Below are 70493 nucleotides of genomic sequence, written 5' to 3'. Positions count from 1 at the left end.
AGGGACTGGGCTTTATGAAAAAGGGAGTCTTACTGGTTCAATGTGAGATTCAGAGTAGAACCGGCTATGGGACCCCTCCCCAACCCTCTGCAGTCGATGACCAGGGCAAAGGAGGAGAAAGAGGAGCAGGGGCCTGGGAAAGTGGCTCCTGTGTGGTGTGAGGTCAGTGCCTGTGTCCTGCCGCCCAGCGGGGCTGTGGTGGGCCCGGAGGCGGTGGCGCTGGGGGCCGGAGGGCCAGGGCTTAATGAAGTATGGATTGACTGGGCTGGGAGCTGATTAGCTGTGGCATCAGGCATTTCCTGAGCAGCGCCTGCGGAATCGATACGAATCCGCTGATCCCATTAGGGGCACCTGCAGGTCTGTGGGACAAAGCCTTGCCTCCCTCTCTCTGGGGGCACGCGGGTTCCTGGCTGCCAGGAGATGGTATGAACAGCAGCTGTCTTAGCCAGCAGGTCGGCGTTCTGCATCCGGTCCGCACACACGTTGTTCTGCATCCGGTCCGCACACACGTTGACTGGTGCCTCTGTGATGCCCGGGGCTCCCTCTGCTGCCACCCCTGAGCCCACGCCCTCAAGAGTCGGTGACGCTGGTTCCCAGCCTGTTCCCAGCGCTCCCCGTCTCGCCTGTTACTGTCATCACAGGATGTCATGTAAACTGTTGAAATAGCATGCTGAAGTAAATGTGTTGTTTCTATGAAAATTTCATAAGGTGAGTCCAGAAAGAAGTTCTCCAAATTAGGGAAAGTCATATTCTGAAGGGTACTACACTCAGACTGCTCACCAAGTGCCCTTCAGCTCTCGAATCACTTTAAAGAAATCACAGCTGGAGGTGGCAGCAGGAGCTGCGGCGTGGCCGATGTCAGACGGCACAGACCTGCCTGACCCTGGGTTGGCAGAGCGGAAGTGCTGAGAGCCTGCAAGGATGGGTAGTTTGGATTTGGGGAAAATTAGCATGCACTGTGCGGTCCTGGGGAAACATCATTGTCGGACAACTGGCTCTGCAAGTTACTTAAATTGAAATGTGCGGCGTGTATGTATCGTTTGGAAAGACTCTTCGCCTTAATGGACGTTTTTGATTAACCATTTAACGACCGTTCCCAATCTTACCGGGTAAAAAGGCTTTTATCGTCCTCTGGAGATGAGTACCTTGGACAGTGCCTGAGCTTGTTTGTAACACGCCACGCACACACATCCAGGCCTTCGGGGACACTTTGCGTTCCCACGTCGCCTGCGCTGGAGTGAGCTGTGTCATCTCGTCCCCTCTGGACTGAGCAGAGCTTCCCCACCCTTGCTGCTGGATTGCCCACAGAATCCAACCCAGTGCTTTGCCTGCTACAGATGCTCAATTAATATTTGTTGAGTGAAATTAAATAAGCTCCTCGCCTCAGGGACTGAGGCGTTGCTGAGGCCTTCGTGTGAACGCCTGCAGGCTCAGAAGAAAACCTTTCCATGCATTTAGAATCGCCCAGCCTTGAACCAGCCTTGCACATGCTCCACAGCCTCACACGTTCTGCCCCAGCCTGGGCCAATCAGAGCCTTCCCGTCTGAGTCCCAGACACCCCTTAGTCCTTATTCACAGCCCACAACCCGCTAAAACCCATAGACAGATTCCTCTGTGGAGGTGCCATGGCTCATACCTGTAATCCCAGCACTTTAGGAAGCCAAAGCAGGTGGATCTTTTGAGCCCAGTAGGTTGAGACCAGCTGGACAACTTAGTGACCCCCTGTCTCTACAAAGAAGAATTTTAAATTAGCTGGACATGGTGGCATGTACCTGTGGTCCCAGCTACTTGGGAGGCTGAGGCAGGAGGATCACGTGAGCTCTGGAACTCAAGGCTGCAGTGAGCTGTGATCATGGCACTGTACTCCAGCCTGGGTGACACAGAGAGACCCTGTCTCTCAAAACAAAACAAAATGCCACAGATTCCTGCAGAGAGGCGTTTCCAGCGTGGCCGATCTCCACAGGCATATTGGCCCTTAAGTCAGGACTCAGTTCCACGGGAGGCTGTTTTGTCGGCCCTCTTGCCTTGCCTCTGGCCCTGGGCGCCCACTGAGCTACACTTTCCTCACGTAGTACATCCCGTCTTCCTCGCAGAGCCCTATGGTAACCTCCAGTTGCTAAAATGGCAGGATCGTTGAAACGTCCAGCTCAGCCTCCCTACTGTAAAGACGAGGTCAAGGAGGGCAATCAGCATGACCCAGGTCCCGGTGGAGCACCTGCCAGACACATCCAGGCCACCCGCCCACTCCCATGTGCTGCCCCACCCGGGAACCGCCCTCCACTCTCCCACAGGGCAGTGCTCGCTTCCACCTGAGGCTCTGAGGACACCCGGGGAGGGCAGGGCACAGCCTTTTGCGTCTTTACCTGCCGAGACGCCTGAGACATGAGGTTGGTCACAGACATGGTGCAGGTGTCAGGATGGGAGTTGTGACCGCGGCAGGCCTGGGCCCTCCACTCACACACACTGCCCACACCGCATCCTGCCTCCCCACGCTTGCCCCCATCTCCTGGGCTCCCCTGGGTGTGGCCAAGCCACTCCTGTACCTTTGTGCTGATTCTTCTGCCCGACCCAAGTATCTAGAAGCCATTTGGGGTCCTTGTTGGAGACAGCCTGCGACCACAGGCAAACTCCACCCTCCTCCAAGCCCCAGGCAGAAGCAGCAGCCTGCAAGAGGGGATCAGTGCCGGCCAACCTTGCAGCCCAGCCTCAGACTGGGGCCCAGAGCTGGGGGCAGGTGCAGCCCACCCCGTTGCCTGGCCCCAGGCCCCCTGCCCAGCCCAGGCATCACGTCCCACAACCCGCCCCCTGCCGGCCAGCTGGCGTTCTCCAGGCTGGGGGCTCTCTCTGTTCTGCTTGATAACCGCCTGGTAATTAGCTCCACGATTTCGCTACTATGCTTATAATAGCCTCCATTAAAGTTATGGGGTTTTCAAGCCATAATGGCTTCCAGAGTAATTAATGCACAACTGGGTTTATTGCTGAGTTTATTTTTAGAGCTTTTCTCCCTCTCTCCCCCTCCCTTTTCTCTCATAGATGTTTTGACCAAAAAGCCTGGATGGGAGCAGAAAGCGTCCCACAGCACCTTGCCCACAGGCCCCGTTCTCCCCTCTTCCTTCCCGCCCCTCCTTCCTGCTGCGCCTCCAGGCAGGTTCTAGGGCCCCGCAGGGGGGCAGCCATCGCAGAGGAGGGTGGCTGTGGTCCAGGCCAGAGGAAGCGTTTGGTCTGTGTGTGGCCCTTGCCCACTCTGCCCCTGGCCCAGGTTCGAGAGGCTTGGGGGTCTGGGACCTCTCATCCTATGCCCCCGATGACAGCATGGAGCCAGATGGCCTGGATTCAATTCCAACTCCACCATTTCCTCATGGTTAACCTCAGGCAAGTTACTCCCCTTCTCTGGCCTCGATGAACCCACAGGGACCACAGCCATGCTTACTGCACAGGGCTGCTCTGACGTTGCAGGAGCAGGTGCATGTGAAGAGCTGAGCCTCATCTTCAGACACCCCTCACGCTATAGGAAAGTTTGTATAAACAACAGTGCAAGCAGGCACAAGGGAGGCCGAGCAGGTGCCAGAGTCGGTGGGGGCTGAGAGGCTGCCCCAAAGGGAAGGGAGTGGCCCACAGGTACTGAGCTGGCATAGCACTCGTCTTCTCTCCTTGGCTTTCTCCATCCTGGTGTTAGAACCTTCACCAAAACCAGGAGCACTTGAGAAAGCTCCTTCGAGAGTCTCCGAGAACACAGAAGAAATCTTCCTGGACATTTTTGAAGCCCCAGCCAGGCCCAACCTCCCCGTCCTTCATCAGCTGTGGCCTAAGATCACACCTGCCAAAACGTGTCTTGACACACAGCCCCATGCAACTCCAGCAGTGGCCTGGGTGCGGAGGGACAGGCTAAATCTGGGGAATGTGGCATGAGATCACTTGCATCTCAGAACACAAGGCCCAGCAGGCATCCCGTGTGGAGTTCTAGGCTCTGTCCCTCACTGGGCCAGCAAAGAGGAGTTTGTGGGGGGCACAGACACACACAGCCTAGAATGTTCACTATCTCCTACGTGCCTGTGACACTGAACCCCAGTGGATCTTCCACTCCCCAGGGAATGGGTGGGGGAGACTCTCTGGGTAGAGTGGGCCTCTGATGGCAGGGTGTGGGCAGGGGATGCCGGCCGTCCCAGGAAACTGCAGTGCTCCTTAATGGAAGACAGATCCTGGTCTTCCACAAGGCGTCAGAACTATTTGGAGAGAGGACCCAGCGAGGAGGGGAAAACACACTATTTTGGAAACTCAGGGGCTAAAAACCCTCCTCGGTCACAGTGCTCGACTCTGCCTGAAATGGTGAGCACACGTGAGCTGGGGCAGGAGCAGGCAGCACGGTCCCCAGGTGAGGCGCTGTCCCTACCCAACACTGGGCACTGGGACAGGTGAGCACAGCGAGGCTGGCTGGGCTGCCCGAGGCTGCCTGCCCTCCCCGTCACCCCCACGGGTCCCTGCTGCATCATGCATGGTGCTCAGCACAGAAGTGAAAAGGGAGAAGAGGATGTGACAGTTTCAAAGGTGGTCAGGAGGTCTCTTCACCCAGTGTCCTTGCCATGTGAGAGGACAGTTCCCAGGGACGCTACCAGTGGACCCTCTGCAGGACTGGGGAGTCCCAGTGGCTCATTCTCCTCACTTGGGTCCCCTGCTGCTGTCATTTTGGAGGACTGTCTCCCCTCAATGTGGCAGCCCCTGCGGGGACCCCTCTACTCCTTGCTGCTGCCCAGCCCAGCCCCTGGTGCTGTGTCCTGCACGGAGGAAGGCACTCTCCCACTTCCCCCAGGGCACATCCCAGAAGCATCTCTTCTTTGTCCTCAAAAGACTGTCACCAAAATGCAAATTGAAACCACAGTAAAAGACTATCTCACACCAGTCAGAATGGCTATTATTAAAAAGCCAGAAAATATTAGATGCTGGTGAGGCTGCAGAGAAAAGGGAATACATATCCTCTGTTGGTGGGAATGTAAATTAGTTCAGCCACTATGGAAAGCAATTTGGAGATCTCTCAAAGAACTTAAAACAGAGCTACCATTCTAGCCAGCAGTCCCATTCCTGGGTATATATCCAAAGGAAAATAAAGTGTTTCACAAAAAGAGAGAAAACCTGCCCCTGTGTGTTCATCGCAGCACCATTCCCAATAGCAAAGGCATGGAATCAATCCAGGTGCCCATCGGTGTGGACTGGATAAAGAAAACACGGTGCATATACAGCAAGGAATACTACACAGTCATACAAAAGGACGAAATCATGGCCTTTGCAGCAGCATGAATGCAGCTGGAGGCCATTATCCTAAGCAAATTAACGCAGGAACAGAAAACCAAATCCGGTGTGTTCTCACTTATAAGTGAGAGCTAGACATTGGGTACTCATGACTGTAAACATGAGAAGAATAGACACTGGGGATTGTAAAAGGAAGGGCTGAAAATGACCTATTGGGTACTATGCTCGCACCTGGGAAATGGGATTCATCATACTCCAAATCTCAGCATCACATGCAATATGCCCCGTAACAAACGTGCACGTGTGCCTCCAAATCTAAAATGTTGAAATTATTTTAATGTAATAATTTATGGTACATATATGGTAAAAAAGAGAGAGAAAACCTCTCACCCCTTTATCCAGGCTTTGATAAGTAGCTGGCATTTTAGGGCTGCATGGGAGGTACCGTTTAATTCTGAGAATGACCTTATGAGGCAGGGAACCACAGTGCCCCATTTTACAGATGGGAAAATTGTGGCATGGAAAACGGAAATGACTTGCAAAGGTCATACAGCCTGTGGGTGGCACAGCTGGGATTTAAACCTGGTGTCTCTGCAGTCTGTGCTTCTGCCCCCTGCCCTCTCCTGACTTTCATCAGTGGAGCAGCGCCACGGCCCTGTGCTTGTGGGAAGGACAGAGCCCGTTCCACTCAAACAGGCAGAAGAAGAGGTCCTCAGGGGATGGACGGCTGAGGCTCCATTGTGGAACCCCAGACGCTGTGTGTCCCAGAGCAGGGCCCGGCCTTGCTGGCATCCATTCCTGTGCCTGGGTCTCTGGCTATCTGCTTCTGCTCTCTCTTGCAGGTGTCCACCCCCCAGGGTTCCTGACCCCTGCCCCCGGACAGCGACCCCTTCTCAGACTCCAGTCGGGCCGGACTCTCCAAACCTGCTTCCGCAATGGGTGGGTTGTGAGTGCTGGTAAGACCTGCTAGCCAACATTCAGCTGCTCTGCCCTCTCCATGCCTGGCCGGCCCGGCCCATGCCTGTTCTTTTCTCCCCCGTGCTGCCGCCGCCCGTGGCCACCCCTCTCCTGAACTTACCGCCACTCAGGTAATGAGGAGCCGTGGGTGCAGCCAGCCTTGGAGATGCCGAAGAGACGGGACATCCTAGCGATCGTCCTCATCGTGCTGCCCTGGACTCTGCTCATCACGGTCTGGCACCAGAGCACCCTCGCACCCCTGCTTGCGGTGCATAAGGGTGAGGACACACGCATGCCCTGCCTGCCCAGCTGGGCCTTGGTAGTGACAGTGACCACAGCTGACATGCAAGGGTTCTTTGTACTCACTAAGCAGCTAGGAGGAACCACCGGACCATCTAGGCCCCTTCGTGAGACTTGCACCCCTTTGGGAATGGGAAGCTAATGGAAGCTGCCCACACAGTTTAGAGAGGTCCGGGATGGTAGGTTGGCAGACACCAAGACAACCACCTTGAAAGAAGAGCTTGTCACTCTCAGGACCCAAGGGGAGGGGGCACACCGTGCCCCTGGGGAAGTGCTGGGGTCCGAGGTGGGAAGTGCTGGGGTCCGAGGTGGGAAGTGCTGGGGTCCGAGGTGGGAAGTGCTGGGGTCCGAGGTGGGAAGTGCTGGCGTCCGAGGTGGGAAGTACTGGGGTCCGAGGTGGGAAGTGCTGGGGTCCGAGGTGGGAAGTGCTGGCGTCCGAGGTGGGAAGTGCTGGCGTCCGAGGTGGGAAGTGCTGGGGTCCGAGGTGGGAAGTGCTGGGGTCCGAGGTGGGAAGTGCTGGCGTCCGAGGTGGGAAGTGCTGGGGTCCGAGGTGGGAAGTGAAGGGAGTGGGAGGCTTTAGTGCGGTTTTGGTAGGAAGGGAAGTGGTTTCATAGGAAGGGAAGGGCCAAGCACGGTCAGCAGCTGAGCTGGCTCAGAATTGCATAGTCTGAAGAATGTCAGTGGGTTTAGGATACGGGCGTGGTTTCTAATTGTCTGGTATCACCCTGGGGTGGTTTAGGCAGGGGAAGATTGGCTTGGGTGGGAGAGCTCCATAACGGTGGTGGGTGTGAGCTCTAGATCAGGTAGTTTGCATGTGAAAAGTGTGTTTGCAGGCAGGTGTACACTGTCACTAAGAATTAGCTAGTCCTGGGAGGGTCAGTCCCTCCCAGATCTGCAAGGCCCCCAGGATGTCAACGCATCTTAAAATACAGAACAACTTAAAACACACACATCATTAATACACACACACAAAGACGCGTACACAGCTTCACATGCCATTTCATGACATGCAAGGAAAGCGACCGTTCTGCAGTGGATGGTCGGGGGGATAGGATTTCTGGCCTGCAGTGTGTTTTAAACCCTTTCACAGGGAGTATAGTGTTTGCTTCTCTCCTTTTCCTGCACAAGAAACCCTGGTCTAGTGCTACCTGGTGGAAACACGGCTGGAGAGAGGAAAAGTCCATGAAGAACTAGTGGAAGAACTCGGGGGAGAACCCCCTTCCCCTGGCTCTGGCTCCTGGGTTGCCTTTGCCTCTCACACAGAGCTCTCCACACCCAAACCTGCCATCGCCCCACAGCTGGCTGCCCCAGCTCCTCAGCACTTTGTCTCATGCTCTCTTCTGCCCGCTCCCCCACTTACATGCACAGACTCAACACGTGGGGCCAGGCAGCTGCTCTCCGTTTGCAGTGTGCATGACATTTACCTGGCAGTGTGATAAACAAGACACCCAAGTCCATGCAGAGAGAGGTGGTGAGTGCCTGTAACCCCAAGATGCAGGCAGTGTCCAAAAATCACAGCCTGAAGTCGTGCTGCTCCACACAGTCAGATACCAGGTCCTGCACACCCCTAGCTGTTCCTGAAGCTTCCATGAGGAAGGGCCAAGCTCAAGATTGCGGCAGCCGACTGCCCATGGCTGCCACTTAGCGCCTCTCTTCCTAACATCATCCTCTCCTCCTGACTCTAGCGCCTCTTCTCAGTGCTTGTCAGTTTAGAATCATTGTTATCTTGCAAATACATCACTCCAGAGGGGTTAAAGCTACTATATATAAAGCGACATGATATCGTGTCGATTGCTTTCTTGGCAGAGCTCCAGCACTGGAGACGTCAGGCTGTTTGCTAAGCACTGATGGTGCTGCGTGAGGCTGGGGACTTGGCACTCTGTCTCCAGAGCATGCCAAGAGCGAGCGAATGAAAGCTGCCGCTGAGTGAAGTTAGGGTCACCAGGAGGCCGTTAGGACCCAAAATTGCAGACACCCTGAAGCCAACGGCAAGGGCAGAGCCGAGGAGCACAGGCAGTAGCTGTGCCCTCATGTATGGGGACTTTCCCAGGGCACAGGTCCTCTGTGGGCTTGGGATGATTGAGGTGACAGAGAGCTGGACCAACTGGTTCTAAACCTTCTCCCAAAGCTGCAGTTTCCAATACTTTACTGCTCATAGGATAAATTAAACCTATCCAGGTCAGAACCCTAGACACCCATCCCGCTTTCTTCCACCTTGCTCTTCTCACAGTATGACCCCAAACTCCTCTAAGCAGTCCCCTTTGAGTGACGGCATCTCTGCTGGTCACCTCCCCCGGCCCTCAGAAATTGCTGTGTGCCTTGTACCATTTGCCCGTGAGAACTCCTGAAGACCTGGGTCCGTTCATATGGTCTCCACGCTAGCATCCCACACGCCCCGCATGCTGCTGATGACAGTGGTGGCCAGAAAGAGGCAGCAGAAGAGCTGATGCCCAGGGTCCTCCCCTTTGGTGTGACTGGCTCGTTCTGTCCCCACTGATTGCCTGAAGCCAGAAGGAAGCAGAGTTGGCCACTGCCCTTCCACAAGAGAGGAAACTGCCTGGCAGTGCTCTCAGCCCTTGGCATGTGTCGACTCATTAATCCACGTAATAACTTGATAAGTTCGATGCTATTATTAGCTCCATTTTACAGTCGCTGAAATTGAGGCACCAGAAGCTAAGCAGTTTGCTCAAGGGCATAGGGTTTGTAACGGCAGAACTGGGCAGGGTCTCAGCCCAGGCGTTGGGATTTCTTACCTTTACCACCCGGCGGTAAGCTAGGACAGTGAGGGCCACACCGTCGCTGGTGCCTGAGCCTTTCCGATGGAAGGACAGAATTTGGAGAGAAGGGACGCATGGAAAACAAGAATCCCAATGGCCATGATTTCTCCTCTTGCTAGGACTGCTAGATCTACATATATCTTGGCAACTATGGGCAAAACCCACAAGAATAAAATGCAGTTAAATAGGAAGTTCAGCACCAAGATTCAGAGAATGCCTTATCTAAGGCCAGGAGGGCAGAGGCCCCACTTGATGGGAGGGCTTGAGAACTCCGGGAGCTGCCTCAGGCTCCTGCAGGCGCAGTGTGCTCTGTGCTCTGGCTGCTGCAGCAGGGGTGCGGCCCTGGGGCTTTGTGGCCTCCACACCACAGTGGGACAGTGCCACGTGCTCTGCTAGCCCAGCCCTGTGCGGAGCAGCGTGGCCAGCTCCCTCCAGACGAGGAGGGCAGGGGAGGGGAGGGTCAGGACAGCCTGTGCGGAGCAGCGTGGCCAGCCCCCTCCAGACGAGGAGGGCAGGGGAGGGGAGGGTCAGGATGCCTTTTCGTAGGAAAATCAGCGCATTTAGGAACTGAGGATGCAGTCTTGGAATATGGGCAGCTGCACTCAAATAGCCAGAGGGCTGCAAAGGTGGGAAGGAAGCGGTTACTTCTGTGTCATCAGAACTGGGACCCTCACAGAGAGGATTCCAGGGCTGCAGGTTTCAACCTTGGAGCTAACAGGTCCAAGACAGGGGTCTGAGCAGCCCCTGCAGGGGAGGAAGAGGGTGCCCTGGCAGGGTGGGGGGCGTCCGGCTCTGAATCTGGGGCCACAGCCAGCGCTCTCCTCCCCGCATCGCCTGTCTCCCAATCGGCAGATGAGGGCAGCGACCCCCGACGCGAAGCGCCGCCCGGCTCGGACCCCAGAGAGTACTGCATGTCCGACCGCGACATCGTGGAGGTGGTGCGCACCGAGTACGTGTACACGCGGCCGCCGCCGTGGTCCGACACGCTGCCCACCATCCACGTGGTGACGCCCACCTACAGCCGCCCGGTGCAGAAGGCCGAGCTGACGCGCATGGCCAACACGCTGCTGCACGTGCCCAACCTGCACTGGCTGGTGGTGGAGGACGCGCCGCGCCGGACCCCGCTGACCGCGCGCCTGCTGCGCGACACCGGCCTCAACTACACGCACCTGCACGTGGAGACGCCCCGCAACTACAAGCTGCGAGGAGACGCCCGCGACCCACGCATCCCGCGGGGCACCATGCAGCGCAACCTGGCCCTGCGCTGGCTGCGCGAGACTTTCCCGCGCAACTCCAGCCAGCCCGGCGTGGTGTACTTCGCGGACGACGACAACACCTACAGCCTGGAGCTCTTCGAGGAGGTGCCGCGGGGCCCCGGCTGCGGGGCGTGGAGGGGCTTCCCGAGGCTGCGGGGCGTGGAGGGGCTTCCCGAGGAGGGGCTGTGGGTGCGGAGGCTGGCGCAGGGGGAGACCGGGAGGCGGTGCCGGGCTGGGAGCGGGGCAGGCAGCAGAGAGCCAGGGAAAGGACAGAACTGCGGGCTACAGCATCCCCCACAATTAGGGGGAAGGCAGGTGGTTCTGGAGCCCCTAAACCATATTCTTGGCCCTAGAGGTCTCCTCTGAATGGGTCTGTGAGCAGGTCATTCTGCGTGACCACCGGAAACCTCTTGGGTGGAACAGCTGGAGCTGCCTGAGTATATGGGCTGTGCTAGTCTGGGGGAGAAGGGGAGTCATTTCACACTCTGAAGTGGGCAGACTGAAGGGTTTTACACAAGGGAGAAAACGGCAGCAGGGCCATGTTGAAAAGGTGAAGACCAGGCCGTCTGAGAGGTCAGATCTCGCCGGCAGCCCAGGGCAGCTTCTCCTCAGGTGCCCAACCCATGGGACGGGGCCCTGGGGGCAGGGCTGTACTGGACCCCCCTGGGTGGCCTTGGCTGGCCATGGGCATAGAGGTTGCTGAAGGATGTCGCCTCCCATGGGCACGGGAGTCCGTCCACATCTGCAGCGCGGGCGCCCTGACTCTGGACCCCCCACTTGTAGATGCGCAGCACCAGGAGGGTGTCCGTGTGGCCCGTCGCTTTCGTGGGTGGCCTGCGGTACGAGGCCCCACGGGTGAACGGGGCAGGGAAGGTGGTCGGCTGGAAGACGGTGTTTGACCCCCACCGGCCATTTGCAATAGACATGGCTGGATTTGCAGTCAACCTGCGGCTCATTCTGCAGCGAAGCCAGGCCTACTTCAAGCTGCGAGGTGTGAAGGGAGGCTACCAGGAAAGCAGCCTCCTTCGAGAACTTGTCACCCTCAATGACCTGGAGCCCAAGGCAGCCAACTGCACCAAGGTGAGACCCTCCACAGCACTGACAGCTGTGACACACCCGTCTCCAGCACAGCCACACCCTCCCTACAGATCGGGAGAAGGAAACAGAGGCCTCAAAATAGCCTGGGCTTTCTGAAACCCCCTCCCCAGGAAGGCCGTTTATCACCTGTAAGGCAGCGACACGGTGGACAGGCAGGGAAAGGGAGAGCAATGGCCACCAGGGAGTTATAACCTCCCACAAAACAGCTGTGCTCCAGGACGTCCCTGCTGAGCTCTCATGCGCACGCACATGCCTATGCATGCACACGTGCACACATATGCAGATGCACACGCATGCACATACACACACATGCACATGCAGACATATGCACACACACACATGGGAAGTCTTGGGGCTTCTCTTTCCTATAGCTCTAGACTTCCCATTTCCTGCAGGTGTTCTGAAGGCATCACATGTACAAACAGCAAAAATGACGGGGTAGTCTGGAGCCACAGAAAATAAATTTTAAACAATTGAGAAAATCTTGATGGAACAATTGAAAACTCCTGAAGGAAAGGGAGGGGCAGGAGAGATGCTTACACGGCGTGGGAGGGAGCAGGGAGGCAGCGGAGTGAGGTCAGGGGCCTGTCCCACCGTGTTTTGCATCTCTGGGCACACAGATCCTGGTGTGGCACACACGGACAGAGAAGCCAGTGCTGGTGAATGAGGGCAAGAAGGGCTTCACTGACCCCTCGGTGGAGATCTGAGCTTCAGGACGTAGGTATGGGCGTGACGAGGGTGGGCCACACACTGGGCAGAACGGCACCAGGTTGGGCCAAATCAACTGTCTTATGCTTTTCCTCTTGGGCTTTCACTGTGGCGGACACGGCAAATGTGGGCGGGAGGGGAGGCCTTACCACGGTCCCCTTCCCACTGGGCCACCTGAAAGTCCCCAGGCATTAACTTTCACCCACACAGTTGGGTCCTTCTCTGCCACCAGACTCTTCAGAGGGCGTCGCCTTGCAAACACCTTGCTGATTGTTCTGCTGGCAGTGACGCCTGCAGCCCATAAGGCACTGCCATTCAGACTCTCGCTGGCCAGGGTCTGTCCCCCCAAGTCTGCCTCTTCCCCTGTGGATTCCTTCACCACATGGCCATGGCGAGGACTCACGGACTCGCTGCTCCACAGCAACGAGCCACGGCTGTCCTAGTGAGAGGTAGCGCAGAGTGAGAGCACGGACCCAGACCTCAGCTCCCAGGACCCCTGCTCTTCACTGTTTGACCTGAGTTGACTTTTCTGGGCCTCAGTTTCTTCATCTGTGAAGTAGGTTGCTGAGGGCACCTAGAACAGTTCATGGCACATAAGTCTCATCAGTGTGGCTATTTTTATTCGAGTCTTTAAAGCCTTCTCTGGAAGTAGGCCACAGGATCCACCTACACTTCAGAGGCAAAAAAATGATGTTGAGAGAAGCTAAATGAATGTTCCAAGATGACACACTGGCACAAGTGAATTGTGCCGGGTGGTTGGCAAAGCCAGGCATTTTCAGGGGCTTTACTGTGATCTTATTCTGTTTCTTCAAAGCAGCTGGTACTCCAGACTCCCTGCTCTAGGTTATGCCAAACAGAGGTTGGGGCCTGAGACAGACATTTGTCCTCTTGCGCTGGAGCTAAGCAACAGCTTCTGTATCATGTTTGCATCCCCCTGCCTGCAGGGGACCACAGGGCGTCACTCAGTCACCTTGGCCGGTGCCACTTAGAATGCGTCTGTACAGAGCCTCACTCCTGCCTCCTGCCCTCACTGGGCCCTCGCTGCCCTCACTGGAGCACCTTCCCCACCTGCCCCCCCAAAGGCCCCCACAGGACCTGGGGGCCTGGGCTTTGCAGAGGTCCTGGTGGCCCTGCCTGGCCGTTCCCTCTCCAGCCCCATCCTCAGCTGACACCTCACTCATTCCTCCTCTCCCCTCACAGGAGCCTCCTCCTCAGACCCTGTTCTTGGCCTTCCATCCTCTCCCCACGGCTGATGGTCCCTCCAAGGCCGACTCCTAAGGAATCACCGTCACCCTCCTTTCTATTCTGGGGCTTCTGAGAGAGCCCAGCCTGATGTCAGGACAAAGGACAGAGAATTTAAGCACAGAAATCCCAGACCTGTTGTTCTCTCCAACCAGCGTGACCAGGGCCCGAGAGACCTGATGGCCAGGGTGGGGTGTCCAGCACCAGCCAAGCCGGTGCTCCAGCGCACCTCCCCAGAGCTCCCTGCACTGACGGGGCTGCAGGAGCAGGTGCAGAGGGCACCCACACCGGCCCTGCAGTGATGCGGGCGGGAGGGAGATGAGAAGCCCCTGCGGTCACGTGGAGCATGGCCCTCCCTGGCTCCCTGTCCCTGGGCCCAGCCCTACCACACAGGACACCCAGCCAGGGAATTCTGAAGACCAGAGAGCAGCCCACGGGCATCATGAGTGCTGCTCCTCTCCTCGGTCCCTGCTCTCCCCGAGAGCTGCCCCCAGATCAGACATACCTCTGTGGCTCTCCTCTGGTTCATGTTTACAGAGCATGAGGCCGTCTTTGATCCCAACAGGCACCCAGCCCTGCATGGGGGGAACTGGGCCTAATAGGCACCCCCTGTACCTCAGGCTGTGGCAGGAGCAGAGTCCCCTCGTCCGGCCCCTCTTTTTTTACCCCTTCTCCTCCAGCACTGGCAAAGGGGTGGGCTCAAGAGCCAGCACAGGTCACTGCCTGACCTGGATTAAGAACCCCACGGCCCCACTGTCCACATGCTGCCACCGCCCACCGCCCACCACCCACCTCGGCTGCTCGGCCCCTCGGCTGGACTGGACTGGGGAGGGAAGGGGCCTTTTCCTGCAGCTCTTCAGAGCCACAGACCTCAGGGTGCAGTGGGTCTGTCTGTGGTGGGCGGTGGGTCTGTCTGTGTCTGTGGTGGGCGGTGGGTCTGTCTGTGGTGGGCGGTGGGTCTGTCTGTGTCTGTGGTGGGCGGTGGGTCTGTCTGTGGTGGGCGGTGGGCAAGGTGATGGGCGGTGGGGAAGGCGGTGGGTGGCGTGCAAGGTGGGACCTCCTGCAGCCTGGAAAAAGGAGGGAGGCCAAGGCCAAGGCCAAGGGCTAACTCTCTCCTGCCCCCAGTCTGAGGAGGAGGGACTCTGGAGTAGCAGAGGGACTGGGGAAAAGAGGGCAGGGGCTGGTGGGACACTGAGCAGGAGGGAGGCCTGAGCACACTGCTTTGGAAATTATTCTAAACACAAAAAAGGGAAAGAAAATGTTACTTTTCCCTAAGTCGGGAGCATGCAAAGCTAGCCCACCTCATGTCCAGCTGTCCACTTTCCACCCTAGAGAAAGAACAGTGTGTCTCAAGCTGCTGCCCTCCCCAGGCCTCCCAGGCCCGCTGGAAAGGGCTCTGACTCCCCCTGGCCGGCCGGGCTCTCTGGTGGCAATCTGGCTCATTCTCCTGCAAGTTGGAAGCACAATTTTCCCCCCAAGTGGAGGAAAAGGAAGGGGCCCCAGCCTACTGAAGAGGTGTTTATTTTTTAACTAACAGCCTCCCACCCCATTAAGACTCACCAGGACAGGTCTGAGGGCCATTCAGAACCCACTCCTGAGTGGGTGGGTGGGTGGGACTCAGTCCAGAGACCTAACATTCAGAATATAGCATTGGTTGCCTATTTTGAGATGGATTTAATCTCCCACAGTATTCATGACACCATCTGATGGAATCAGATCCCTGAGCCACCTTGCAGGACGTTTTCCCCAACCTCTTACACCCTGAATGTCACTTTGGAAACCAAGCCCTTGGAAGCAAGTGGGGTGGCATGGGAGAGAAGGGAGGAGGTGGGCACAGGTGGTGAACTTATGCGTGGGCGCTCTACTGCCTCACTCACAGAAGCCAGCCCTGAGTGCCAAGGTCAGCTTGGCTGGTCTGAGGCCACCTTCTTAGCCAAAAACCCAGGGTTCATTTTCAGGAAATTGATAATGAACAACAAAATGGGGACTTCTTTTGGCAGATGCTAGGTCAGTTGTTTTCACCTAATACCCTCTTTTAGCTGCATGTATATTTATTTATAATTATAACCCTGGTGGACTGCAGCCTTCATCCTTGTTGGGAATGAGTTTGTTATAAATCAGAAATGGGTCCATGATGACGATTGTTTTCCAAACCCAGTCTGTTCCCTGCTCCTTCGCTGGCAAACCCCACCACACAGGAGTGAGGCCAGGGGCTAGGAGTTCCAAGAACAGAGGCTGGGGTGAGGGTGGCACCCAGGCAGCTGCATCCGGTCTGTTTTAATTTAACTGTATTTAATTTGCTTTCAAAATTAAAAGTCAAATACAGTTTTTAACAGTCCTAATCCTCTTCAGCGCTGCCTTATTTTACTGTCATTTATTAATTTAGCTACCCAACAAGTATTTATCAGGTGCCTGTTATGAACAGGCATTATTCTAGGAGCCGGAACGCAGCAGTGAAAAAACAAGGCTCTCGTTTTCACAGAACTGACCTACTGACGAGACGAGACAGGCAATAACGAATACGTGTTATTTCAGATGCAATCTGTTGTATGGAGAATGAGGCTGAGTTGGGGAGACAGAGGGTAACAGTGGAGAGGGGTCAGTGCTCTGTAGGGTGGCCAGAAAGGCCTCCCTGATAAGGTGACATTGGAGCAAAGCAGCAACACCCTGACATGCAGCTCCCTGGGTCCAAGAAGAAAGAACTCTCCAGCAGGTGGAACAAGCGTTGCTCAGCTTATAGATCAGCAGGAAGGCTCAGCTGACTGGGTGGGGACGGCTGGGGCAAGCAGTGAGGGATGCGGTGGGCATGGGAGGAGGGAGTCCTCAGGCATCAGGTGAAACCAGAAGGCAATGGGGGGTCCAGTACGGAGGACTAACATAATCTATCCATCTCTCAGAAGAACTGCCCTGCGCCTGCACAGAGGATAAATGCAGAGGGCAAGGACAGGTGGAGACGTGGCTCCTGCAATCATCTAGGCCAAGATGCAGTGGACTGAGTGGGGGCATGGGGTTGGGGCAGAGAGCAGCAGTCAAATTCTGAACGAGTTTAGGAGGCAGAGCCAGGAGGATCTGCTGCTGGATTGGATGTGGGAGATAAAGAGAGGGGTCCAAAATAGCCCGAGACACAGAACAGCACTGCCGTTTCCAGATACGGGGCTGCGTGCAGGAGGGGTAATGTGGGGAAACGGAGCTGTGTGTCAGGTGCCCGTTAGACACATGCAGAAGAAAAGGAGCCCCCACGCGCCTGGAGCTCAGGTGCAGGCCAGCATCGGCAGGCGCGGGTGTCGAACCTGTTTACAAACCACAGGTGTCACAGGTGAGACCCTGTGCAGTGAGTGTGGACAGAGGAAAGAAACAGCCCAAGGAGTGGGCCAGAGACCCCCAGTATTCAGAGGCTGGATATGAAGAGGGATCCTCCAAAGAGACCTAGATGAGGCCATACCATGTGGAAGATATGGACAAATCTTTAGTCAACGCTGGAGAATAAGCTCTGCCAAGAGGTGCTTTGATAGAGAAGCCGAGCAGTCAACTGGCAAAAAAGAAGGGCAAGAATAAGAAGCTGGTGTAGGAAGACCTCACCTTAGGAAACCAGAGTGTCCTGCTCAGTTCTTCGTGGAAGTGTGATCCACTTTACAGGAGGATTTGCAGGAAGGTTCCCTTCCATTCGAGTTCCATCACTTTCTGACAGAACCCAGCTCATGCACAGCTTTGCAGAAGCACACACCCAGGTAAAGCAGGGCAGAAGACCCTGCACCTGGCTCAGGCCACACCCAAGTAGCCCGGGTCTCAGCCACATCTTAGCTCCATCCTTGTCGTTCCAAGGCAGTTCCAGAAGAACTGGTGAGTTTGGGCAAAACCAGGGACTCTGCCTCATCTTGTCCCCAAGCCACTGTCCACATGCTTCCCTTTAACAAGCTCCATTTAATAAGCCCTTGACCTGGCTCAGCTGCTGGGCTGCACATCATGAATGTCCCCTGCACCTCCCCCTGGGCAGCCACACGGGCAGCAAGCCTGCTGGCCCCAGTGAGCTCCACGGCTCGCCATCCCCCAGCCCACCTTCACGGGGCTCCCAGAGCTCTTGCCGTGCAGGGGATGTGTGTGCTACTTGACTTTCTGACTGTTACTGGAGATAATTTGGTTTTGGCAGTAGATGCCAGATGTAGTTTGTGAAGCAAAACTCAACCCCGCAGTTAACTCATATGTAGCGCCCTTGACTGCCTGGCAGATTCTTACCCCCGCCCACCAGCATGAGAATGAATTTGCATTTGACCTGTCCTCTCCAGGGCGCTTCCAATCCAACGACATTTTAAGGGGATTCGGGGTCAGGAGGGGAGTATGAGGCCAGGATCATGGCCCACCCACCCCAGGGACGGTCCCCGTCTGGACCCCTGAGCGGCAAATGGGGCCCCATGGGAACCTGACCGAGAAAACGCTCTCACACAGCCTTCCCCTCTGGCACGAGTGGCACACATGACTGGAGACTATCACCAGAGAGGGTGTGATTCAACGCTACAGCTTTACTGCAACTCAGGACAGTGAGCCCGAGCCAGGTGTTGGGCTGAGCCCCAGAGCAAGGCTCAAACACGGACGTGGACACCTGCGGAGGAGGCTGCTCCGCCCCTGCTGCTCCGCGCGGGCGGTGGGGGGCGGGGGCCGCTGAGCTGGGCCTTCTGTGCCTCCTCCCTGGATGTGCGGATACGGGCCATAGCTTCTGCCAGGACCCACATGTCATCCTCACTGAACACCAGAGACACTCGCTGACTCAGGAAGACGCAGGGCTGAGGATTTCGGTTTCTCCGGCCCAGCCTGTCACTCTGTGGGAAGCAGCGAGTGGGAAGGGAAAGGGGAAGTCACATGTTTCTCACGCTGAGTTCCTTCCAGAATCCCAAAGGTGGCTCAGAAGGTTGTGAAGGAAGAACAGAGTCAGCTCAGGTGAGACATCCCCTCCCCACCCTCTACACTGGTGACACACCCAGCATTTCGGGGATAAAAAGGGGCTATGAGGGATGTGACCAAGCCTCCCAAGAACCAGCAAACAGCACGCCTGAGTCCAGCAGATGCTCGCAGGGCCGTGACTTCCGGCGCAGGGGCGTGACTTCCGGAGCAGGGGCGTGACTTCCGGCGCAGGGCTGTGACTTCCGGCGCAGGGGCGTGTTTCAGCACTTTCTCTGAGGGCCAAAGGCTTGGCGATCTGACTAGCTGCTCCCACCCTGGAGACCACCCTAGAGACAGCCCGACAGCCTCGCACACGAGCAGGGCTGCAGGAAAGGCGTCATCAGCAGAGCCAGGCCCAGAGCCGTCCCGCCTTTCCCTGCAGGCTCAGGGTTTTCAGCTTAGGTGGGGGCAGACTGTAGCCCCCAGTCCCTGAGGTTGCAGGGGAGGGGTGGGGCAGCAGCCACGAGGCTTCAGGTCAGGAGGCGGCGGCAGTCTCCCACGGGCACCAGCAGGACGGGGGGCCACCGCTCACTTAATGTACTGGTTCCTGCCCAGGTGGGGGGTTTCCGTGAACTGTAGTGCAGGGCCCGCCATCGTCTCCTCAAAAATGATGACCTGTGGAGAGAGGGCCCAGCTGGGAGGGCAGCTGAGGTCTGTCCTGGTGCCAGGGGAGGTGCTGAGAGGTGGCAAGGTCAGAAGGAGAGGGTTTGGGAACCAGGCTGGAAGGGACAGGGACCAACAACTCGTCCGCAGCGAGGAGGAGGGAGGAAGAACCCACTGGCACACCCTCCACCCTGAGGGAAGGCTCCCTGGGAGGGCAGGTGGGCAGGGCGTCTTGGGGAACAAGAAGGGGCTGGAAGCTCCCACCTGGTTGATTCCGCTGCTCAACCAGGGACCTGGGAGGTACAGTGTCTTCTGGGGTCCAATGTTCCAGTAACGTCCAAGGTTCTGGCCATTGATGAATACAACCCCCTTCTCCCAGCCCTTGAAACAGAGTGGGAAGGGTGTTCATCTACCACGAGAGCCACAGCAAAAGTGGAGGGAGACATACACCATGCGTGCTTCTCTCAGGTCCAGGAGACCAAAGCGAGCTGCGTCTGGACAGCCATGAGGGTGAGCAGGTGGGATGCTCTATTTCCTGTGCCCCTAGTGCCACTGCCACGCCTCTCAGGCATGGCCCCCAAGCTCAGACTGCACGTGGGAAGCATGAGGTGGTTCTGCTGTGAGCCCACTCCCCTGGCCCAGGGAGTCTCCAGCAGCCCTCTCAGACCCTCTGGGCACAGAAGCCACCAAGGGCTCTCGCCAAGCTCATGTGGCTTTGGCTCAGAGCCCTCCAAGGCGGGAGGGACGTAGGAGAACCCGGCAGGGAAAGGGGGTTACCAACCTCCAGCTTTAGAAAGGTGTCACAAGGGGTGGAGCTGATGGACAAGCTACCCAGGAAGAAAGCAGGCAATGTGGGTGTTTCTGGGAGGGAACTCCATTTGTCCAGGCCGAACCTAAGCACAGAACACAGGGCAGGAGACGGAGGTGGACCTTCCCTAGATCTGGTCCCAGTCCTGCAGCTAATTCCCCATCCATGGCCCCCCCACCTTAACCAGGACACAGAATGGCAGCAGGGTAGGATGCTGGGAATTCCTAGTCTGCAAACGTGGCTTCTAGCGCCGGTGCCACCCCTCACCTCAGCCAGCCGATCTGGCTCCTGGGGCCATTCACACCTGGGTGTGGGCCAGGCTACGGTGCACCAGGGACCCTGGGGCCTGCCGCACAGCGCCGAACCTGTGAGTGCACGTGCTGGCACTGGGCAGGGACCCACCTCTGAAAAAAGCTCTTCTTCATATCCAGGCTGTAGATTCTGAATTTTTTCAGGGGTGAATCATTCAGATAGAGATTTCCAATCAAGCCTGTGGGAAGGAGGCAGAACATGTGGGTAGCCCAAAGGCAGGGGCCAAGTCTGCTGGGCCAGGGCCACAAGGGGAAGCCCTGGGACGCTGGGGTGAGGAGTGCTGAAGTGTACGCTCCCTGAGCTGTTCGCTTGCAAGCAAGGCTCCCTAGCAATTCTATGGGGCATGGGAAGGAGGAAATCCCTAGGATTTGCCATGGGAAGGATATAGAGCTGAGGTGTTACAGTGGGAGAACAGCCTCTGGCCTCTCTCTGAAGGAAGTTCCAGATGACTGAGAGGGTTCCGGCCTAGCTGCAGGGCCAGTTTCAGTGGGGCCCAGGCTACACAGACCTAATAACTCAGCCAGGAGTCACCTATGCCACCGAGGATTAAAGCTGTGCATCAGGAGTATGGACTGTGGGCAGATGGCACCCTCACTCAGGCATCCAACAGGGAAGAGCTGTGTCCCTTGAGGAGCCACTCATCAGTGTCCTGGGGCTGGGCCAGCCCTGCCAGTCTCAGATTACGGAGCTGCTGGGTGGCTAGCTTGGGGATTCAGAGGCTGGGGACTGTGGAGAGGCTTTGCGGGGCCTACAGACTCTGAAATGGCAGGTGCAGGTGTCTGTGGGCACACACATTTCTCAAGGGAGGTCTGTAATTTAAAACATTTAACTGTGATCCGGAGGACAGGACTCCACAGTGTGGGCCCAGGGGACCCTCAACAAGGGCTCAGGGAAGCAAAGTTAGGAACAATGGTCAAGCTGCTGCTCCCTCCAACCCCCAGGAGAACAACAGAAGGACAGGCCCAGAGAGGGAGCTGTTTAGGGTGAAGGAGTGTGGGCCTGGATGGTCTAGATGCTGCTCTGAGGCCCATCTGCAGAGGCCCTGATCCCCGGGATCCAGGCTCCAGTGTCTGGGCCATGTCGCTTTCCTGGCAGGCCGCCAGACGGCTGTCAGATGAAATGTGGACCAAAAAGAGCCCTTCACGTTTCCTCCATTACAAACGCAGGCACCGTGAGAGAACTGGGAGGTCACCAGTGCTGCTCACCACAGTCGCATTCATTTTTTTCTGAGTTCTTTTTTTATAACTTACCTGAAACCACCCACATTTAGCTAGAGTTGTTTAAAAAAGGAAGGGCTAAATTAAAGCATAAAAGATTTAGTAGGCCAGGAAACATAAAGCAAATTGGCAGCCTGTTCCCAGAGGGGTGTGCTGCCAGAGGGGTGTGCTGCCAGAGGGGTGTGCTGCCAGAGGGGTGCGCTACCAAGAGGCCTTTTGTTTGCTGTATGTCCCACATCCTCCTCGCGCCACGTCCTGCCCGCGCCACATCCGAGATAAGCTATGGGTTTCCCAAGATGGATCAAGAAGAGAAATTCAGTGTGGAGGCCCAAGAAGGCAGGGGTCTTGTGCCTTTCCTTGGATTCCTGGAAATCACATTCATTGCTCCTCACCGCCGTCCCCCAGGCAGACATCCCTGCGGAAACCGACTGCAGCCCAGGGGAGACCAGGCCAGCTCAGTGTTCACTGTGTTTATCACAAGCGCGCAGACAATGCACATGTGCAGTGCTAACGGGACAGGGGCCACAGCCCAGCGGAGCTTCTCTGGCCCACTCAGAACTGGCCTCATGTACGGGACAACCCAGCCTCCACCTCCCTGCAAGGGGCCTCCGTGTCCTGGTGGCTGCTGGCAAGAGAAGCAATAGCCACGTGTCCAGCATGGCCGCTCTTCTTTCGACACGTTCTCGGACCCACCTTTGCGCTGGTCATCAATATTCTCCCCGTAGTTGACTCGCCCACGATTCTCCACCAAGATCCTCAGCACAGTGTAACCCTGCCAGCAACACAGGGCTAACGATGACCACTGGAAGGCCACAGCTGCCCTCAGAATGTGCTTGTGGACCCCAGTAGGGCTAACGGTGACCACTGGAAGGCCACAGCTGCCCCTCAGAATGTGCTTGTGGACCCCAGTTCTTCCCTACACTCTGGGGATGGGAGTGCACATCCCAGCTGGGCAGAAAGGCGCGCTCGCCCTCTCCACCTGCAGCTTGTGGGGAAGGAGCCACGGGTCTCCCAAGTCTTCCTCGGTGACTCCCCCCATCCTCCTCGAAGCAGCGGGGGCTAGCCCTCACCCAGCGCCCAAAAACAATGAACCTGGATCAGAGGGACAGCGATCTTCGTTGTCTTGTAGTCCAAGAATCCTATGGATACTGTGTTCACAAACACCTGCCAAAGGGAACAGACAGAAGCATCCATGGCCAACAGGAGGAGGGTACGTGGGACCTCCGCTAGGCCAAGAAGGGCAGCACCACATGCCTGTGGGCAGACAAGGGGCCAGCGGGCAGAGCAGAAACGAATGCCCCCATGAAGACTCGCAGAGCTGACTCAGAAGGGCCATATTTACAGCTGGAAATAGCTGATTCTGAGGGACAGAACATATTGCAGGGCTGCTCATCAGAAGGTCGCGGGAATTTAGAAAAGAAGCTCCTACCTGCCCCCGATCACGCACACGGCCGCTGAGGACGCCAGATGAGGTGATGCTGGTCTCGTAGAGAATGTACCCAAAGGACTGTCCATTTCCCCCGTTGACTGGCAGGTTCTCCATGTTGATGGGCTTTTCAGACTTGATTGGCTGCGTACAGAAGAGATGGCGGGGGGCAGGCTGAGCAGGAGTGGGGTCACAGACTCTGCCTGGGGGCTGGCACGTGGAGTGGAAGCAGGGGTTTGGCGGGTGTTTCTACTTTGACTTCTCATTGCACTAAACCTACAGCTCTGCAGAGTGATGGGGAAGAGGGTGGGACAAAGGGGTGTGCCCCGGCCGAGTGCAGTCCACAGGCAGGGGGTATGCAGCACAGCCTCGGGCCACCGGAGGAGGCCCTCCCTGTTCCTCCGCCCCTCTCTCCTCTCTGAGGCTGGAGGAAGGAACGGTTCACAGGGCCACCCGCTGTCCCTCAGGGGCCTTTGTTTCTCCCCAACTCACACTCTAGCATGAGTCTGTCTTCTTCACTCTGAGCTCCAAGGCTGGAGAGCGGACCTCAAAGCCACTAGGCGCTGGCCTTCCTCTCCCCACACCCCTGCTACACCCACGATTGCCCCCGGCACTCACCTCCCCCATGTACTTGAGGGCATCCCACAGAGACAGGTACAAGACTGGCGTTATGGGCTCATACGACATCTTGGGAAGTAGGTCAGGTGGGGGAGGTAGAGGAATGCCTGCAACACACAGACAACAGCGTCATCCCCAAGGGACCCAAATGTCACCGTCTGCTCGTCCTCCCCGCCTAGCTCCCATTCACAGACCCAATGTGCTCCTGCATCCCAGCACCACGAGGAACAACAGGCCAGCTCTCAGCACCTGCTGAGGCCAGGGGAGGAAGGCCAGGGGCATTCTCCCGTCCTCCACAGGAGATAAGGAGCCTTAACACCTGGAACAGGTGACGTCGGCAAGACAGAAACAGCCCCACACTCTCCCTGTCCCTGTCTAGAACATTCTTACACACAGATCAACTGGAGTCCAGATGGGACAGTAAGGAAGTAACTCTTTCGGGGTCTGAGAGCAGAAGCAAGGGCCTGAGTTGGAACTTGAGTCTGCTGTCTGCTGGGTACCTGAGATGGAGCCGAAGAAGTCTCGAAGCTTCATGTACTTGGCTGTGTAATCTCCCGCTTCTGTCAGCACAGCGTCATAGTCTGCAAGACACCGGGCCCTGTCATGGTCATTCCTGTCCCCAGCACAGCACATGTGGCAGCACAAAGAACAGGCAGAAGCTCAGAAGGGCCACAGGTCTTCATCTCAGCCATTGCGGAGGCAAGACACTTTTGAGCCATTCAGTCAAAATGCTGTAAACACGAAAGACCATGCAACTACAACAAGTGTCCACAAGGCCGGGCGCAGCGGCTCACACCTGTAATCCCAGCACTTTGGGAGGCCAAGGCAGGAGGATCACTTGAGGCCAGGAGTTCCAGACCAGCCTGGGCAACATAGCGAGACCACGCCTCTACAAAAAAATTTAAAAATTAGCCAGGGGTTGGGGTGCACACCTGTAGTCCCAGCTACTCAAGAGGCTGAAGCAGGAGGATCACTTGAGCCCAGGCATTCGAGGCTGCAGTGAGCTATGATCACACTACTGCACTCCAGCCTGGGTGACAGATGATACTCTCTCACAAATTCAAAAAAACACAAACTATCCATGATCACAGCATGGCCCTAAATTTCTAGCTGCAGGTGTAATTTCTACTTTCTGGAACTCTCAACCTAAAGGGGGCAGGATCACACCTCCTCAAGGGCCTGGGCAGGGAGCGGAGGCCACTTCTGCCAAAGTGGCCGGCTCACAGGCACTCCACCCGCCTTGAGGCTTCCCTCCTCTGGGAGTGTAACGTGACCGTCCAGGCAAAGCCTCTGCCTTCTCCAGGTCCTCCATTGCCAAAGACACTGAAGGTGCCGGAAGTTGACCCTGAAGGCCTCTCCATAGCAAGCCCTAGCCATGCCCATGCACGGCAGACCAGGGAGAGCAGTGTTGATGAATACTTGCCATAGCTGGTGACATCTGACTTGTAGTCATGGAAGTGCATGGCTCCATTCATGAAGCCAAAGTTGGTGCCTCCATGGAACATGTAGAGGTTGATGGAGGAGCCGGCGTCCACAATGGCAGACACGGTTTTTAAAACCTCTGCCGGAGGAGGGAGAAAGGGGATGTGCAGAGTGAGTTAAAGTCTGAGATGAGCTGGGGTCCCTTCACTACTCTCCTCTTGCCCAGTCCCACCTCAAGGCCAACGTTGTCACTCTGTCCTCCTAGCTCTCACTAAAACCCCAATCACAGAAGATTAGGGGTGGAGGACGTGTGGGCCAGAATCATGGCCCCAGAGCTCGAGCCTCCAGTTGTTTGTAAATCCTGGTCAAGTCTCTGAGCTCCATGTGGACCACCTGCAGCCCAGGGCGGCCAGGGCCTTGCAGCCAGCGCGATCCCCATGTGAGCCTGCCCGACCAGGTGTATCAAATGCACACAGATGGATGCATCCCTAGAGAGAAAACTCTGACACCTCCCTGTTCTGCCTTTGTTAGGAAATCAACCAGGACATGACAAGACCATAGCAAAGGAGAAAAACCAATGGTTTAATAAATATATATTTTATTAATAGAAATCAAAGAAACGCAGACTAAACAATGATGTACTGAGTAGACCAATATTAAAAGTTATTTTAATACTCAGCGTTGCTGAATCTGTGGGAAATGGGTGCATCCACTCGGCAGCAGCGGTTGAAACTGCCGTCTTTCCGGGGCTGAGGGGTGCGCATGCGCATGAACAGGCGCTGAGGGCCACCGGGAACGCCAGGTGCGCAGAGCGCGGGCTCCGGGACGCTCACCGAGATGGCGTGCGCTTAACCACCACCCGAAACGGCCCGAGAGACTGTGTCCACGAAGCGTGGCTTAGAACGGGGCTCTTCACATTCTTTAAAGCAGTCATGTAAGTCTGTATTTGGTCATACAGAAAGCGGTCCGTATGTGCATTCACCGGTACAAGCAGGTGCCATGCAGCGGAGCATGGCTGCATCTGTCTCTCTGTGTGGGCGTATAGAGCTGTCGGTACAGATACACAGAGAACTGCCTACATGGTATACATCTAAATGTTCTCTGGGCTCTGGGAATTTTATTTCTTCTCTATACTTTTTCGGTATTTTCTGGATGTTTGCAATAGGCATGCATTACCCTTCTAATTACAAAAACACGAACAAGCAATGCTAAAAAGCCCTCCCATTCATCAAAGTGTCAAGACAAATGACTCAAGAATATCCAGAGCCAACTTCTGCACACAGATAATCCCAGCAGCCTTGCACCCCTATGGCTGACCTACATTCGTTAGCCGGTGACTGAAACTCATCCTCACTTCTTAAGTAGCACACATGCTGGATGTAGTAACTGCAAGCACTCACCAGAAGAATCCAGGATATTGTGAGGGCCTCCCCACGAGTCAAACCACCCCGTCCAGTACTCCATCACCATCTTGGGCTGAGTCCCCTGGACACCACAAAAAGAGAGTTAGACAAGCAGGCTGGCCAGACACAAAAGAGGGAATCTCTTCGTGAAGGGGAGCCCCAGGATCCCTGCCCTCTCCACTCTTCCCTGGCTGCATACCCACTGCCTTAGAGGTCTCTGGAGGTGGGGCATAGGTGACGGCCAAATCCACCTGCACACCAGTTCTCCTGCCACATGTGGACCCCACACGTGCAGGTACAGAGCAGATAAAGCTCCCAAAGTCGCTACGGCAAACCCTGATGGTTTTAATGTTGTGCACATGTTAGCAAGAAGACACTGGTTCTGGATCAAGCCAAGCTTTGCCTGTCCTCTTCCAGGGAAGAGAGACGTTCTACCCAGGACAACTCCGTATCTGGGAGGTTTACTGTGGATACAGACCCCCCGGGTATTGGCTCCATTAGCAGAATAATCAGATGCTACGAGTGGGCCCTCTTCAAGGTCCAACTCAGCTTAAACAGCAGCTTTTTCTGAACCAGAAAATCAGGGCCTTACAGCACAGCTATTCATGGTGCAGGTTCTGTACCAACAGTTTGGATTTATACCTTGGCTGGGCTACTCAACAAATCTTAAATCTTCTTTCTGAATACTGGCTTTGGCATAGGACTGCCCCAAGGAGGCCAAGATCATTCCTGGGACCATGACCACTCTGTCCTGTTTGCAGAAGCCCAGAGCGCCTGGGGGAGGTGTAAAGACTAACGTGCTAGTATTTCAGGCTCTGTGCCAGACAGTCTTCCTCACTCATCCAGTGACAGCTTGTCAGGTATCTCTAGGTCAGTGATGGCCTCATGTTTAGAGCGCCACTGCATACGCAGCAACAAAATCTGATCCAGGGGGACGGGACAAACTTACGGTCCATTGAGTAGAAGGTACCAGCCATACCCAGGTTAAAGCCAGAGTAGTTACAAGAATTCTTTTAGCAAGACTGGTGGCTTAGTTTTCTCTACAAGCCACCTACCTTCCAAGAAGGAGACACACCATACCACGTTTAAATCACTAAAAAGGGAGGGGCGGATTCAAAGTCCCGCAAGTCAGAAATCTCCCATGCCAGAAGCAAGGCTGTTGGCTTGGGGGTACCAGGGTCCACCCACGTGCCAGGCCACTGCACTGCACAACTGGCTAAGAGCTGGAGCTCTGCAGTGGCCACTACTTACAGGGTGCCTTACACACTCCATGGCCGTCTCCTTCACTGGCTCACATGACTGTTGGGAGAATGAGATGAGAGTGCGCGTAACGCCCTCAGCACACTGCCTGGCAGGTCGGAGGTGCTCAGGAAACACTTGCATAGTTATCCCCGTCACCGGTCACGGGCGCGGAAGGGGAGTGAAATGCTATCGACATCATCACGTGGAGCACACTGGGGCCTGCGCTGTGCATTCAGAGAGCCCTTGATTCAAACAGGGAGGTGTCCAAGTCCCCTTCCTTAATGAAAACAGACATCTCTGGACTGCACACACAAAGCCCGTCAGCAGGACCATTCTATTAGCAGGACAGCTGGCCTGGGACGGCTCGGGCACGGCTACCTCTCTAAGGATGACCTTGAAGGCTAGGTAAACATAAGGCATTCTGTTGTATCAGCTGCCGTGCTAGGCACTTTCCAAATATTACTTCATTTAATCTTCAAACAACCCTGTGAGTTGACACCATAAGGCAATGTACTCTCATCATCCTCACTTAGAAGACAGAGATGCACAGAGAGGTTAAGTAACTTGCCCAAAGTCACACAGCACAGGGCAGGAAACCCCGTCATCTCAGTCAGAAGCGTGAGAGGCCCCCCACTCCACTACACACACCGGCAGGCACTCAGGAAATGTCCAGGAAGGAAGGCAGAGACCCAGCTGGATCACGCGTGACCTGCCTCACAGGAGCCTGTCTGGGAGTGGGGCCAGCCCTCCCATCTCCTCCTGGGAGCCTCCCCACCTACTCTGGCCACCTGAACCCCAGGAGGAGCCACATCAAACACACACATGGCCCCACACGGCTGTGGTGGCTCCACACAGATGTGCCTGAGGACACAGCCGCTGCTCTGAAAGACCATCAGCCAGAATGGAAAGCGGCCCAGCATCTCCACAGGCATCCGTGCCTGTCCGTCCAAGCACAGCTCCACTGCAGGCCCAGGACCAGCGTGACCATGCGGCACGGGGCAGTCTCCACTGCAGGCCCAGGACCAGTGTGACCATGCGGCACAGGGGCAGTGAGCCAGGGCACAGCCAGGGCCTCTCAGCTCTGCAGAGGGTGGCAGCATGGCCCCATCCATCCATCTGCTCCGGAGGGGCACACGAGTTTGACAGAGGTCAGTCAGAACTACAGTGCAGTGTAAATGCCCATCGGTTTGACAGATATTGAGGGACATGTAGAAACTCCTCCCTCTCTCCAGACCTGGAGGGGACCAGGCTTCCTGCCTTGCTGATGACAGTCATCTTTCTAGGATTGCAGGGCCCTCACGGGTGAAGGTCCGATGCCTGTGTAGTACAGGACGGGGAAGTTTTTCTTCCCCCTCAATCCCTGGGAGCAAGTGTGGAGCTAATTGAGGCCACAAAAGTCGAGTCCTCCAGGAGTGCACCAAAAGGCCCCCTCTCTCAGGGCAGTGAGTGACGTCCACACTGCATCGGCCTACACAGCAGCCCTCAGAGCTGTCTGTGGGCAGCGGGTCTTGCAGGCACGCAGCGGCATGGGCCAGGGGTCAAGAGGCCAACAGCCCTGACTCCAGCTCCCTGCACTGGGGAAGCTGAGCACGCTGGCAGGCATTTGGAATTCCCACAGGCCACTGAGCAGGCTGGGCGGCAGCTTCCCTGGGGCTGGACTTACCTGGACGTTGAAGAGAAAGGTGGTCAGTAGCTGCAGCTCGCGTGTTGACTGCAAGTTGATGGTGGCCAACACTGTTAAAGGGAAGAGGAGAGAGAGAGACAAAGCATTGTCTCAAAGCCAGGGACCTTCTAAGTGACCCCAGACCCTTCTCAATCCACCAGCACAGTAAAGTAACCAGCCCTGACATGGTTTCCCACCTCCAGTTGGAAGTCAGCCACAGTCAGGTGCAGTGGCTCACACCTGTAATCCCAATGCTTTGGGAGGCTAAGGTGGGTGGATCGCTTAAAGCCAGGAGTTCGAGACCAGCCTGGCCAGCATGATGAAACCCCATCTCTACTAAAAAATACAAAAACAATTAGCCAGGGTTGGTGGTGCATGCCTGTAGTCCCAGCTACTTGGGAGGCTGAGGTGGGAGGATCACTCGAACCCAAGAGGCAGAAGTTGCAGTGAGCCGATATTGTGCAACTGCAGCCTAGCCTGGGTGACAGAGCGAGACTGTGTCTCACAAAAATAAATAAAGAATAAAAAGTCAGCCGGGACGCCAGGAGACCGATCTTGTTGTCTTGGATTCTGCCACAGCGGCACAGAGCTGGGCAGTCACTCACTGGGCACCTGACCTTGATCAACTGTGACTTCTGCAAGCCAAGCGCGCACTTCAGTTCCTTGTTCTTTTGTAGGAACCAGAGCCTGATCCTTCCTTGGCACCCCAAGCACCCGGTCCAAGGTAATGATGTAAACAAAGATTCCGCTCTGATTTCTTGATAAGGGCTAATTCTGTATTCTACCCCATAACATGTTCCTTTTAAAATTTAAAACGCTATTTTCAGTGGCTTTCTATCAGTGAAACATATGCTCAAGAAAGGTGCGCTCTGTCTGGCCGACAGCCGGAGATGCCCACGCCCACCCCCGTGGCACAGCCTTACCCTGGGGCCTCTCACCCACCTATGTCCGCCTAACAGTCAGCTCACAGGCACGGCTGCGGCCTGGGCTCCCGCAGGCCTAGGCACACACGAGAGAGGCTGAGCCAGCCTGGCAAGCCGGGCCACCCTGATACGCTGCTGCAGGACAAAAGCCTCTGATGCCAGTGAAGAAACGCAAGCGACAGGTGGGGCTCCGGGGAGGTGTAATAACTTGCCTCTAGGCCACAGTAATTGACCTCAAGGTAGCGGCAGAGTGGGGCCGCACACCTGGGTCCCCCTGACACCACCCCATGGCCCAGCCCCGTCCCTGTCCTCCAGCAGCCCACTGGGTGGGACCCTCCACCCAGACCCCTCCCCTGAAGCCAGAAGCCCTTTGAAGACAGGAGGCCAGTCTGAAACTGAGCAGGCCTAAGTCAATGTCCACAGGCTGTGCACAGCTAAGTGAACACAAGCATCTCTGTCCTGTCCTTCCTGACACCTCTCACAAATAGGAGAGGAGGGTGGACAGGCAGACGGCCACGAGGAACATCAAGAGGAGACATTGGCAAATCCTGGAATACTGAGAAGGACACAGGGACAGCAAATGGTCTAGGAGTGCGGAAGGGGTGACAGTCGGCTCCAGCTCCAGCCCAAGGCCTCATCCCACTCCCAGCCCCAGGCCCTGATCACCATGAGATGGGAGGATGCCTGTCCTCAGCCTCGATTCTTGTTCTCACCTGGGCCCATCCCCTCCTCGGGGGCCATCCTGCCTGAGAACGCTGGGCCCGGCTGCTGCGGAAGCGGGTGTGTGTGGCAGGTGGGGGGAGGGCGGGAAGAGGAGGCAGGCAGTCTCCACAGCACATTCCTGTCCACCACCGGCCTGGCCCAGAACAGCTGCCGCAAGACCCCAAGACTTCTCCAGAAACACTTCACAGTGGAAGACATTGCCCCAAACTCCAACAAGTGAGTGTCTCTTCTTGAAAAAGCCACCACGGCCCAGTCACCCCAGGGGGAAGAACTCCCGTCAACAGCCTCTCCCACACCCAGAGCTCTGAGTGGCAGCCAAGAGCCTCTTTCCTAAGCTGCTGGGTAGGGGCTGAGCCAGAGCATCCCCTGGCACAGGAGATGGAGTGGAACAGACAGCAGGAAAACAGCAGGCAGTGCTAGGGAAAGGAACCCAGGCAGTGCCTGGGGAAGGAACGCCGGCAGCGCTAGGAAAGGAACAGGGGCAGCCCTAGAAAAGGAACGTGGGCAGTGCCAGGGAAAGGAACGCGGGCAGTGCCGGGGGAAAGGAACGTGGGCAGTGCCAGGGAAAGGAACGCGGGCAGTGCCAGGGAAAGGAACATGGTCAGCGCTGGGAAAGGAACGCGGGCAGTGCCAGGGAAAGGAACGCGGGCAGTGCCAGGGAAAGGAACGCGGGCAGCGCCAGGGGAAAGGAACGTGGGCAGTGCCAGGGAAAGGAACGCGGGCAGTGCCAGGGAAAGGAACACGGTCAGCACTGGGAAAGGAACGCGGGCAGTGCCAGGGAAAGGAACGTGGGCAGTGCCAGGGGAAAGGAACGTGGGCAGTGCCAGGGAAAGGAAAGCGGGCAGTGCCAGGGAAAGGAACACGGGCAGCGCCAGGGAAAGGAACGTGGGCAGTGCCAGGGAAAGGAACGCGGGCAGTGCCAGGGAAAGGAAAGCGGGCAGTGCCAGGGAAAGGAACGCGGGCAGTGCCAGGGAAAGGAACATGGTCAGCACTGGGAAAGGAACGCGGGCAGCGCCAGGGAAAGGAACGCGGGCAGTGCCAGGGGAAAGGAACGTGGGCAATGCCAGGGAAAGGAAAGCGGGCAGTGCCAGGGAAAGGAACACGGGCAGCGCCAGGGAAAGGAACGCGGGCAGTGCCAGGGAAAGGAAAGCGGGCAGTGCCAAGGAAAGGAACGCAGGCAGCGCCAGGGGAAAGGAACACGGTCAGCACTGGGAAAGGAACACGGGCAGTGCCAGGGAAAGGAACGCAGGCAGCGCCAGGGGAAAGGAACACGGTCAGCACTGGGAAAGGAACACGGGCAGTGCCAGGGAAAGGAAAGCGGGCAGTGCCAGGGAAAGGAAAGCGGGCAGTGCCAGGGGAAAGGAACGCAGGCAGTGCCAGGGAAAGGAACACGGTCAGCACTGGGAAAGGAACACGGGCAGCGCCAGGGAAAGGAACGCGGGCAGTGCCAGGGGAAAGGAACGCGGGCAGTGCCAGGGAAAGGAAAGCGGGCAGCGCCAGGGAAAGGAACACGGGCAGCGCCAGGGAAAGGAACGCGGGCAGTGCCAGGGAAAGGAACGTGGGCAGTGCCAGGGAAAGGAAAGCGGGCAGTGCCAGGGAAAGGAACGCAGGCAGCGCCAGGGGAAAGGAACACGGTCAGCACTGGGAAAGGAAAGCGGGCAGTGCCAGGGAAAGGAACGCAGGCAGCGCCAGGGGAAAGGAACACGGTCAGCACTGGGAAAGGAACACGGGCAGTGCCAGGGAAAGGAAAGCGGGCAGTGCCAGGGAAAGGAACGCGGGCAGTGCCAGGGAAAGGAAAGCGGGCAGTGCCAGGGGAAAGGAACGCGGGCAGTGCCAGGGAAAGGAACACGGTCAGCAGTGGGAAAGGAACGCGGGCAGCGCCAGGGAAAGGAATGCGGGCAGTGCCAGGGGAAAGGAACGCGGGCAGTGCCAGGGAAAGGAAAGCGGGCAGTGCCAGGGAAAGGAACACGGGCAGCGCCAGGGAAAGGAACGCGGGCAGTGCCAGGGAAAGGAACGTGGGCAGTGCCAGGGAAAGGAAAGCGGGCAGTGCCAGGGAAAGGAACGCAGGCAGCGCCAGGGGAAAGGAACACGGTCAGCACTGGGAAAGGAACACGGGCAGTGCCAGGGAAAGGAACGCAGGCAGCGCCAGGGGAAAGGAACACGGTCAGCACTGGGAAAGGAACACGGGCAGCGCCAGGGAAAGGAACGCGGGCAGCGCCAGGGAAAGGAACACAGGTAGCACTTTCGTAAAACGCTAACTACCCTCAGGGGAAATAAGAAAGGCAGTGTGTCCATTTTTAAAGTATGCTATGAGAAGAGAAATATATTCAAGAAAATTGTGACTCAGGAAATTACCGGAGGACTGGAAGATAAAAGTTCAGGAAGTCACCCAGAAAGTAGAACTGAAAGGCAAAGAGATAAAGAATAGAAAAGACGTAGACAATCAATAGGAGCTCCCAATACACAAACACCAGGATGACCGAAAGACCCGAGGACAAGACGGTGGAACACGCACAACCCGCACGCCCACCACGCAACTGTGCCAGATCGCAGAATGCGCAGCAGCACCTGAAGGGGAGGGCGTCTCCCCGAGGAGCATGGCAGGGGCGAGGAGGGAGAGGACCCAGGACAGGCTGGGGACTGGAGTGTCCTGTGCTGCCGCAGCAACAGCGGGTGCCAGGAAGCCACGGAGCGACAGGAAACGTATTCCACGCGGGATGCAGCCGTGCAGCAGACCCCCCACCATGCAAGCCAGAACAGTGAGAGCCAGGCCTCCAGACAGCCAGACTCGGACAGGTACAGGACCTGAGAAACACCAGCAGCAGGCGTCTGGGACATCTCTGGCAAAGCATTTGTTTAAAAGAGAAAGCAGTACGGGGGGGCGGGGTTGAGGGGAGGAAAGAGAATTTGAAATGAAAAGAAAAACAAACAGAATAATTACACTAAAAACTAAGCACACTGCAAAGAGAGCCAGCTGGCACCCTGAGAATTCACAGATACTGTGCAGGGCATCACCCACGTGGCAGGTGCCTGCAGTGAACCCCTGTCATACATCCGGGAGGCTCACGCTGGCACCCATCAGGACTGAACAGCCACGTTGGCAGGAAGGTACGAGAAGGGTAGCAAAGAACACTCATCACCTACTGGAACAAGAAGTTAATAGGCAGAATTTTTTTTTTTAGATGGACTTTTGCTCTTGTCGCCCAGGCTGGAGTGCAGTGGTACCATCTCAGCTCACTGCAACCTTTGCCTCTCGGATTCAAGTGATTCTCCTGCCTCAGCCTCCCGAGTAGCTGGGATTACAGGTGCCCGCCACCACACTTGGCTAATTTTTTGTATTTTTAGTAGAGACAGGGTTTTGCCATGTAGGGCAGGCTGGTCTTGAACTCCTGACCTCAGATGATCTGCCCGCCTCAGCCTCCCAAAATGCTGGAATTACAGGCCTGAGCCACCGTGCCTGGCCAACGGGCAGAATTTTAAAGCAAATGATGCAGGGCTCTATGTTCACAGTATTTAGAAATAAGAAGGAAAATATCCAAAGAAAAAGCCGAAGACTTGAATATGATGAAGAGTCGGCTACACTATATTTCTCTACCAACATTTTCAAGTATTTCACTTTTAGACCATTTAATTTTTTTTAATTAAAAAAAAAAAAGAAGTTATTCCAGGCAGCAGGTGGCAACAGGGGCACGCAGGTGGGTGCCTGGAGGTGGGAGGGCCACAGGGAAAAGCAGTAGAGACTCCCGGCTGCCTTGCAAGGCCTGTAACGGGGAGACTGCCAAGCGCTAAAAATGTGCTCCAGCGTCAAAAGGAGTCTCCCGGCACAGCCACAGCCCGCAGGAGCCTGGAGCAGGCCTTGGAAGCGGCCGTGGGGAGACACTGCCACCGCGTGGAAGCCGTGGGAATCACCGCCGGTCCTGCCCCTGCCGGAGACACAGGGACTCTGCCTGGGGACAAAAGCCTTTTCCTCCCCATCCATGGCACCCACTCCCTGGGTGCCAGCCACATGCCGGGCCTCCCTGGGTGCCAGCCACATGCCAGGCGCTGCTGCAGGGATACAGCGACATGTTCCAGCAGCTCGGTCTGTGGAGGAATGCAAAAGAAAGAAAAGAAAGCGTGGAATGTGCCGGAGCAGACATGAGCACGGTTGCAGGAGGCCACAGGAAGGGCCCCGCTGCATCGATGGGAGGATGCTATGCTCACCCAGGCCACGAACCACACCTGGGCCCCTGAGCACAGCTGAACCAGCCAAACCCCAAGCCCCGCCAAGAGTACTGCTGGGTGAAACAGATCAATGAAATAAACAAACTACCCCCAATGTGAGAGGGCGAAAAGAAATCAGGGAGAAGGACTGAGTGAGCCCCAAGAAGGAGGAAGTTCAGTTTCAAGTGTGGTGCTACAAAAAGCCTCACTAACTTTAGAGAACAGCCTGCAGCTCTGGAAGAAGAGCAAAGCCCCCGGGGCTGGGGCTCCGGACGCTGGAGGAACAGTAAAGAGGGGGAAACAGTGAGCAAAGGGAAGGAGCAGGAAGTGAACTCAGCTGGGTCCTGGAGGCCACGTGGAGAGGCCTTTCGGGGTCATTCCCAGAACCTGCGCTTCACTCTGAGTGAGACAGACGCCGAGCGTTCGGCAGGGTACGGTAATCTTCACTCTGAGTGAGACAGAGATGCCCAGCACTCAGCAGGATACGGTAATCTGCACTCTGAGTGAGACAGACGCCGGGCGCTCAGCAGGATACGGTAATCTTCACTCTGAGTGAGACAGACGCCGAGTGTTCGGCAGGGTACGGTAATCTGCACTGTGAGTGAGACAGACGCCGGGCGCTCAGCAGGATACGGTAATCTTCACTCTGAGTGAGACAGAGATGCCCAGCACTCAGCAGGGTACGGTAATCTGCACTCTGAGTGAGACAGACGCCGGGCGCTCAGCAGGATACGGTAATCTGCACTGTGAGTGAGACAGACGCCGGGCGCTCAGCAGGGTACGGTAATCTGCACTGTGAGTGAGACAGACGCCGGGCGCTCGGCAGGGTACGGTAATCTGCACTCTGAGTGAGACAGACGCCGGGCGCTCAGCAGGATACGGTAATCTGCACTGTGAGTGAGACAGACGCCGGGCGCTCAGCAGGGTACGGTAATCTTCACTCTGAGTGAGACAGACGCCGGGCGCTCAGCAGGGTACGGTAATCTTCACTCTGAGTGAGACAGACGCCGGGCGCTCAGCAGGGGACGGTAATCTGCACTCTGAGTGAGACAGACGCCGGGCGCTCAGCAGGGTAGGGTAATCTGGACGACATTTTCAGAGGCACGCGGAGAACACAGTGTGGAGGCAACAGTGAAAATGCTGCTGCAGCAACGCAGGCCAGGGGTGCTGCTAGCAGGTGAGTGCTGAGGCCTGTAGGGATTCCAGGAGCACTGGGAGATAAAGCTAACAATGGCTTAGGTGCCAGGCAGACTGGACAGGAGGTCACAGTCACTACCAGGTTCGGGGTCCATGCAGCTGGGAAAAACGGAGCTGCAACGTTCCGAAGACAGGAAGCCCACACGAGTCAGTCATCTGCAGAGTGCCCTTGGAGCCCGAGTGCCCAGCAGGGCAGGAGAACAGCCACCCAGCTGGCCACGCACCATGGTCTCTCACACAGACCCTCCCCACTCATGGAACCCAAGGTCCTGCAGCCCAGTGCCACATGCACGGGAGAATAACAGGCACCACAGAAACTCCTACTTGGGTCGCAGTCCCACAGGGAGAGTGTGCACAGCCAGCCCAGGGCCGCCGCCAGCCCCCACGGCCCAACACAAGTGCAGTTACCTCCCTGGACAATCCCCTTGCTCAGCCCATCCTTGTTGTCCGAAGTCAGGAGCAGTTCCACGATGCCACGGTCCTCCAGTGCCTGTGGGGGGAAATGAGATAAGCCCACGTCTGCCCTGGGTCCTCAGAGCGTCTGCAGGGACACACAGCTGCAGCTGGGTAGCCCAAAGAGCTGGAGGGAGAGATGCTGAATAAAGCGTTTATTTCTCTGCCAAAAACAGAAAAGTCTCCTGCCATCTGCACCTCCATGCTCAGCACAGCTCCAGTCAGCATGAATTCCCATCACAGCAGGGGCAGGGCTGGCAAGCTGGGGCAGCCCCTGGTTGCTCTGGATGTGGAAGCTGCCCAGTGGGCCAGCCAGCATGCCTAGGCGAGTCTACACTGAGGCCGGCTCAGGGAAGCCTGCTGCCACGTGTCACCCGCCACTGTCTGCTGGGCTCCAGCGAGCAGGTCAGGCCTCCAGGATGACACCTACATCCTTCCCTTCACTCACACCACAAGCGACAGGCCTGTCCCTTCCCCACGCTAGCCGGTGTGGGTTTGGGGGATGGCAAGGCCCAGGAGGGCCCACCATGCCCTGTCACGTGCCCATGGTGCACGTCCCACGTCCAGAACAGCAGGAAGCATCCTCCCAGCTGTAAAGCGAGAGTGAAGCGGAAGAAACGCTGTGCCTGAGGGGCACTGACGACGAGGACCACTCAGAACATCCCGACACCCACAGGGCAGTCACCGCCGCGCCAGGCCTTCCGCTCGGCACCTGACACAGACTGTGCTAGGCAAGCCTCACAGTTAATGTCTTCACAGTACAGACGCACCTCGGAGGGGTGAAGTCAAGCATCGCAGGCTACAGGGCCCGTGGCAACATGGGCCTGAACCCAGAGCCAAAGGCTTGTGCTGAGGCTCTAGGATCTTTTGGATCAGAAACCCCCACAGAGGGGTCTTCCTATAATCTTCTCTGCAGATGTCAGGCCAAGACTGTTTATTTCCGCTGAAATCTTTTGGAAGTGGGTAGGCAGGGAGATATGTGCTGGGCGAATAAGGCTCGTGTCCAGTCCCACATGCTGGGAAGGAAAGAGCAGAAGGGGCTCTTGTCTCAGGCACAAGGGAGCTGCAGAGTTCAATCCATGAGCCCAGGTGGGATTTATCGAGAGCCCTGTATCTACCACCTCACGCTGTCATTCACTGATATTTAGCAAGCGTTTCCTTAGGTCCCTACCACATACACACACCCCTAACACTTCCTGGGCATTCATTTACTGACTCCACCCTGCAGGGGGTAACTGCGCCCTCCTGAGCACCAGAGATCTGCAGAGCCAGGCCAGGGGTGGGCACCTCTTCTCTCACACCACTCTCCCAGCAGCCTCAGAGAGAGGCTGGGGAATGCTCCTAAGAGCTTCGGGACCACAGAGGCTGGACGCCGCTGCTTCTCTTTGCCCACCTGAGTCACACATGGGTACCTCCGCCCAGACACCAGGGAAGCATGAGTGGACCGGGACATCCCTGCGGGAGCTGCACTCTCCTCTCTGCAGCTGGGTAACTAAGTCAACAACCGCTGAGAGGCCCCAGGGCCAAGAAGCAGGCTGCGGGAATGGGGTATAGCAGGAGGCGCTTCAAGGCCTGGGCGCAGGGATTTCTTAAAACTCCCCAGATAAAGCCAGTATGCAGCCTGGGCTGGGAACCACCACTTTAGACTTCAGAACTGGAGCAGCCTCTCCAGGAAGCCTTCCTAATCATCACGGTGCAGTTAAGCCAATTCCTTTATTCCCAGCCCCTGCAATACCAGGTATGTACTGAAATTCCCAGATGAAACTCAATCAAGGGTAAGTAAGTGACAACCCTGCTGAAATAAAACAACAGAGAAAATTCACTAATAAATGACGTTGGAGGATGTATTAATATGAGAAAAATATAAGACTCACGTATCACACCACAGCCCATAACACACTCCAGAGGAAGGAATCTAAAGAAGCACCACGAGGACTCTCACCTTCTTGACGTCACACGTCACAGCACAGCCCACAACACACCACAGCCCACAACACACTCCAGAGGAAGGAAGTTAAAGAAGCGCCACGAGGACTCTCACCTTCTTGACGTAGGCCATATAAGCGGGGTCTTTATTATAGGAACCATATTCATTCTCCACCTGCACGGCAATGATGGGTCCCCCACGCTTGTACTGGGGAGAAAAGATAGACAACCAGGAGCTGAGTGTGTAGGGGACCGTAGTATCCAACCCCGCCATGCCCATCACCAGTGACTAGCAAAATATCCCATTTGAAAACTAAAATCTCAAAAGATTCGTATCAATAAGACAGTGGAGGAAGAAGCATTAGGCCCTTGTTCTCCCACGAAAACATCAAAAAAACAACTCCAGACTGACTAAAATAAAATAATAGGAGCTCTGGAAATTAGTCAAATGTCTAACCAAACAAGTGACCACCAAATCAAAACAAAAAGTCATATGCAAAATGGTACAAAACTGTATGATGTTTTCACAAGGTCTTGCCCCACCCCAGTGTAGCATGGTGTGGTCAGGAGGACGCGTCCCAACTCCCAGGTCCCTCATGATGGAAGACGCAAAACGGAACTTGTTTACAGTGTTCTAACTTGTTCTGCCCAACGTACTGGTTTCTGTCTTGTCTGACATGGAGCTCAAACAGGAATCGTCAGCATAGTTTGGACTTGAGGCTGGATGCTAAAGATGGCAGTGGCAGGTTCTGCAGCATATGAAAACTGCCAGAGGACTACAAACCCTTGGATGCCTGGGGGGAAGGAATTACAAGCAGAAGAAAATGAAGAGCATCTAAGGGCACAAGAAGCAGCTGGGGTGAGACTCTGGGAATGAAAGACACTTGAAAGCAACCAGGGAGGTAGGGAAGGACGCGCACACAGGTACAGACAGAACACATGCCCAGAAAAGATGAGGTCTTAAGTCTTCATGCTGGGCTGGTCTCCAGGCTTCGGGGCCCACTCATTAGTGAGGGTTCCCCTGAAAACATGCAAAAACCTAAATAGGTGTCTGTTTTCTCAAATGCCCAATGTTCAACCAATAAAACACAAACATAAAAAGAAACAGGGAAGTATGACTCATCAAAGGAACAAAATAAATCTCCAAGAGCAGTATCTGAAGAAACACACACCAGACTCAGCAGAGCAAGATCTACAACAGCCGTTGTAAATACGCTCAAGGAGCTCAAGGAACCAGGCAAATGGCACATGAAGCAAAAGAGAATATCAACAAAGAAACAGAGATTATTTTTAAGAGAACCAAAGGAACTTCTAGGACTGAAACATACCATATATAAATTGAAAAAATTAACTAGAGGAATCCAACAGCAGATTCAAACAGACAGAAGAAAGAAAAGCAAACTTAACCACAGGTTATCAGAAATGATCAGGTCTGAGGAGATAAAAGAATAAAGAAAACTGAACAGGGCCTAAGGGACTTACACAACACCCTCAAGCAGAACAGTATGTGAATTATGGGATTCTTAGAAGAAAAGGAGAGATAAAAGGGCAGGGAGGTGGTTTTTACAAAATATTAGCTGAAAACTTCTCCAATTTGAGGAAAGACATGATTATGTAACTCCAAGGAGCTCAAAAAATTCCACAGAACCACACAGGGACACACCATAATCAATCCACCGAAGACAAAGAGAGATTCTTGAATGCCAGAAGTTCTGGTCACTTACAAGGGATCCTCAGTGAGACCATAAACGATATCTCAGCCAGAAAATTTTCAGGCTGGAAGCCAATGAGGTGATATAGTCAAAGTGCCGAAAGAAAAAAGTGTGAACTTTTTTTTGACACTTCTATATTCAGCAAAACTCAAAAATGAGGGAAAAATTCAGAAATTCCCAAAGAAAAGCTAAGAGAGTTCATTACCACTAGACCTTGCCTAAAAAAAAACACCTAAAGTTGAAGTGAAAAAATGCTAGAGAGTAATTTGAAGCTATATGAAAATATAAAGTTTTCTAGCAAAGATAGACACATAAAAAATATAAAAATATTATTATAATTTTTCTTTACAATGTGGCTTTTTATTTTCCATAAGATTTTAAAAGATATAAAATAATTATAAATCTAAGTTAATGGGTACACCCAAAATGAAGACATACTTTGTGACATCAATAAAATGAAGTTGGGGGCGGAACTGTAAAGGAGTCGAGTTTTTGTGTGCAATTGAAGTTAGGTTGGTATCAATTTAAAATAGAATGTCTCAACTTTAGGATATTACATATCCTTTACCTTATCCCAAAGCAAAGGGAATCACTATAAAAAAAGTGTCACTATAAAAAATCAACTCAATACAAAGCAAGGCAGTCATAAAGGGAATGAGGGACAAAAAGCTGTAAGACATACAGAAAACAAGAAAATGGCAAAAGCAAGTGATACTCTATCAGTAATTACTTTGAATGTAAATATATTAAACTCCCCAATCAAAAGACATACCTGGCAGAATGAATTTTTAACAAACCAATATCCAACTATATACTGTCTACAAGATACTCACTTTAGATCTAAGGATATATACTGGTTGCAAGTGAAAGGCTGGAAAAAGGTATTTTATGCAAACGGTAATCAAAAGAGCAGGAGTGGCTTTACTAATATCAAACAAAATAGACTTTATATCAAAAACCATTACAAGAGACAAAGAAAGACATGATAAAATATATATAATGATAAAAGGGTCAATTCACCAAAAGGATACAACAATTATAAACACAGATAAAGCAAACACCAGAATTCCAAAGTATATGAGCCAAACACTGGCAAAATTTAATTAAGGGAAAAATAGACAGCTCTACAATCATAGTAGGAGACTCAATATCTGAATATCAATAATGGATAGAATAACCAGACAGAAAATTAGTAACCAAATAGAGGACTTGGACAATATTATGGACCAGTTGGGACCTAACATATATATATATACAACATTCCACCCAAAAGTAGCACAATACATTTTTTTCTCATGGGCACATAAAACACTCTCCAGGATAAACCATATAGTAAGCCAAAAAACAAGCCTTAATAAATTTTTTTTTTTTTTAAAAAAACAGAGTCTCGCTCTGTCACCCAGGCTAGAGTGCAGTGGCACAATCTTGGCTCACTGCAACCTCCATCTCCCAGGTTCAAGTGACTCTTGCGCCTCAGCCTCCCAAGTAGCTGGGATTACAGGTGCCCGTCACCACGCCTGGCTAATTTTTGTATTTTTTAGTACAGAACGGGTTTCAACATGTTGTCCAAGCTGGTCTTTAACTCCCAACCTCAAGTGTTCCACCTGCCTCGGCCTCCCAAAGTGCTAGGATTACAGGCATAAGCCACTACACCCAGCCTCAAGCCTTAATAAATTTAAAAAATTGAAATCATACAAAGTTTTATTTTTCCTAATCACAAAGGAATGAAACTAGAAATCAATAGCCAAAAAAAATCCTGAAAAATTCAAGTATGTGGAAATAATAAAATCTTCACCAATAGTCCAAAGAGGAAATCACAAGAGAAATTAGAAAATATATTGAGAAAAATGAAAATGGAAACAAAATTATAAATTAGAGTGAAAGCAGTGCAAAGAAGGAAATTTTATAGCTATAAATACATTTAAAAGACAAAAGATCTCAAATCAACAACCTAACTTGACACCTTAAGGAACCAGAAAAAAGGAAACAAACTGAAAAGTAGCAGAAGGAAGGAAATAATAAAAATTAGCACAGAGATATACAATGAGAGAATACAAAAACAATAAAGAAAAATTAATGAGACCAAGAGTTGGTTATTTGAAAAGATCAACAAAATTGACAAAGTGTAGCTAAACTAAGAAAACAAGATATGATTCAACTAAAATCAGAAACAACATGAGGTTATTACTGCTGATTTTACATAAAAAGGATTACAAAAGAATGTGAACAAATTGTATACCAACAAATTAAATACTAAATAACCTAGATGAAACACACAAATTCCTAGAAACATATAATATGCCAAAACTCAGTCATGAAGAACCATAAAATCTGAATAGACCTATAACTAGTAAGGACACTAAATCTGTAACTAAAAACCTCCCAACAAAGAAAAGTCCAGGACCAGATGGCGTCACTGGTAAATTCTTCCAAACATTTAAAGAAAAATTAACACCAGTCTTCCTCAAACCCTTCCCAAAAAATGAAAGGGAAGGAACACTTCCTACCTTATACTATAAGGTAGAATACAGTAATAAACTCTTTCCACTTTTCTTTGGGAATTTCTGAATTTTTCCCTCATTTTTGAGTTTTGCTGGATATAGAAGTGTCAAAAAAAGTTCACACTTTTACTTTGGGAGGCTGAGGCGGGTGGATCACGAGGTCAGGAGATCAAGACTATCCTGGCTAACAAGGTGAAACCCCATCTCTACTAAAAATACAAAAATTAGCCAGGCGTGGTGGTGGCGCCTATAGTCCCAGCTACTCAGGAGGCTGAGGCAGGAGAATCGAGTGAACCCAGGAGGCGGAGCTTGCAGTGAGCTGAGATTGCGCCACTGCACTCCAGCCTGGGAGACTGCAAGACTCCATCTCAAAAAAAAAATTTTTTTTTTAAAGTTCACACTTTTTTCTTTTATGACAAACAAAAGACACTATAAGAAAAGAAAACACAGACTAACAATCCTGATGAATACTGATGCCAAAACCCTCAACAACATGTTAGCCAACTTAATTCAGCAGCATATTAAAAGAATTATAAACCATGATCAAATGGGATTTATTCCTGTACTGCGAGGAAGATTTGCCATGTGAAAAGCAATCAGTGTAGGCCAGGCATGGTGGCTCACACCTATAATCCCAGCACTTTGGGAGGCTGAGGCAGGCAGATCACCTGAGGTCAGAAGTTCGAGACCAGCCTGACCAACAGGGTAAAACCCTGTCTCTACTAAAAATGCAAAATCAGCTGGGCGTGCTGGCGGGCGCTTGCAATCCCAGCTACTCAGGAGGCTGAGGCAGGAGAATCACTCGAACCTGGGAGGAGGAGGTTGCCGTGAGCTGAGATGGTGTCGTTGCTCTCCAGCCTGAGCAACAAGAGCGAAACTCCATCTCAAAAAAAAGAAAAAACAGAAAAACAATCAATCAGTGTAATATACCACATTAACTAAATTAAGGGGAAAACCACATGATGATCTCAACTGATGCAGAAAAAAAGTGGCAAAATTCAACATTCTTTCATGATTAAAACAACACTCGGTCAACTAGGAACAGAAGGAAACTACCTCAACATAACAAAGGCCCCACACGGAAAGCCCACTGTCAGCATCATATTCCGCGGTGAAAGACTGAAAACTTCTCCTCTAGATCAGGAGCAAACCAAGCATTCGTGCTTACAGCACTTCTGTTCAACGCCGTACTGGAAGTCCTGGCCACAGCAATTAGTCAAGAAAAAAATAAAGACCTCCAAGTTGGAAAGGAAGAAGTTATGTCTGTTCACAGACAACATGATCTTAAATGCAGAGAACAGTACGAATCCCCACACCCTCGGGAAAAACTATCCAGCTAATAATTCAGTAAGCTTGCAGGACAAAAAAAAATCAATGCACAAAAATCCATTGTTTTTATACACTGTCGGGGACAATTCCATTTACGACACCATCAAAAACAACAAAATACTTACGAGTATACTTAATCAGGGAGGTGAAATATTTGTACACTGATTGTACATCACAAAAAAATACTAAAAGAAAATAAAGGACAGTGGAGCGAGATGGAGGAATAGAAGCCTGCACCGTTCATCCATCCTGCTGGAACACGAAATTTAGCAATGATCCGCACACAGAAAAGCACAGTCACAAAAACCGAAACTCAGGTGACCAGTCACAGTACCCAGTTTTAACGTCATGTCACCAAAAGAGGCAGTAAGGCCAGAGAGACAGTCTTACACCCCCAATGCCACCCTCTCCCATCTCCCAGCGGCAGCCACGTGGTGAGGAGAGAGGATCTGTGCATTTGGGGAAGGGAGAGCCCAGTGACTGGGGACCTTTACATTGAACTCAGTGCTGCCTTGTCACAGCACAGAATAAAGCCATGCTGGGCTCAGCCAGCATCCACGTGGAGGGAGCATTTGGACCAGCCCTAGCCGGAGAGGAACTGCCCACCCTAGTGACTGGAACTTGAGTTTCTCGGGAAGCCTCACCACCATGGGCTGAAGTGCTCCGGAGTTCTAGGTAAACATGAAAGGCAGTCGAGGACACAAAGACCACAGTTCCTATGCCATTCCTGGAGCTAGGATGAGCTTCCAGCCAGCGTACTAGCATGGCACGGGGCCTAAGGAGACACGAGCTGGCACGGCTAAGGGAGTTCTCGCACATTCCCCTCCCCAACCCCAGGTAGCGCAGCTCACAGCAACGGAAGTGGCTCCTTCCTTCTGCTTAGGGAGAGGAGGGCAAAGAGGAAAGAGGACTTTGTCTTGCATCTTGGATACCAGCTCACCCACAGTAGGAAAGGGCACCAGCAGAGTCAAGAGGTCCCCGTCCCAGGCCCTAGCTTCAGGCACTTCTAGACACACCCTGAGCCAAAAGGGAACCTGCTGCCTTGAAGGGAAGGACCCAGTCCTGGCAGGTCCTGTTAAGGAATTGATATCCTGAAAGTACAAAGAATTCCTATAATCAACAACATAAAAACAAAAACTAGATTCAAAAATGAGCAGAAGATTTGAATAAACATTTCTTCCAAGATATGCAAATGACCAATAAGCACATGAAAAGATGCTCAACATCACTAGGGAAATGCAAATCAAAACCACCAGGAGGGACCACTGCACACCCACTGACGGCTCTCGCCAGATAAACAGGAAATAACAAGTGTTGGCAAAGATGTGGTGAAACTGGAATGCTTGTGTATTGCTGGTGGGAATGTAATTTGGTGCAATTTCTATGGAAAACAGTATGGCAATTCCTAAAAAAACTGAATGTAGAAGGACAAGTTGATCCAGCAATTTCACTTCCAGGTATATACCCAAAAGAAGTGAAAGCAGGGACTCAGAAAGGTATCCGTACACCCATGCTCACAGCAGCTTCACTCACAGTGGCCAAAAGGCAGAAGCAACTCAAATGTTCATCAATGGATGAACAAATGTGTCATATACATGCAATGGAACATAATTCATCCTCAAAAAGGAAGGAAATTCTGACACAGGCTATGACACAGATGAACCTGGAGTGCACTGTTAAGGGAAATAATCCAGTCACAATACTATGTGATTTCACTTATATTTGGTAGCTAAAATGATCAAATGCATGGAGACAGAGAGTAGAATGGTTGTCAGGAGCTGAGAGAGGGAAGAATGGAGAGTTTAACAGCACGGAGTTTACTTTGGGGGAGACAGAAAAGGTCTGGAGATAGACAGTGGTTACAATAGACTGTGTTCCCCCAAAATTTACATGTTGAAATCCTAACCCCCAGTGTGACAGTATTCAGAGATGGGACTTTTGGGTGGTAATTAGTTATGTGATTATTTAAATATGTTACATAATAATTATGTTATCATTTATTTGAAAAAGACGCATTGGTGACTCACTGCAGATATGCAAGTGCCTTGACCCTGCTCCCAGGATGGCCTTCCTGCCGCCCACCCGACTCCTACAACCTGCTGACCCCTTCAGTGGCCCCAGCTTCCCCGCAAGATCTAGGCTAATGACTTCCTAGTTACTTGCTTCCATCGGCTTCCATCGCCTGCCAGATTTAGTGAGCAAAAATACCAGACATAAACTTAAATTTGAATTCACAACAGTAATTTTTTAGTGTGAGTATGACCCATGCAGTATTTGGAATATATTTACACTAAAAAAATTACTCCTTGCTTATCTGCAAGTCAAATATAACTGAGCATCCTGTGTTTCCTCTGGCAGTCCCCCTTGATTTATGTGTGTGGTGAGTATTCCATAGCACTGACTTGAACTGATTTTTTGCTCATGTACTAATTTCTCAGTGTCGTTCTTTCTGGTTTTACAGAGCAACTGCGGTGATTTTTCCCATTCCTGCTTTCCACAGCTTCCAATCGTTATATAAAAATGAAGATACTTCCTCCCCCAGAATTTACTTTAATGCGCGTTTTGAATAGTAAATGCGTACCATGCAGCACCTCTTTGGTAGCAGAGGGACGCATCTCGTAAGGTCAGCCACAGGACTTTTATAATTTATAAAAACTCCTGCAGTCTTACAGACAAAGGTTAATCCACACGTGCTCCACCCCCTGCAGAACTGAGCCGCAGCGCTACTGGGACACTGGCAGATGGATGGGTGTTCCCGGCTGTCACCTCACCCCTGTCTCTCTGGCACCATGGAGACGCCGGTGGATGGGTGTTCCCGGCTGTCACGGCACCCGTCTCTCTGGCACCATGGAGACGCCGGTGGATGGGTGTTCCCGGCTGTCACCTCATCCCTGTCTCTCTGGCACCATGGAGACGCCGGTGGATGGGTGTTCCCGGCTGTCACCTCACCCCTGTGTCTCTGGCACCATGGAGACGCCGGTGGATGGGTGTTCCCGGCTGTCACCTCGTCCCTGTCTCTCTGGCACCATGGAGACGCCGGTGGATGGGTGTTCCCGGCTGTCACCTCACCCCTGTCTCTCTGGCACCATGGAGACGCCGGTGGATGGGTGTTCCCGGCTGTCACCTCGTCCCTGTCTCTCCAGTGCCGTATGTGGCAATGTGAGCCCTTACATCTGTCTGTCCTTTCAGTAACACACCCAAGTGAGACAACACTGAAATGCACAGATCTTTCAAAAGACAACTCAGTTACCAGTTTCAGGCAGTGGGGAAGAGCCTGTTCCTGTGTTCAAAAACACTGGAGGACCCTTGGTCTGAGAACTCACCGAGGATGATCCACTACCTACAGGAAGACAGGCCAAGACCAAAGAAGGCCTCATTTACTTGTACCTGGAGTGGCACCACCCTGGACATCAGGTGGTCAAAATAAAGGTCCACTGCTTCGGTGAAGCCCTTGTAAGTTGTCCGCAGCCTCATGCCAGGGTCTTGGAGCAGCCAGCTTGAAGGATAAAGGGGAAGGAAGGATGTCGGGGTCACGGCGGGTTTGCTGGGAGCAGGCTGCCGGTGCCGGGAGGAGGGAGAGGCTCCACAGTGCTCTGGAATGACCTGTGACCTCCTCCACCCCACTCAGCCCAGAAGTGGGGAGCCGATGCAAACTGATTCTGGGGCGCGCACCCACCCGCACTCCTGCAGCTTCCCTCCCCAGGGACACAGCCTGGTGGAAGTTCATTTCCAGCCCCACAGCTATAGGGCCTGGCTGCCAGCAGTGAGAAGAGCTTTTCACAGACTCCAGGCCTAGTTTCCGAGAACTTGCTCTACGATCCCATCACAAAGAGTGAAGCCAAAAGGGTTAGGAACCACCGAGGCTGTGGAAGGAGGAGACACAACCCTCTAGCGTCACCCAAAAAAACAAGCCTGACAGAGACTGCGAGGGGCCGAGCAGGAGGCAGCCCCCATCCTTGCCAACATGGCTAATGCCTTGGCATCAGTGGTGTGGGCTGTGCAGAGTTCAGCCCAGAGCAGCAGGTGAGCAAGAGTTGAATTCTCCTTCCACCCTGTTGCTGTGATCCCAAACTCCCCAGGGGAACACAGCAGCATGGATTGGTTCCAAAGCGGGAGTCAGGGCTTCCTTCTCACTTCAGGTCCTGAGAAGACACTTATATTTTCTAACAAAAGGCTCTGAGGCTCCTCTCGCCCTGGTCTGGAAGTCCTAAAGAGGGTCAGGAAATTATTCCATTTCTGTGGGTAAAACAATGGGTGAGGAGGGCGGTTTCCTCTAGACCCACACTCCCACATTCTAACCCCACCTGACAGGTTAGCTTTCTCACTCCTGCCCGGACTCCCCCTCTGCAGGTGTGCCCACATGCCCCTCTCATGCATGGGCAGGTGCCACATGGGCGGGGTGGGAGAGGGGAGTCTGAGTGCCACAGCTCCCCGCTGCTTCTAAGTTAAGACTGTTAAACCCTTCGTCCTCCTGTCCCCGGCCCTGGCTAAGCCGAGGAAATCGCTGACAGTGGCATGCAGCTTTCTAATCCGCAGGGACTGGAGAGGCTGCCCTGGCTGTGTTCGTGTCAAGGGCGAGCCTACCAGGCTGAATGGATGAGTGCCTGAGAAGTGACCCTGGGTAGTGGAGACAGAAGCTATGCCTCTGAGGGAAGGGCAGGTCGTGCTGGAAACCAGGAGGAAAGCAAGCCCAGGGCTCCCAGGGGAAGGGGAGAGGGCTGGGGACAAGGATGGGCCTCTTCCCTGAGGCAGTCTGCGTCTAACCACCTGGTACACTGGGAGGCTGAGAAAGGTTACGCCTGTTAACAAGAAAATCTTAAAGGCCACAATGTTGAGGATGAGGAATGAATGAAGTCCCAGCTGATTCCTGTCCAGATTTCCACTCCAACCACAGAATAACAACCTCAGCCAATACTGCCACTGGGAAGATGACACATGTGGGCCGAGATATGGAGACAAAACCATAACAAGAATTTGTTTCTCTTATACTTTATCAAAATACTTGGACTTTTCAAAATATGCTTGGAAACATTCCTAAGAAAGAGATAGGGAAGGCCCGGCGTGGTGGCTCATGCCTGTAATCCCAGCACTTTGGGAGGCCAAGGTGGGCAGATCACGAGGTCAGAAGTTCCAGACCAGCCTGGCCAACATGGTGAAACCCTGTCTGTACTAAAAATACAAATATTAGCTGGGCGTGGTGGCACACACCTGTAACCCTAGCTACTCGGGAAGCTGAGGCAGGAGAATCGCTTGAACCCGGGAGGCGGAGCTTGCAATAAGCCAAGATCATGCCACTGCATTCCAGCCTGGGTGCCAGAGCAAGACTCCGTCTCAAAAAACAAAGAAACAGACAGGGAAGGTCTGATTCTTCCCATACTGTAAACAAGCAGGTGAATGACGTGCCAGGGCTCCCAGCTCCACAGCAGAGCCCTGAAATACAAGATGCTGCTGCCTGTCACACAAGCAGCTCATGCAAGGCTCTGCAGAGGCACTCACTGCAGCATCACTGAACGTGATCCCCTCTGGGTGCTGCTTTTCCTGAAAAGGAAATTCCGTACGGAACGGGAACTGGAACATGGAAATTCCGTACGGAACGGGAACTGGAACACGGAAATTCCATACGGAACGGGAACTGGAACACGGAAATTCCGTACGGAACGGGAACTGGAACATGGAAATTCCGTACGGAACGGGAACTGGAACGCGGAAATTCCGTACGGAACGGGAACTGGAACACGGAAACAAAACTAGACCTATGTCTATGAGCTTTCTGCAACAGCACACAGGACCCTTCCCAGCCCCGCTTACCTGGGCAAGCCCCCGAGGTCCATCTCACTGCAGATGTAGGGGCCTGGACGCAGAATCACCCACAGCCCGATCTCCGCAGCCATCAGGACGAAGGCCCTAGGGAGGTCCACATCGTCAGCCCCTCCCACGACAGCCCAGGATGAGGCCGGGTGGGGGCCACACATGTCACAGGGTGGAGGAGCTGCCCGGTGGGGCGAAGGGACAGCTCGGCCCCATCCCCGAAGAGCGGGGACTCCCACACTAAGTCGGTGGCCTGAGCTGCTCCCAGCCTCAGAGCCTCTGCACAGCCCCACTGGGGGCCTGAGGAGGAAGGATGACAGCCAGGGCACAGGGGTCTTAACAGTGAACCTGACCCAACAGCCTTGTTAGCCTAGAGGAGCCGCCCTGCCCCAGCCCAGGCAGCCGGACCCCATGCAGAGTCGGGCGGCTCCCCGGGTCTTCTGCCCCTCTGGGCTGCAACAGAGAGGTGGGGCCCAGAAGCTGCAGGCCCAGCCCCTCTGGGTGACAGGTCACAGCTGAGGAGTGTCTGGGCCCTGGGTGCAGGGCCTCTCACAGTCCTAGAACAGGGCTCCAGACCCAGGTCCCTCCCTGGTTCTCTTTGGTTGCTAATCCATCCCCAGGTAACCACCTCTCTGCCCCTGCCCCTGGCCAGGCCACAGAAGCAGCAACACCACGTACTCCAGGTCCAGGTTCCCAGAGAAGTCAAATTTGCCTCTTTCTGGCTCATGCAGGTTCCACGGAACATAGCTGCAACAGAAATGATAATTATAGGCTAGAGCGTGTTATTCATTCCACTTCATCTCCCAAAAATCCAATATGATGGCTAAAGATATGTTTCTTCATGATTTTAGGACTGGAACCAACAACTACGTGAACGGATCTAGGGCCAGAATCGAGGGCAAGCCCTCTTCCCTCTGCATCAACAAGATCTGGACGGAGCATAGACCTGCTAAGTAAAAGGTCAGGCGCTCCGACCCCAGTTAGCTTACCATGCCCACGCCCCACTGGAGAAGAACATGTAACTTTATCAGAAAAACAGCTACAAGGAGTAAGAGGAAAGCTCGGTGATCATCCTACATTTACTGAAGCACCCAGAACTCCAAACATGCAACAGAATGAAGCTTCCAACTCTGAAGACAGGACAAGGGACAGAGGCTCATGGACAGGCTCCACTTGACAGGCAGAAGGGACGACTCGTGGATGACACAGTGATGACAACTGCTCTTCTCCCAACCCCACCCCATCACTGGCTTCAGCAGAGCCTCCGCCCACTACAAAGAATATTCCCAGGCGAAGGAGGAGAGGCTGCCTGGCTTCCAACTCAGACACACGGGTTCTGCCTTTCAGCAAATGTCGTCGGTGCTGCTTCTGTGGGGCCGAGTGCTGAGCCTGCTGCACTCCTACAGCCTTCAGGAGTCCTTTCTGGGAAGCTGTCAAGGCTCAGCGCGTTTCTGTAACTCTTTAAGGAACTATCTTCAAAATCAGTTCATCAACCACCCATGAAAAGCCATCTCCTTGATTTGTAATCACATATTTTTGCCTAAACATGGAATAATCCAGCCTGATCACTCCCTTTATTTCGTAGACTTAGAGTCAAGTATCTGTTGGCAATTTGCGGGGGAAACCCATGAAAAGATCCAGGTTATTCGCAACTAAGCACATTTTATAAGTGATTTGCAAATTCAACATTTTATTGTGTGCCTACCATGTGCCAGTCATCACAACAGAGGCTGAGATGACAACCACAGCATCCTAAGACCACTGCCCAAGAGGAGTGCTGAAAGCCGGGGGGGCCAGAGAGCCTCTCGGGCAGCTCTTCGGAAGAAGACTCCGCTCACTGGCTGTATGAACTGAAGTGGGAAGCCTGCTTGTTAAAGAAAATGATTCCCTGGCAGTGAATCACCTCCTCAATCTGCACTCACCTCCTTCACTATACTCTTTTGTGCGACATCGCTACTTCGGTTCCTCTAGACCTTACATCCATTTCCTGTCCCTTCACGCCCATGAGTCGGGAGCTCTGGGGTGGGGAGGAGGAGGGAGACCCTGGCTCTCTCGCCCTGGGCAGAGGACCGGGGCTGCTTCCTCTTACATTTTTCGCATGCAGACACCAGGCGCCCTCCTCAGGCTCCCTGGGGGGCGGGGGCGGTACCTACGTGGTGAGGGTGTTCAAGCCACAGGCCTTCATCTTCAGCAGGCGGTCCCTCCAGTACTCCCTGGGCACGCGGAAATAGTGGATGGAGCCCCCGAAGATCCAGAAGGTGGAATCCTCCAGCATGAAGTTCCAGCCCTTGGCCTGCAGCCCCAGCTGCCGATGGCGGAGCCACAGAGGGACCAGGGCGCTCCAGTCCACCCTGGAAAGACAAAGGCATCTGGGCCCGGAGGCCGCAGGGGCCGGGCTGCAGACGCACTTCCCCGCCCGTCACAGGTCCTCGGCATTTCTTTCTAAAGAGGGCGGCGTCCAGGGGGCTGGAAAAGCTCCCCCTCCGCCTCGGCCGAACCTTGGGAGGGGCCTTTCTCCAGCACCGGGCACCGCGGCAGGGGAAGGGCAAGACGAACAGCCCTCGGCAGGAGGGCTCGCGGGCCAGCGGGAGAGAGGCCGGGGTCGGGCCAGCGGGAGAGAGGCCGGGGTCGGGCCACGGGAGGCTGCGCTGGGGCCGGCTGCGCGGCTGCACCATGGCCAGCTCCGTGGCCACGCGGCTGGACGCGAAAGCAGCAGCCGCTTCGCGGTACCTCCGAGCCCCGGCCCGGTCGCAGCCGCCCGACTCGAGGAGCAGAGGCCTGGAAAGAGGGTCTGCGTCAGCGGCGTCCTTCCATCCGCCGATTCCAGGTCTTCATTATTTTCTGAAGACCCCGCGCCCGCCACGAGACGGCCCAGCCAGAGCAGCGTCCCCCACGGGAAGCTTCGAAGGCTTCAGGCCCTGAGAAAGCTCCTCTTGCCATCTCTTGGGGTTGGCCCCAGGGAGCCCCTCAGGTGGGTCCCAGTGACTCGGCGCTGCTGGGCGGGTCTCCTTCCCACCCCGTCTCCCGAAAGCCGTGAGAGAAGCTGGGGAGACCCACATTTCAGGTTAGGAAGTTCATGAGAGGTGGAGGCATGAAACAAGAGCATGGCTGAGTCTGGGGCAGGAGCCGGTGCTGGCTGTGCCTTTGTCCTCATCGGGGCTGGCTCCTGCCCTGACACTAGCGGGCGGTGGCCAGCCGGGCCCACTGCCCACCCCCTTAGCTGCATGTCACAGAGGGATGGGGCAAGCGAGAGGGCCCAGATGGCCAGAGACGGGGAGGGGGCAGGGGGCCCACAGGACAGAAGATAGCTCGGACATCGCCAGCCTCTTGGGAATTTTGTCTGGGGCCACTCTCAGGCAAAGAAATGTGCTTTTTTACCTACTCCTTCCTACTTCTCACAGCCCCCAGGCCTTAGAACTCACATCAAAGCTCCAGGACTACAGTTCTGCTGCTACAGATGAAAGGGCCATTTCATCCCGGGCAGCCTAGGAATCTGTTCACCACATTCTTCTTTCTCTGAAGAGAAAACTTCCATGTTCTAGTAAATGGCTTGCAAATGACATTTTAGGACACAGCTCTTCCAAAGGACTGCATGAGAGAGTGAAGACAAAAACAGCCGGAATAGGAAGATCCGATGTGAATCCTGGCCCCCAGCTTGGTAGAACTGTTGCCTTGGGCTAGTGACACCAGTTCTGTGGGCAGGAGCTTCTTCCTCTGTAAAACAGGCTAATGCCTGTCCCAGCTGCTCGGAAGGGCTGCTGCGAGGGTCCCGGAGAAATGCAACACTCTCTGCTGTGAGTCGAAGAGTCTTATCTCTATCTGAAATCAATTATTGTAGCTTATGTTTGCATATTAGAGAGCTATGGGAACCTATTCACCACACATTTTTCTCCAAAGAGAAAACTTTAGAGAGAATAGCCACAAGTGGGTTTTATGTCCCTAATGTGGAATAATCTCAACTTCTCCATTCTTCCCATTGTGGTATATAGTTTATGTGCTAGACTTTGTGCCAAGCCATCTTATTACAATTTCTAAAATTTGACCACAAAAGATTCTGTACACTGAGACCCTATTAGACCAACACAGCCTGTATGCCACAGGTGGGCCAACCTGGGCCTTGGATCAAATCCAGCCTGCCATCCGTCTTTGTGTGGCCTGCAAGCTAAGGAGAGCTTTCACATTTTTAAGTGGTTGAAAAAGAATCAAAAGCATAATATTTTGGGACACATAAAAATTTATATGAACTTCCGTGTTCGTAAATCGTTGTACTGGCACACAGCCACACCATCTACATACGGCTGCTTCTTTGCAGTTGAGTACTTGCGATAGAGACTGCATGGCCTGCAAAGCTGAAAACATGTACGATCTGTCCTTTCCCAGAAACTCTGCTGGCCTACATCCTTGCAGATGAAGCCCTGGACTGCTAAGACAAGGCCTCGGGCCCCTCTGGGCCACCATCTGGGCCTTCCTTTGGTGCCCCCTGCTCTGCTCACCAGGCACTTTGCTTTGGCTACAGGCTCGCAACTGCTCAGGCCACACCTGCTCCAAAGCACACACCCTGCCTCCTGCTCAGCCCTCCCTGCTTCAGGTACTCACCAGACTCACCTGCCCACCACAACACAGGTTCTCCCCCTGGTTCCCTCAGAGGCACATGCTGGGCTCACCTCAGGCCAGAATGAGGAAGAACTGGATGGACAGATTATTTTCTTAAAAACAGGGGCATTTTGACAATCTGGTGGTGAAAATACACACACACATGAACATGCACATGCACACACACACAAAATACCACTGTTTTTAAAGACAGTGACAATACAACTTAGCAATCACTCCACCAGGTGCCAAACCTTACTCTCCGGCCAGAACTTCAAAAGCGCAATCTCCAATTCTTATTAAAGCACACATTACTTATCCTAACGTCTATTTATGGGTGCGAGAGCCTCCACTCCCCACCGTGCTAAATGCAGGGGTGTAGTCAGGGTTGGAAAAGCCTCTCTGTGACCGACATTCTGACACAGTCCCTGCGAGTAACCAACACTTTTAACCTGTCCCCTTGATTAGTTGATGACTAAGGATCAGGAAACCTCCCTCTGGGCTGACTTCTCCAGGTGTGGTCTGCAGGCAGGAGGCCTCTGCACTCCCTCAGGGTCACAGCCGCCTGACTCAAAGTGCAGACAGCTGGAAAGAGGCATCCCGCTTCAACAACTTCCGTCCACCAACCAGATTGCCAGGTCTTCATCTGCAGCTTGTCAGAAATGCATAAACCTTAAGCCTTACTTGAGACCGACTGAATGAAAATCTGCATTCTAAGCAATCCCAAGGTTACAGCTTCAGAAGCCCAATCTGCATCCTCTCCTTTGACGCTACAGAGACTCCCTCCCTGGATGGAGCTCATCTTCGCTAGTGTCTTTATAACACACAATTTTCTATATTTTTAGAACAAAACATTCTTCTCAGTGCGTATCAAGAGGAATGAAATAAACCACAAAAACAAAAAACAATCGAGCTGTTATCCAATTCCAAATTCTGGAGAATTCAACCGTTTCTTCCTGGGAATTTTCTGGTAGGTTACTGGACAAGTTGTCAATACGTTACTAAAAGGGATGAATTCACCAAGAAAATGAGGATGATACGTGTTGGGTTTCTCCAAGGAATTCACTGCCAGTAAATGAGACCATGCAAGTTAGAACCTCATAAACAATCGCATCATGTAAACGGTTATTAACACTAATAATGATCATTAATACTAATAATCATAAGATGGAAAATAACCCCATAATTTCCTGAGTAACTCAGTAATAATAAAATAAAGAAAATATCAACTGTGTGGTTTGAGTTGGTTGGTTTAAAGGTCAGCAAGACTTTACTCCTAAATTAGGCTTGATACCAAGGAGCTAACCAAATCCTAAGGAAGCCCAGTATGTTTCTGTCACTTTTCTTGGGGAGCAGTTCATCCATGATGGACCCTTACTTGATGAAACCAGGAACACCTGCCTTCTTTTGAACTGGAGCTTATGTTAACATTTTCTCCTGACATTTCTGTCGCCTGTTTATCTTGGCTTCATTTACACAAAGTGATTTTTCCGCCTTAGAAGAGTCTGGACAGCAGACCCTGGCCACCGACCTGAATTCAGTGCTCAGTGCCCAGGTCTGCTCTGCTCAGAGTCAGGCTCTGCTCCTCCACCTGTACGGAGAGGGTGGCCGTGGTCATGGTCCAAGGTGAGGTTCCTGGAGGAAGGCAGGCACATTAGGACTTCTGATGGGGCCTCGCACAACATAACAAGACCTCTACAGCCCATCCTCACCAGTTCCCTTTTGGCAAGTGGAAAAGGGGCAATGCACTATTTGTGCTGAAGGCTGTGCAAGCTGCAGACACAAAAATTGGTTGCAATGGAAACCTGAAGCAGAGGGCATAGGTTCCAAGTTCTGCTGTGCCCCGTGGTGAGGAAGCAGGGGAGGTGGAGCCCTCTGGAGTAATTTTTCCTTGACTGGTGAGGTGGGTCCTGAGGATGAAGGGTACAGGGCAGGCCCCAGCAGTCAGGAGATTCTGGGTGTAGTAAAAATGTGAGTGGATGGAAAAGGGCAGATGAGCAGATGACAAGGTCACCACCTCTTTCTGGGAATGGGACTGGCTGTCAAGTTTCAGAAGGGACCTTGCAGGGCGGCTGGGTGGGAGGTGAGCCAGATCCAGTCACCACCAGAAAGGATCTCCTTGAGTGAGGTGTGCCAGGCTTGAAATGCGTCCTGCCATGCCAGTGGGCATTCCTGCATCACCCGCCAATCCTGCAAACACTCATCAGGAACCGGGGTCATGGTAGGGCTGGGAGGCCTCACTGGGGTCACAGTCATCTCTTCCTGGTCTGCCATGCAGAGTATGACCAGACACAGATGGGCCAGGATCCATGCAACTGGGCACAGCAGAGACAGCCCCGTGAACATCTGGAGTATGGTGACCGCCGGCAGAGACCAGGCAGCACTCACGCAGTCCGAGGCTGGCCATGGGCATACGCAAGTTGGCATCTGAGTCAGGAACTGCAATCATTGTCCTTTGATTCCCAGAACATAAGTCCTTGTCGGCCCCAAAGGCTGGTTATGTTGACACTATAACATAATGTGTTCACATGCTTGTTCATCTGAGATGATAGCTTACAAATTCAAGTTTTAGGTGCACTGTGGCCCTATTAGGGCCCTAAACAGAGGTTCAACTGAATCAAAAACCAGGAAATTCTATGAAGATCCTGACCAAGAAAACACTCCCCTCCACCCTCCCCCAAGTGGCCGGAGACCACCTGATGGTGAGTGTTCAGCTGCCCACAGACACCAAACACACGGGGATTCCTCACTTGGATCTGTCTCCAGTGCAGACTCCATCCATCACTCTCAAGATTCTGGTTCTGTTCTAGGCTCCCACGAGGCTCAACTTCCTTGGACATCCTGCTGCCTTAAACTGTCTGTTTGGGGATATTTTGGTCCCAGCAGTCTTCAGCCATGTTCTCTCCACCCTCAGCAAAAGAATTTGAGGGCCTGAAGAAGGAACTATGCACTCTTTGGCCCAGATGGTGCCCTTAACGATTCTACTCCAGAATATTGTCTCTTCGACCAATCCCCGGGCTCCAAGAACTTCAGCCTCAGGGAAATGGAAGTCGGTCCCTGTGTCTGGCCCAGCTTTCTATATGTGCTCCTTGGTCTGGGCCCAAGGTGTTGGACTCCTGTTTGCTGGGAGAGGCATTAACTATGCCCAAAGGCGCCTGCCATTCCCAAGGCAAGTATATGCATTTTGCAGAGACGTGAGGTCCCCAGCAAGAGGTCCACAGCACTCCTGCAATCTTAGCTCCTCCGCTTTTTCCTCTGAAAGGGCTCCCAGGTAAGCCAGGAACCCTGGCCTCACATCCGGGCTCTGACCCAGAAGCAGGATTGGTGGTTCAGAGGGCAATATTTCCTAAAGACTGTTCAGAGGAAAATATTTCCTCACTGTAGGAAGTGAGTACTTGAAGAAGAGTTTACTAGACCAAAACCTTGAGATCCAATAGCAAAATAACAAACACCCCTCACTCTAATCAACCACATAACAACAATAACAACAACAAAAAGTGTTCTAACATTATGTGACTTTTGTAGTACTTTGGGACCACTGACAGCATCATAAACGAGAAAAGGACTGTGTCTCACCCAGAGAGAAGTGAAAGCTCTGTTAGATAACACAAGGCCTCTACTCTTGATAACAAACCCCTGATCTTCGAGATGCTTGTAGACTCTAAATGAAATGATCTCACAAATAGGGAAAAATATAACTATGTTAAATGTTTTTTTTTTTTAATCCACCACATAGGACTTATCTACGAAGATACACAAGAGATGCACTGGTTCTTACAAGACTCAAGAATCGACTTGGCCCTATCGAGTTGGGCGCAGAATCTCCTTTACACTGATTCCAACAGAAATAAAATGTACTATTTTCGAAATGTCTATCAAGATTTAAAATGAATCTTTCCTACAGTCAGCAATTCTACTTATAGAAATGCATCCAGCAGATATCTGCGGCAACTTTGTTTACAGTAGCTAAAAGATTGCAAACAATCCATGTCCGTCAATAGAAGCCTGTTTAAATAAATTATGTGTCTAACGGACAAGGAGGATAATATGTGTAGCTATCTTCTTGTATATACACAGAATATCTCTGAAAGAAGCCATTGTCGGTAATAGTGGCTGATATGAAGAGGGGACAGGGAAGGGGCCTAGCCTAGGGGCCAGGAGTGGGAGTTCTTCTCACTTTATTCCCTTTCACACTCTGAACACTTACCATGTTCATAAATTACCTACTCACAAAATAACTTCTTAAGGGCAAAAAATACAATCTGTGCTTGAAAGGAACAAGCCCACTAACTATTTGCTAAGTGTCAAAGAACAGAAGCTGTGAGTATCAACAATGAGTCTCTAATGGGCAGACACCAGTCAAGAAATATCTACCTCGTTAGCAGGAGCCTCTGAAAACACCTGCTGCGTTTCTATCCCAGGAGACCTCACACCATGAGAACTCTCTTTCAATACGGTCTGTAACATCCAGAGCAATAGATTTAAGCAAAATCTAAAACGGAGTGGAGAGGAAGCGGCAAATATCCCAACACTGACACCAAAAACCCTGCCTGTGCCGCGTGATGGTGGCGAGGGAGGGAGTCTGTGCCTAGACCCCGGAGTCCTTTTCAGGTCCAAATGTTCTAAAACCTTTCTTCTCAAGCTGCAGGATCTCCTGAATTCTTCCCAGAAGAGCGTCTGACAGGACCTCGTGGAACTCTGCATCACTCCATCAAGGACTACGTGTTTTTATTTCATGTGCTACTTCCTTACCTTAAGGTGGGAAGAACCCTTTGGTCAACTTTCTGCTATTTCTGCAGCCAAGGACCTTTGTCCCCAATCTCGTTGGCAGCCCAGTCCCTCCCTTGAACCAACACCTATACCAACACCATGGCTGCTCCAAGGCAACTCTGGTCTCTTTCTGTTGCTGGCTAGCACGGTCCTGTAAGAATCCCAGAGCCAACTCGATCTTCCCAGCACAGGGTGGCTCAGACATCCCCCACCACCTGTATCCAACAGGTGGTCACCTGCTGAAAGAGACACTTCCCAATGCTGAAAACTATACTACTACAAGATAAAAGGAACACTGTTCAAAGAGTTTGAACATTCCATGAAATATGACTCAGGCCTCAAGCAGAGCAGAGTCCTAGAATAGGCAAGGCCCATAAAATCAATTACCTCCCAGACGCTCAAGAGGAGAGGCATGATTTGGCCACATACGCTGGGAAGACAGGACTGGCCATGATTCACATTTAAAAAAAAAAGTGACCTGCATTGCTAAGTTAGCCACCTTGTTCAGGAAAATGAGTTTGATACATCTCCTCCTTTTCCCTTCTATAGGAAGAATTTGCGGTCTGGAATACAGAAAACAGTGGGTCAGGGCAGTGTGTGAGATGGACCTCAGAGAAGAAGTGAACTTACCTCTTAGGAGCATGATGCTGGCTGCCCACCTGAAGGCTTTCCCCTCTCTCAACTTTCCCAGCTGAAATTTCAGGTATGAGAGATGCAGAGCTGAGTGTATTTTTGCTCAGTGATTCATTTATATTAAGGAAAAAATCATGAATGAGAACCATGCCTTTAGATAATATCAAGCAGGCATTCTTGTGTTCATGGAGTGGGAATAGGAAACAGAATGAAAGGCAACTGGCTCAAAGGCATGGTTCACACTGATACATGCATCGCAGACCTCAAAATAATATGCTGAGTGAAAGAAGCCAGACCAAAAAAGAGAACATGCTTTAAGATTACAATTCTATAAAACACTAGAAAATGCAAACCAATATATCATATCAGAAAGCAACAGATCAGTGGTTGCTCGGGGCTGGGGAGCAGGGAGGAGGAGGAGGGAGGGATGACAGAGAGGGACATGGAAACTTTGGGGGCTGGTGGCTGTTTTCACAATCTTACTGTGGTGGTAGATTCACAGCCTGATTTAGATATATGTCAAAGTGTATCAAATTGTACATGTTAACTATGTGCTGTTTGTTGCATGACAATTAAACTCCAATAAAGGTAATTTTTAAGAAAGACCACTGTTTAAGCTTAAACAAAATAAAAATAAAAATTCTAAGACTGAAATCCTCCCCCAAAAGTCAACCTGGTCATCCCAGCTCTTTGATATGAAGTAACCCACCAGCTATGACTGACCATGAACCAGCCCAAGGAAAAGTTGATGGAAAAAAAAGAAAAGCTATAGCCAAACATCCCCCACCCCATGCCAGCCACTGTCCAAACACCTGCCTTCTGCTACAGGAAAAGGGCTGCTCCTGACAGCTCACTCCACAAAGAGTGAACTTGGTGGCCGGTTTCCATGTGACCCGTATTCCACTGGCCACCTCAACACTCCCCCGTAACAGCAGGGAGAGGCCCCCACCTCCCACTCAGTTAATGACCCAGTCAGAGCTGGAGCAAGACAGGAAGAGGGAAAGACAAAGAGGATGTTCTCCTCCTGCCTCCAGAGATATTACAGCAACTCATAATCATTGGTGTCCAGCCCAAGTCAGACAGGATGAACTGGGCAGAACATACCCATGAGGGAGAAAAAATCAAAAAGACACCAAAAAGACATGTATTCCACAGGATCCAAAGAGACGGCCCTGAACTTGGTTCAGAGCTCCTTGAGCTTCTGTCCTACCTGCTAGAAGGATGGAGTGGCAAGAAAAACAACTTTCCTAGGCATGTCAAACTGTGTTCACAGCCTTTGGTCGCAGCTCTTTATTCTCTGTTGCCATTCTACGCAGCTCCAATGGCCCAAGACTGACTCCTAGTGCGGCCACCCCCCCTAGGTGGGGACACGGTTACCTCACCTCAAAGCAGCTCAGGCTTCTTCCCAGCTAGGTCAGCTCCCTGACACCTCACCTCTGTCCCACCAAACAATAGCAAACACTCAGCCTCCTTCGCATACCTTTTCCTGGGGACTTTTTGGGTGTGCCACTCGGCCCATCTCAAGCCCACAGTGCTGCCCCAAATAGTGACCTGCGTGGGTCCCCTGCACGGACTCCTATATCCCTGATCAACAACAGGCCTGCAGCCGCTAGACTTTCTCTTGGCAGCTTGGGCGCCTTGCTACCTCCTGCCGTATGCAGGAGGATCTGCTGCTGCTGCCCTGAGTAATTCTTTCAGGGTTTGCATAAGCCTTGCAAAGGGAGGAAAGCTGAGCATCCCACAGGAGCCAGGGCCAATCTTCAGAGAGGAATGGCTTAGAGATCTTAGGCAGGACAGAAAACATCTTGGGAACAACTGGAGAAATGAAATGCCTGAAGTTTTCTGGGCCCCAGCATGAGAAGAAAATCATGTCCTTCTCCCAAACAATATTATGACGTCCTCACTATCTCAGAAACAAGAATCAAGTCTTGACAAGGTGTAAACATCGAGTTTGTCAATGTGTTCTTGTGGCCGCGAAAGACTTCCAGATATTTATCTCCATCAAAAACTTCCCTACCTCCCAGGGGAAGTTTAGAGAAACTAAGAAGGGGGATAAAAAAGAAGCAAATGACAAAGCTGAGCGGGGTAGGGCCTGCCACCAGTTCCAACCGTTCAGTTCATTCGATATTGCCAGTCGGCTTCCCACTGGAGGTTTTGAATATGGAAAGTGCTGACCTGAAAGATAGGGTCAGGGCTGTAAAATCCTTAAAATAGGCACAGTTTAGAAAAATTCTGGGCTACGGCACCCAGAAAACTTTTTCACAGGCTGCGGGTAAGTCACAGTACCACTGAAACCACTCATTTGCCATAAACAACATTTTGTAAAAAGGGGAAAGTGTGAGCTGGTAACAGGTGAATGGTGGGAAAGTGGAGAGAGACGACCTATCAGTCCTAGAACTACAAATAAATCATGACCCGGGATCTTGGAGGCCCACGGACATTGTTCTTATGACCCTGCCAGAAGAGCTGGCTAGACCGTAGCTGCCAGGCTGAAGCGCCGGCCTCTGCCGAACAAGGCGCCTCCCAGAGGCTTGGGAGGAAAAGGGGGGCCTGGGGGAAGAGCAGAGGGAGCCTTCCGCGGAGCAGTGGGCACGGGGCCGCGAGGGGGTGCGTCTGAGAGAGCTCTGGGCTGGAGGGCTGCGGCCGTCCACGAGGGGCAGAGCCCGGCATCACAGGCGCGGCGGGGTGGGCGGCTCGGGGCACAGACGCCGGCTCCCGAGGGCACGCCCGGTGTCGCCCAGAGGCCTGGATCGCGAGGCAGGAGTGCCCGGACCCGCAGGGGAACTCGGGGAATTGGGGAGCTCCCAGAAGGAAGCAGCTGGGACTGCTACCCCCGGGAACTCGGGATTCGCAGGTCGCGGGAGAGAACCCGAGGTGCGGAGGGCTGGGGAATGCGGGGTCCGGCAGGTGCTGCGCGAAGCTCTCTCTCACCTGCGGAGCACCAGGAAGCCCAAGATGACCAGCAGCAGAAGTCCCAGCATGCGGGCCGGCCTCCGACGGAGGCTCCACGTGGTCATCGCGTGTTCTCTGCGCGCAGGGACCCGTGTGCCCACTCCAGTCCGCACTCAGCCGCGCGCGGGAGCCTCGGCGCGGGGGGCGGAGCCGCGCGCTGGTCGCCTGGGCAACCAGCCCGCCGGCGCTCATTGGCTGGGGCTCGCGGCTCCGCGCCTGCCGCCCTAGGCCTCGCGCAAGCAGGGGCGGGGCTGGTCGGGGCCGGGGCGGGGCCTCTGTCGGGGGGGGGGGGGGGGGGGGGCGGGGCGGGGCTGGTGGGCGGGGACGAGGTCTCGGTAGGAGGGGCTGGCGGGGGCGGGGCCTCGGCCGGGGTCGGGGCGGGGCCAAGGTCTCGGCAGGGGAGGGGCCTGGCCGGGACGGGTCCCCGGAGTGCGGAGCGGTGCAGAGCTCGCCGTCTTCCTGCTCGCCAGGCGCAGGCCGGTGCGGGAGCGCCGCGTACCTGTCAGACGCCGAGGTAAAGTCGCCCCTCGCAGCGCTACATTAGCAAGAACGTACAAAACGCGTCCGCAAAGCAGGGGCAACCAACAGAATCTTTTAAAACAATTCAGATTCTGAAGCAAACAACTTTTTAAATAATAAATCATCCCGTGAAAAGCCAGGATTTTGAAGAATTGTATGGACATATTTCAATGTGGTTGATGTCTGAGTAGGAGGGGTCCAAATATTTTCTGTCTTTGGCTTCCGCGAGTCTTACTCTGACCTTGACTCCAAGCGCTTCCAATTTTTTGTTTTAAAAAGTTCTATATAAAACCTTCACATTTTAGGAAAGGAAGAATGTAATTCTTATTCTGAAACAGAATGTATGTCCCAAAGAACATGATGTAGTATTTAGGTGCAACTTACACTTTGTAGCAATCACAAACCCAACTCCTTCCGAGAACAAAATTCAGATTTTACTGAAAGAAACTCGAGGACGGGCAGTGTTTTCCAGAGCATCCGGGTTTGTCCAATGTCTCCCTTGCCACATGCTTTGAATTCATTTCCTAAACGGGGACATAGTTTTGAACTTGTAAAGCCGACAGGAACCAAATGAAATTGCAGATCCTGGAACAAAGACACAGACTTGGGTATGAAGGGTCCTGTCTAGCATTAAGCACATATTTAGTCAAGGAGCAAAAGTTAAATCAAAGACAGGCAAAAACAAACGAACAACAAACGAGAAAAAAACCCTGGCAGAACTGGGGAGGATAAGCTGGGCTTGGTGCAATCCGGGTCTGACTTAAGCACCGCAGACATTCCCAGAGGCGCGCAGAGCGAGGCGCGCTCCCGTGGACGCGCTCCAGGCGCGCCCCTTTTCTCCAGTTAGTAAGGCTATGATTGCTTGATGGCTGTGAAGTCCATGATGAAAACATGTTGGTTTAATTGGAATACCAGCTGGCCCCTAAGCGTGTGGAGAAACTGTCAAAGGCTAGCCCCTTTACCTGCAGGGGACCATCCGAAAGACATGCACCCCACATTCATCCTCTCACTTCTGGTCACCTTGAGCAGTAGCAGAATCTATCAAATATAAGGGAATTCTCAAACGGTTTAAGCAATACCAGCATCTCCATTTTTCTTCAAATGTTTAGCAGAAATTTAACATGGGTTTAGAAACCGTGAACTCCTTGGTCCACCCTTGTGTCCTTCGTTTTTATTTGTGTGAGAAAAATATACATAACCGAGTGTTTTCCACAAAATTTCCCCTTAACCTTGTGGGAAGTTCAGAACTAGGGACACATCCTGCTCACAGTCTAGTAACAATTTTACTCTATCTGGGCTTAATGATACCACAGAATGCTACGAGGGTAGCACTAACCCGAGATGTGTCTTGCTGAGAGGCTCAGACTTTGTTTGTGACAGAATCTCACTGTTACCCAGGCCGGAGTGCAATGGTGCAATCTCAGCCCACTGCAACCTCTGCCTCCCAAGATTCAAGCTATTCTCCTGCCTCAGTCTCCTGAGTAGCTGGGACTACAGGCACCCACCACCGTGCCCGGCTAATTTTTGTATTTTTAGCAGAGACGGGTTACACCATGTTGCCCAGGCTGGTCTCAAACTCCTGACCTCAAGTAATCCGCCCGCCTCGGCCTCCCAAAGTGCTGGGATTACAGGTGTGAGCCACCATTTCCAGTCTGAGACTTGTTTTTTAAAACATTAGCAAGATACTCCTTCAGTGTCTCCTTTCCAAAATGTCTAGTGATCTTAACCCAAAGCAGACAATGAAAATACTCAAATCCCTGGGAACAAAAGCTACAGTTACCATGAACTGGCGTAAGAGCGGTGTAACAAAGTGGTCTGGCAAGGTGCTTGGCTTGGTAATGAATCCCTGGTACACAGGAATCATCCTCTTCCCAGGCCTTCTTTCTAGTGTCCAGGGTTTAGAAAATATAAGAAATGCTTTTTAAAAAAATTAAATCTTGTTGGTATGCCATATCCATTGCTCTAAGTCAGCTCCAACAGACCCAGAGGGCACAGTTCCTTCCTTGAAAATTCCTATGTCACAGATAGTCAGTGGGAAACAGAAATACATACGAAATGCACACACAGGAGAATAAAAGCCACACTCGTTCAGAATCAGTACAGTGAAGTCACATGGGAAAAGCGATATCAAACTAGTCTCATTTGCTGTTTCACTTTTTATTTTTAATAGGTAACAGGTTTACAGATTAGTTATTCATTCACATAACTCATTTTTGAGGGCACTCTGCTAATGCTTTAAACGCAGCATATTTGAATTTTAGGAAAACGTTGGCAAAATTTCTTTTAGTCATGAGAATAAGATGAAAAATGTGGCCTCTATGACAATACAGTCACTTGGGCCCCTGGACCAAGATATAACCCTCTGCTCCCCACCTCCTCCTTATGGACACACACCTCTGTCCAGCACCCCCCATCCACCCTCCACTCAGGAGGAGCAAAGTCCAGTCATGATGTCAAGTTGCCAGGGTCTTGAACAAAGAAATTAAGAACACAGGGGAATTCCTGGGAATAAATGAGGGCCATTTCAACCCTAGACAAAAATAAAATAGAAAGTCCTGAATGGAGATTTGGCCTAGGAAAAAGAGAAAGCAGATTTAAGTCAAAGGAAGTAGAAAAAGCTTTTCAGTCCCAAAGATATGTGAGTGGGACTGGAAGGGGCCTGTGCACATCCGATAGGGATGCACAGAACTTGATCTTTAGCCTTACCAGGTCTAAACTATCATTTTTCAGGCTCAGCCTTTGAAGGCCTAATAGCCAAAGATCTAATTCTGCAACATTGTATTTATTAAACAGTAAATGACAAATTGTAATGACCATAAACTACATGCTGAACACTGTTTCACATGCTTGGGATGTATCAGTGGACAAAACAAAGATCTCTTCTCTTTGAAATTTCTGTTCTAGCTAGGGAAGACAACAAAAACAGAATGAATAAGTAAACTGTAGAGTATATTTAAAGGTAATAAACACCATTGCAAAAATTTAAAAAGTAATAAGGTGGCCAGGCCCAGTGGCTCACACCTGTAATCCTAGCACTTTGAGAGGCCAAGGCAGGCAGATTACTTGAGGTCAGGAGTTCAAGACCAGCCTGGCCAACATAGTGAAACCCCATCTCGACTAAAAATACAAAAATTAGCCAGAAATTGCTTGAACTCTTAAGGTGGAGGTTGCAGTGAGCCAAGATCATTCCACTGCACTCCAACCTGGGCAACAGAGTGAGACTCCATCTCGGGGGGGGAAAAAAAGAAAAAGGTAGTAAGGGAAGGAGGACTGGGAATGCAGCGGGGAGGGGTCTGCAGAGAGGAGGTCTCCCTGGAAAGACATTAGCTGAACAAAGATCGGAACACAGTGGGAGTTCTCCATGCAAGTGAACCAAGATATAACCTGGAGGAAGCACTGCCCAAGCAGAGAGAACAGCTCGTACCAAGGCCCTCAGGAAGGAGCATGACCTGGTGTCCCTGGTGTCCAAGGAAAGGCTAGGACAACAGTGTGGGAGGTGATGGCAAGAAGGCAGGAAATGAGGACAGAGAGATACAGGGGCCTGATCATGCAGGGCCCTTAAGAGCAGGGTTTTGACTCTGAATGAAATGGGAGCCACTGCATGGTTTGAACATGGTGGTGATGATAACTTAGAAGGATCACTGGTGCCGTGCAGTAATCCGTATGGGAGACGACGCTGGCTCAGGGGACAGTGGTGGAGGTAGTGAGAAGTGTTGAATTTCTGGAAGTATTTGGAGAGCAGACACGAGAGGGTTGTTGCAATTCGTGGTTTGTAGGGGGAGAGAAATAAAGGGGGCTTAAGAATGTCCCCCACAGGCTGGGCCTGAGAAACAAGAAGTGCTGATTGCTGTGACCTGAGATGGGGAAGGTCCCGGGGCGAGTTTGCGGCGGACATCAGTAGCTCAGCTTGGACCTGCTGCGTTGGAGAAGTCTGGGAGGCATCTGAGTGGAGACACCATGCAGGCTGCTGAATATCAATCCTGATGGTCCAGAAAGAGGTTTGGGATGGAGATACGAATTTAGGAGTTGACAGAGAGTTGGTATTTAAAGGCAAGAACCTGCACCAATTAACAAAGTGCAGACCGAGAAAAGGGGATGAGAACAAGCCCTGGCACACCTAACACTGAGAAAAGATGAGGAATCACACCAGCAACAGGTGAGGTGGAAGCAACACTGAGGATTGACCAGTGGATTTAGTATGTGGCCAATGTTGGTGAACTGGACACAGGCAGCTTGGGTGGAGTTGGGGGTCATGGGATTTGAGAAGCCAACTGGAATGGGTTCGGGAAGAAAGGGTGAAGAGAAATCTAAGACCATTAATGTAGATGACTCACTCAAGAATATAGGCTAGGAAGGGGACACACAGGCTGGGTGCGGTGGTTTACGCCTTCAATCCCAGCACTTTGGGAGGCCAAGGAGGGTAGATCACCTGAGGTCAGGAGTTCAAGACCAGCCTGGCCAATATGGTGAAACCTCATCTCTACTAAAAATACAAAAATTAGCTGGACATGGTGGTGGGTGCCTGTAATCCCAGCTACTCGGGAGGCTGAGGCAGGAGAATCACTTGAACCCGGGAGGCAGAGGTTGCAGTGAGCCAAGATCGCACTATTGCACTACAGCCTAGGCAACAAGAACAAAACTCCATCTCAAAAATAAATAAATAAATAAGAAAGGGAATACATAAATGGGATAGTAGCTGGGCCAGAAGAGGGAACTGAGTCAAGAGCCATGTTCTGTTTTCATTTCTACCACAGCATGCTTGTATGCTGATAGTGATCTTGATCAGCAGACAGAACTGGTGAGGTAGGAGAGATCTAGTATCTAACAGCACAACAGGGTAACTACAATCAACAATAACTTATCGTACATTTAAAAATAACTGTGGGAGGTCAGGCGTGGTGGCTCACACCTCTAATCCCAGCACTTTGGAAGGCCGAGGCAGGTGAATCACAAGGTCAGGAGTTCAAGATCAGCCTGATCAACATGGTGAAACCCCGCCTCTACAAAAAACATAAAAATTAGCCGGGCATGGTGGCACATGCCTGTAGTCCCAGCTACTCAGGAGGCTGAGGCAAGAGAATTGCTTGAACCTGGGAGGTTGCCGTGAGCTGAGATTGTGACTGCACTCCAGCCTGGGCAACAGAGAGAGAGAGCCCGTTTACGTAGGAGTATAATTGGATGGTTTGTAACACAACGAAAGGATAAATGCTTGAGGTGATGGACGCCCTGTTTACCTCGATGTGATTATTACGCATTGCACACCTGTATCAAAATACCTCATGCATTCCATAAATATACACACCTACTATGTACCCACATGCTTTTTAATTAAAACAAAGGAAACTACAAAGAAAACACATCTGTACTGAACATGTACAGACTTTTTTTCTGTCGTTATTCCCTGAACAATACAGTATAACACTGTTTACACAGCATTTACATTGTATTAGGTATCATAAATAATCTTAAGATGACTGAAAGGATACAAGTGAATGTGCATAGGTTATATGCAAATACTGCCTCATTTCATATCAGGGACTTGAGCATCTGTGGATTTTGGTATCCACAGTAGATCGTGGACCCAGTCCCCCATGGATACTGAAGGACGATTGTATTCACTTTGAAATGCAAGTATGCATTTGAGGTGTAACATAAAGTGAAACATTAAAATTGTATCAATAGGTTAAAGTGAAATAAATCAACTACTGATTATTATAAAAACTGTTGATTTAATGTCCAAAACAATTATTAAGAACTTTCAAATACTGAAGCACATAAGGAAATAGATTGACAGTTCATGTGGATGTGGAGAAAGTATATTAGCTTTGTAACTTTATAACTTTGGGAAGAATATGATATCCTCTTTAAGTCAACAATGTATAAAAATATGTTTTTAAAATATAAAATATGTAGTATAAATTATATAAACATTTTATATGAAGTATAAATTTAAATGTATAATAACTATATATTCGCATAATAAAGATTACATTATATCACAATTTTTATCATTTTAGAATTGCTTAATACCATTTATGGTACTAAACAACATGCATGCCTTCTTTATAAAAATGTGGTTTATACCAAATTTATTTTTATTATTTAATATCATTCAGGCCATGAATCTTTGAAGAAAAAGTCTTCTTTTGGGATTCTTGCCACCTCAGAATTTCATGAGAAGGCAAATCTCCAAAATTATGTGCAGCTACATCTATGATAAATCATTTTCAATTCAGACAGAACAAAGACCAGACAAGGTACAAAGGAAAAAATTGGGCACATTATGTTCTCACTAATCTAACTTCAAAAGACAGACTTATAAGAATACTTTTAAAAGATAATTTCTTATAGCTTTGCGTCTACAGAGACTAAACAAAAAGCTTCTCAGAATAATTGCTATTTCCTGGTGTCTTCAGTAGCTTTTTGGCTGCCAAATAATTGTTTAAATCTGCCCAAGTTATGACTTCAAGGTACAAAACTCCTTCTACAAAACATGCTACTAAAATATGTTTTCCTGAATTGTATTTTACTGTGAATCAATCAGTGATATTATTAAAATATACATGTTTTGTATATCAGATGTTTGGGCATGCAGAAACAAATAGAAGTTGCCTTAAAGTTTGGTATGGTAGATTAATGAAAACTTTAACAATTCTTCTCCTTTATTCTTTATCATCATTTCTGAGTATAGCATAGCAATCCAAGAAATAGTTATGAAATGAAAAATTAGGATATAAAGTTGCCATACAATTGTCATTGGGGAAGAAAGAACAAACATGGCTAACACCGTAAGTGGCTTAGGAATTACAGATGTATGACTGCTTCATTCATGACTTTTAGCTCATATTTAGATTAGGAATTACACATGTATGACTGCTTCCTTCACGACTGTTAGCTCATATTTAGATTAGGAATTACACATGTATGACTGCTTCATTCACGACTTTTAGCTCATATTTAGATTAGTAATTACAGACGTATGACTGCTTCATTCACGACTTTTAGCTCATATTTAGATTA

The 70493-nt window shown here is 52.3% G+C and overlaps 2 protein-coding genes across 4 annotated transcripts in view; one reads left to right on the top strand and one right to left on the bottom strand.

The window, feature by feature from the left end:
• B3GAT1 (beta-1,3-glucuronyltransferase 1) overlaps positions 1–15920 on the top strand; it is a 32557-nt gene extending 16637 nt beyond the window's left edge. For 2 of the 3 annotated variants that reach the window (XM_015116197.3, XM_077964737.1), the window contains 6 exons: positions 6087–6200; positions 6333–6479; positions 10131–10639; positions 11318–11614; positions 12253–12353; positions 13541–15920. In XM_015116197.3, coding sequence (XP_014971683.1) covers positions 6368–6479; positions 10131–10639; positions 11318–11614; positions 12253–12339 — 1005 coding nt within the window. In that variant the 5' untranslated portion in view covers positions 6087–6200; positions 6333–6367 and the 3' untranslated portion in view covers positions 12340–12353; positions 13541–15920. The remainder of the gene's footprint in view (positions 1–6086; positions 6201–6332; positions 6480–10130; positions 10640–11317; positions 11615–12252; positions 12354–13540) is intronic. The other variant, XM_015116196.3, reaches the window with a different exon arrangement.
• A 2159-nt stretch (positions 15921–18079) lies between these two features.
• Positions 18080–63207, bottom strand: GLB1L2 (galactosidase beta 1 like 2). Its single transcript, XM_015116195.3, has 19 exons — positions 62934–63207; positions 52160–52357; positions 50685–50753; positions 50007–50102; positions 47586–47694; positions 38772–38864; positions 36686–36767; positions 29232–29302; positions 26324–26408; positions 24925–25062; positions 24002–24082; positions 23502–23608; positions 22887–23027; positions 22550–22621; positions 22151–22229; positions 20331–20418; positions 19902–20013; positions 19385–19501; positions 18080–19132 (listed from the first exon to the last, which is right to left on the bottom strand). Exons 1-19 carry the CDS (start codon positions 63017–63019, stop codon positions 19046–19048), a joined length of 1911 nt encoding a protein of 636 aa, XP_014971681.1. The 5' UTR covers positions 63020–63207; the 3' UTR covers positions 18080–19045.
• Positions 63208–70493: the final 7286 nt, after the last annotated feature.

Source organism: Macaca mulatta, chromosome 14, assembly GCF_049350105.2.
Source record: "Macaca mulatta isolate MMU2019108-1 chromosome 14, T2T-MMU8v2.0, whole genome shotgun sequence".
Lineage (NCBI taxonomy): Eukaryota > Metazoa > Chordata > Mammalia > Primates > Cercopithecidae > Macaca > Macaca mulatta.
This window is presented reverse-complemented; position numbering and strand designations above follow the sequence as displayed.

Bases quoted from the DNA above. Each gene is read 5' to 3' on its own strand.
- GLB1L2 (XM_015116195.3), bottom strand. From the start codon at position 63,019: ATGACCACGTGGAGCCTCCGTCGGAGGCCGGCCCGCATGCTGGGACTT. The intron at 29,303-36,685 runs GTAACTGCACTT...TCCCTTTAACAG, and splicing joins CAAGGGGATTGTCCAGGGAG to TGTTGGCCACCATCAACTTG. The intron at 20,419-22,150 runs GTGGGTCCGAGA...TCCTTCCCACAG, and splicing joins TATTGATGACCAGCGCAAAG to GCTTGATTGGAAATCTCTAT.